Source organism: Rosa rugosa, chromosome 3, assembly GCF_958449725.1.
Source record: "Rosa rugosa chromosome 3, drRosRugo1.1, whole genome shotgun sequence".
Classification (NCBI taxonomy): domain Eukaryota; kingdom Viridiplantae; phylum Streptophyta; class Magnoliopsida; order Rosales; family Rosaceae; genus Rosa; species Rosa rugosa.
Genome location: NC_084822.1, coordinates 24,309,819 through 24,370,766, shown reverse-complemented (window position 1 = coordinate 24,370,766; position 60,948 = coordinate 24,309,819). Strand labels below are relative to the sequence as shown.

At 37.0% G+C, this 60,948-nt stretch overlaps 1 protein-coding gene, 2 long non-coding RNA genes and 1 pseudogene across 6 annotated transcripts; 3 read left to right on the top strand and 1 right to left on the bottom strand.

The window, feature by feature from the left end:
- The first annotated feature begins 3,125 nt into the window (after positions 1-3,125).
- Positions 3,126-4,960, top strand: LOC133735557 (uncharacterized). The gene is made up of 3 exons (XR_009859115.1): positions 3,126-3,259; positions 3,934-4,009; positions 4,720-4,960. It is a non-coding gene; the product is annotated as an uncharacterized LOC133735557 (long non-coding RNA).
- A 2,337-nt stretch (positions 4,961-7,297) lies between these two features.
- LOC133738203 (uncharacterized) lies at positions 7,298-13,383 on the top strand. Of its 4 annotated transcripts, none has more exons than XR_009860008.1 (5): positions 7,298-8,679; positions 9,158-9,269; positions 10,655-11,606; positions 12,407-12,455; positions 13,219-13,383. It is a non-coding gene; the product is annotated as an uncharacterized LOC133738203 (long non-coding RNA). The 4 variants fall into 4 exon arrangements; XR_009860007.1 differs by having other exon boundaries at positions 7,300-8,256; positions 8,588-9,269; XR_009860009.1 differs by having other exon boundaries at positions 7,300-8,338; positions 8,588-9,269.
- Positions 13,384-14,397: 1,014 nt separating this feature from the next.
- On the bottom strand, positions 14,398-16,656 carry LOC133738202 (peptidyl-prolyl cis-trans isomerase FKBP12). Its single transcript, XM_062165665.1, has 5 exons — positions 16,499-16,656; positions 16,330-16,363; positions 16,164-16,225; positions 15,959-16,011; positions 14,398-14,701 (listed from the first exon to the last, which is right to left on the bottom strand). The coding sequence occupies exons 1-5, from the start codon at positions 16,584-16,586 to the stop codon at positions 14,600-14,602; spliced, it is 339 nt and encodes a 112-aa protein (XP_062021649.1). The 5' UTR covers positions 16,587-16,656; the 3' UTR covers positions 14,398-14,599.
- Positions 16,657-16,786: 130 nt separating this feature from the next.
- LOC133737457 (replication factor C subunit 1-like) lies at positions 16,787-28,226 on the top strand (annotated as a pseudogene).
- Positions 28,227-60,948: the final 32,722 nt, after the last annotated feature.

Genomic DNA, 60,948 nt, shown 5'->3' with positions numbered 1-60,948 from the left:
TCCACCAGCACCAGTAGAACCAGTGGACCCAAAATTGAGATCAATGGATCCACCAGTACCAAGAGAACTAGTTTCCATGGGCACTGGAGCAGCCTGTTTACACCTATTCATCTGCTTCTCTCGAGCCCTGACGTTCTGGAACCAAAAGTAAATGTTCTTACCCTCAACATGTCCATACTGGTTCAGCTGGAGGCAGATCTCGTGAATGTGCTCTGTAGTTGGGCACTTAAATCCCTTGACGTAGTAAAGATCCTTGAGGATTCTTATTTGTTCTGGAGTAGGAATCCACCTGGTACGGCTTCGCCAGAAATCCATGTTGGCACTACTTCCAGCTGCTTGGGTGTTTCCTCCCTCCTCTGTTGGTTGCTGTTGTTGTGGTTCCATTTGTTGCGGGGTTTGGAGCTCCATTAGTTGCAGAGTTCGTGGCTCTTGGGTCATGGAGTGAGAGGATGTGAAAATCGAGGAATACATGGTTTAGTGTTTGAGGGAGATTTTGTTAGAAGGATTGGAGTTGTTGAACTGGTGATTGGAGATCTGAGATTCTCAGAGGAAAGATGAGATCGAATCTTCAAATGGAAGAAAAGATCTGAGAAAGAAGGATTGAAGATTTGGAGGAAAAGATTGAAGATCTGAAAGTTCAGAGGAAAGATGGGATTGAATCAACTAGATGGGAGAGAAGATCAGAAGAGAAGGATCGAAATTGATGAAGAAAGGATTTGTGAAGAGGAAAGCTGAAGAGTTGGGAGAGAGGGGCTGGAACTCAGGAGAGATTCTCGTTCCTTTGGAATGAACAGTTGCGCCCTCAGAATGCACCTATTTATAGAGCGAGGTGAGCGGATCTCCACCGTTGGATGGACGACTCCTGTGATTCATTCTACGCGTTGGATTAAAGTCGCCCTAAAACACGGAAAAGCTGTTGGCGCGTGGAGAGCGTGTAAGGGGACCGAGGGAATCTCGAGACGCTGTGGCAGACAGCTTTAGCCGAAAGTGATTTGCTTTCCGTAAATCACGGAAGAGACGTGTCGTGGCACGTGGAGTGTACCGACAGTTTGTTTTTATTCTATCGCTTATGATAGAATAAATAAAAGGAGTTGCATGGATAGTAAAGAGAGCAGCTGGTGCTCTAGTGGTTGAAGAGCAAAGCTCTTGTACAAGAGGTCAGAGGTTCGAACCTTGCCTCTCGTTTATTTTTATTATGTTCGCTTATGACATAATAAGTATAACATTTGTACACATTATATTAAGCACAGCTTGTGCTCCAGTGGTTGGGGGACAAAGGTTTCGTGCGGCAGGTTGAGGTTTCGAACCTTGCCTTCCCCGTTATTTTATTTATGTCGCTTATGACATAATAAATATAACACGTGAGCATATATTAATGAAGGCAGCTCTTGCTTCAGCGGTTGGGAGCAAAACCTTCGTGTTCGAGGTCGGGAGTTCGAACCTTACCTCTTACAAATATTTTTTGGATCTCGTATATGCTTGATATACGGACGTATATACGGTATGTACGGTATACATACGTATATACGGTCTGCACGGTATGTATACGTATATACAGTTGTACAGTATGCATACGTATATACGGTCTGTACGGTATGCATACGTATATACAGTTGTACGGTATGCATACGTATATACGGTCTGTACGGTATGCATACGTATATACGGTATGTACAATTTCATACCGTAGCCGAGCTGGAAGTTGGTGGGCCGATTGGTAGGCCCAAATAGTAAGCCCAATTGTTCGGCCCGATTGGTAAGCCCAAATGTTAAGCCCAATTGTTCGGCCCAAATGGTAGGCCCAAATGTTAAGCCCAATTGTTCGGCCCAAATGGTAGGCCCAAATGTTAAACCCAAATTGGTTCGGGCTGGTTAGCCAAACAGTACGGCTGAGCCGAGCCGAGCTGAAAATGTTCAGCCCAAATGGCCGGTTCAAATGCTTAGCCCAAGGATTGGGCAAGCCCAAGCTATCATTATTGGGAGTAAACACAGATTAGTGGACCCTCCCAGAGCCCACAAGAAGGCCCAAGTGGCCCATAATGAATAAGAAGACGTTGTGGAGGTGTTTGGATTTTATAAATTCTTGATTTAGTAAAGCAATATTTTCTGCACATTGTTTTGTGTGCTTGAGTTTTGGCTAATGTTGGTAGTTAAACTCTAGCCTATGTTTCCTTGTCCTGGAGTGTTGTTGTGAGTGGTAGGTTGTTTGAGATGGAATGAAGATCTCGTTTCCAATTATTACAACGCAGGAGAACATGGACTGGATTTGAGAATAAGAATGCCTTACCTGATTGATAGGTAGTGCGCTTAAATTTCGGGACGAAATTTCTTTAAGGGGTGTAGATTGTAATAACCTCATTTTTATCAAAGCAAAAACATGATTGCCATTGCTTTACTTTAGTTGATTTCCGATGCTTTAATTTAGTTGATTGATAGTGCTTTACTTTAATTAATTATCGGTGCTTTACTTACATGATTAAGCATTGTATAATGCTGTTTGGCCTTGTTGAGTCGACTAAACTCAAAAACAATTCTCATTCTCATCCGAAAACACTCAAAGAAACAGAGCATTTTCTCCAAAGCTTGTTCTTGCTCCATAGACCATCAATCAACCTCAGACCACTTCCCATACCTTCACCTTGACCTTGCGCAGCTGCCAGTGGCAGCCTCGTACCGTAAGACGGCCAGCAGCGGCGGCGGAGGAGTCGGTTTCTGTTTGAGCTCGTTTTGGTTCAATCTCAATATCTTGAGCTACAGGTTACCATATCTCTTGATTCTTGTCTCATTGGATTCGCATCAACCTTCTGAAGCCCCCAGAAGCAGCCTTGCACGGCGGCGCATCCCGTAGCAGCAACTACAAGTCAACCCCGCCAAGAACGAAACCGGAGCTATCGATCCACATATCTCGAGCTACAGGACGTATTTTTGAGTGATTCTTGAACCAGTGAGCTCACCTTGAAGTTCTGAAAAACTCTCCAGAAGGAATCGAAGCGTTTCGTTGAAGTTTTTACGTCGAAACTCAAGCTCGCCGGATTCTGGAATTTTTCCGACCACCGAAGCTTTCGATCGGTATATCTCGAGCTACAGACCATATTTTTCTGTGATTCTTGAACCAGTAAGTTCTTCTTGAGTTTCTTAACAACTCTTAAGAAGGAATCGAAGCCTTAAATTGACGTTTTTACGTCGAATTGGAGCTCGCCGTTTTCTGCAGTTTCTCGCCGGTTTCTGGAAAATTCCGGCCACCTTCATACTGTTCAAGGTAATTTTCGACCCCTTCCGGTCATTTTCAGACTTCGTGCTAGTTATGAAAGTTGTTAAGCATGATGAGAGGAAGAAGAGCAGCCCGGCCCCGACACCATTGGTGGTGGTCGGCGGCGGCTCTGCCACTAACTCCGGCGGCCCTTTCCGGCCACCTCCGGGGATCAAAAATATGGTTTCTGTACATTTTCAGATTCTATATTTCAATACGATCATTTTGATATATTATACGCAATTTTTGGATATCATATGATTAAGTTATGAATTTTTACGTTTCGATCGATTTCGATCGTTTGATTCGTGATATGTGAAGTTAGGACCGTCAGATGGACTTGTAGTTTTGATATGATGATCTTATGACTGTCCCAGTGGCTTTGTGTGGTCATGGGCGAAGATCCGACCGTTGGATCTTCGTATAATTGAGAAATGGTGATTCGGAAGGCGATTCGTGAGAATCCGTCCGTCGGATTTTTGTATAAATTTGTGAAGATGTTAGTAAGGACGATTCAGGAAGATCCGACCGTTGGATCTTCGTGATGATTTTTGGAGGGTGATCCTAAAGGCGATCCGTGAGGATCCGACCGTTGGATCATCATTTAATTTCGATCCGACCGTTGGATTGTCGTTTGAGTATGTTTTTGAGTTATTGGCTAAAATAAGGTCATGTGTGATTAGGTGATTGACGGTCTCCCTTGGGTGAAAGATTTCGGTGTGTATTGTGTTGAATTGAAGACGCAGCGGGAATATCGAGGTGAGTAAACCTCACGTAATTCATATTACGAACCCAATACAATTAATTGCTTTATTTTGTTGCAATCATATGAACTATAGTTGGTATTAATGGGCATTCCTGTGTGAATGTCTATCTATATATATATTATTTATGTGAAATAATATGTATTGTTGAAATTGTGAGATATTATGTACTGTTATGGTTGTGTTGAGTTTATTGTTGAAAAGCAACAATATTGTGAGAGGTATTAAATTTATTGTTGAGAAACAATAAATTGTTGATTTGTTGAGATATATTGATCTGTGGAGATCAATAGGTCACGGGGGTGACCATGGCATCTATTAGTGAACCACGCCCTTGTACCGGGTAGGTGGAAACTAATAGCATTAAATCGTGAACCACGCCCTCGCGCCGGGTAGGTGGAAACGATCAGTTAGAGCTCTAGTCTGTCTGCCAAATGTTGAGTGACCTTATGAGGGTAACGGGGAGTGACTCATAAGTGTATAATATTTATATATATATATATATTTATATATATATGAGAGTGAGAAAGTGAAGTGGTTTTGTGGTGATCATTGTAATTGTGATGTTTCTACATTTCTATACTTGAGTTAAAGGAAATGTATTTTATTAAATCAACAGTTCTTCTTGTTTACTCATACTGGCTGTAAAAAGCTTACCGGGTTTTGTGTTGTTGCAACTCCCGGTACACTATTCAAATTGTGTAGCGGGTAATCCTACAGGACAGGAGAACCAGGACGGTGATCGTGCGGTTAGAGCAATTGTTAGAGTTTTACAGCAATTGTACGTTGTGAGGTGTGTTATGCTCATTTGAGCTTTACAATATTGCTTGTGAGAGTGAATTGTAATAATGAACTCGAAGTTTCGAGATTTGGATTTTGTAATTGTAATTATTCATGTTTCGGATTTGAATTTATTATTCAAAATTCGGGGCGTGACATCTCCTTTCCCTCTGCCCAATTTGACGAGAACAAAAAAAAAAGAAGACTTGGGCTTTGCGTGTAAGGTAGAGGGCTCAACTTGTGGGCAGTAAAAGGGTTTGAATCAGCTAAGTCAATAGGTTTTAAATTTAAAATAGTAGGGAGATAAAAATATGGTAGGAAAATACAAAAGAAACTTAAAGTTAAAATGTTGACAAGATTAAATAAGATTTTGGTTTTACCAAATTTGTATTTAAACAGAAAAATGGCGAGGTAAGTTTAATCGAAAATTGCTTGAGTTAGAAAAATATATTGAGTAAATAAATAGTATTTTTGAAAGACGGAGGGATGGTTGATGAGTAAGTGTCGGGTAATGCGAATAGAAATTCCACCAATTGTTAAGAAATAAAGTAAAATAAGAAAATCGTAAATGAATGCACAAGTAGATTTCAAGATTATGCAAAGATGCTATCATGAGCTACAAGAACCTTATTAAGTCAAAGGTGATGTTTGGGTCGAAGGTCAACTAATTTATAGGGCTAGGTTCACTAGCATATTCGTTCGTTGGGTGTCCAAAGTAGATTACGGACTCTAACCTTAAGCTATTTTTGGGCTTAAGGCCCAAGCCCAAACAATTTCCCAAAGTCTTTAGACAATCAGAGGTCGCAAAAAATTGTCCCGTCCAAAAGTGACGTTCGGAATTTCACGGAGTCTACAGTAAACAAAATTTGAGAAAAAAAGGAAAAAAAAAGAAAAAAGGAACCCAAAGCAACAAATTGGAAATTGAAATTGGTACCGGTTTTTAAAAATCACACCTCCCTCTAAAAGTAACTTTTCAATAAAAATGTGTATAAAGGGGAGTGTGGTTTGTAAGAATATGAGGTAACAATTTCACCCTAATTAAATTTCATTAGACACAAACCTGACACCCACTCACCTAGCATTGTACCCAACCCATTAGTGACCAAACTTCAATTGAGCTACAAAAAGCTCATAATGCCGAAAAAGTATTCAATGCACCAATGTGCATTTACACAACAAGAATGGACGATTGGATAATATCAAGTACATATTTATTTACTAAGGGGGGTGTATTGTATATAGAATTAGTGGAACTTTTAAAGAAATCTATGGAATTTAAAAATCTGGGTGTATTCAATATAGACTTTTAATAGTCCATGAAAGTCTTGAGGTATTCAATTAGGATTTTTAAAGACTTCATGAATTCCATCAAAATCTAGGGGTATTCAATCAGGACTTTTAAAAATGAATAAAAGTACAGAGGTATTCAAAATATCATTCATACTTATGGAATTAGAAAATCATGGATAATCATGGACTTTGTAGTGTTAACTATACATATCAAACTCCAATAATTTTCCAGCCTCCAGACCAAATATTTCAAAAAGTCTATCAAAGTTTCCTCTTCAAAAAAAAAAAAAAAAAAGTCTATCAAAGTTCTTCTCTCTACGCACGAAGAAGTTTGTCCTTCATCATCTCTCTTTCTTAATTTTTTATCTTTTCTCTAATCTTTTATGATATTAACCTTTTTTGATACCCAACATGTTCATTATAGTTGTTGAATGTGATTTTTGTTTTTTTTTTCAATTGTGATACTTCGAAGCCTAATAGCAATAAAAATGATTTATGAAATCCTAAAACTCAAATATTATGGTCTAACCCTAAGACCTTGAACCATACTAAATTTTATCTTATTAATTAATTATTCTCATTAATTTGAATTTATATTATAGTTCAAAAAAAGGTTGAACAATTGAATTTCAATTGATTGATTATAGATCAAGACATTGACCAATATTGCTACAATATATGTTAATCCAAGAAAAAAAAATTGATGAGAATAATTAACCATAAACATCAAGTGATCTATATTGTATATTTATGTTGTTGGGAGATTATGAATGAGAACAAACTCGCTAGACAGACTAACAATTATTTATTTGAGTAAATTTCTATTAGAAGATACTGAAGCATTGAAGAGACAACAAGTTATTATTTTGTTTTGTGTTTGGGTTGCATTTGTTTTATTTTTTTTTGTTTTTTGTTTTTGTTTTTTTATATTTTGTACATTCTAGGAAATCTGTAGAAGTCATTCATAATAAAGTATATAGATTTTCATAAATCAATAAAAGTCTGTTGCTAAAATCAATGGTTTTAAGAAATCCATAACAGTCTATCAACTTTTTAAAGAATCTGTGGACTTTTCAAAAAGTCTGTCATTTAAAAAAAGTCTGCACAAATCCAAATACAATACACCCCCCTAAGTAAAAAAAAAATTACCTATAAATATCAACAACTGAGGTCCGTTGGATCTACTAGTTTACTTGCACCACTGAATATAATTTTTCCATAATGCCACCTAAAATAACATGACCACTTGGGCCAAAAAAAAAAAAAAATGGAGTTCCATGAAAGCACATTTGGCAGATTCATATTTGGATTTTGGAACACTTCGAACTGAGTAGAGCACCATCTACTGTCAAGGTCGCTGTGAGCAAACGCATGGCTCCAAGGCCAAAATCATCAAATAACTTGCCGCATAGAACCTTAGAACTTCGATCCAATTCACAAGGAGTCTCAAAGGTTAGCTACATCTCTTAAGTCAATAATAATACCAAGCATATCCGATTTCGGGGAAATAGCTCGCAGCATCGATGGGGGATAAGAGCTGAAGAAAGCCAATCAAAGGATAAAATCAATTTTCGACTAGTATAGGGGGCGATACAAAAAAGGTGGATTGGGCAAGAGATGGAGATGGTGTCAAAGATCAACGGGAAAGGAGGTCTCTTCAATGGGTGCTTCGGGTGACCGACAAAACTGACCAAAATAATTATACATAGTCAAAGATGAGTCAACTGTTCATTCCGAGTTACTGTTCATTCGTGGGGAAAAAGACGATTTTGCTCTCATTTGACTTTTTTTACGGCTCTGCCACTGCCTCTTTTTTCTTCTCTCTTCCTCCCTTCTGCCTCCCAGACCGAGTTTTTTCCTCTCTCTCTTCCCCCCTCTGCCTCCTAAACCGAACAGCAGCAGCTGCGTGAGGTAATGAATTCCTTGCTACGTTTTGGTTGTTTTTGCTTCTCCACTTCGTTGTTTGGTTAGCTTGGTTTAATATAGCTTGAGAAATTTGATTTGGGTTTGTGAAAGAATAAAGATTGATTCTTTTCTTATGTAAATTGAGGGAATTGATGGGAATTTGAAGAAATGGATTTTAAAGTTTGCTAGAGCACAGAGCAGATCTCAGCCATCACTATTCACTAATTAGGTAGCTGTGAAAGGATTTGCATAAGAACTTCCAAGCAGGTTTGAGCTCCCATCTCCTTTAATCCGGGTTGGAAAGTGATTGGAACAGCAAGTAGTGCTTAAAAGAAGAGACTTGCAGAAAGTAGAGTTTCACTCATTTTTCTTTTTATACTTTGCGATTCACGGCTTGACTTTGTGTTCTCTTTATTTGCTTAATGAGATTTAGATATATTTTAATGCCTGTATTCATGTATTAAAGTAGTGCTAGCAGAGTCATGTGGCAGTTACGATTACTTTATTCATTTTATTTCCTGTTATTTTCATGTTCCTAGACATTTTTGTTTTTTATTTTTTGACTTTTCTTTCTCCTTTGGCTTTTGTTTCTGATTAGATTCAGTTTGTCTTCAAGTTAGATTTTATGCGCAAGGGTATCTGATTGATTGCAGATAGAGGTTTTACTCTTCTTCTTTTTTGTGTTGGAAGGTGAGTTGTTTATTTGAGAGGTTTGGATGATACCGGTATTGCTTTGTGTTTTTTTTTTTTTGGATTTGGAGCTTATTGTGAAATTGTCTGATAGATAGTCTAGCACACCCATTTCGATCAGCTTCTTACTTCTCAATTTGAGAGAGAAACATTGCGGGGTAGAGAGAGAGAGAGAGCTTAAAGGAAGAGACTTGCAGAAAGTAGAAGCTCACTCATTCTCCTTTTTACACATTGCGATTCACGGCTTCACTTTTTCTTCTCTTTATTTGTTTAATGGGATTTAGATTTGTTTCCGAACTTAGGGAGATATATTTTAATGCCTGCATCCATGTATTAAAGTAGTTGTAGCAGTTACGTGGCAGTTAGGACTACTTTATAATGGGATTTAATTTTATGTCCTGTTCTTTTCATATTCCTAAACATTTTTATTTTTTATTTTTTGACTTCTCTTTCTTCTTTGGCTTTTGTTTCTGATTAGATTCAGTTTGTCTTCAAGTTAGATTTTATGCACAAGGGTGTGCACGTTATTCTCCTGCCGCTGTTCCTTTGCGTATTGTTTGGGATTATTTCAGTATTGTTTTCTTCTTCAGGTATGTTCATTTTATTGAATTTGGTTGGAATTGATATAAAGTTGGTATTGTTGTATAGATATTCACTGTTAATATTAATAAAGATTGATTGTTGTTGTCAAGATTCCATCTTACCTGAGTTGTTATGCATTTAGAGTTACTGCTTTGTATGTTTTTTGTATTGTGATCATGTTTTCTGGATTCTGATCATAGAAACTGAAGGCTTGCTTTGTTTTTTATTATTATTATTAATGAAATTATATAATGTAGCATTGTAGCAGCAGTGTGATCCAGGGTGTTTTTTTTTTTATCTTTTATTTTTTCCTTCTTGAAAGTGAAGGAAATGTTTATGATCTTTCCTTCCTCCCGGTCTCAGTTGAATCAACTCTTATCCTGTTTTCTGTTTGATTAATTGCTATTCATGTTTTGAGTTCGTCGTTTTGTTTTTACACTTTAAACCCTTTGCTGCCTAAATGCAACAACACATAAATAGTCTGCTTTAATCTGCAAATGGTCTCAATACTCACAGTAAAGGAAGCTACTGTTTCTTTTGCGAAAAGTCAAATTTGGTATTTGATTCAATGGTATATTTATTTAGGGAATTTACACATACTTTCTTCTAGGGTTTTGGGCTGGATTCAGTTTTTGTTCTTCTGAGATTAGATTTGTGTTTTGTTTTATGCTTTCTTCTGATTGATTGCCATTTAAAGTTTGTATTCAGTTGTTAGTGTTTAAGACACAGTTGATTTTTTCTGGCCTAGGAAATATAGAAATTGCATTTAACCCACATTGCATTCCCGATGGTGTCGTCGCAATTGCAAAGAACAGTTTTCATCAGAATCAATTTGCATTTCTTTTTCTTTTTTTCTGTGTTCCTGCAATCTAAGTACATTTAGACTGTTATGAGGAATTTATATTGTATTCTTCTTCAGGTATGTTCATTTTATTGAATTTGGTTGGAATTGATATAAAGTTGGTATTGTTGTATAGATATTCACTGTTAATATTAATAAAGATTGATTGTTGTTCTGATATGGGGAGGAAGGGAACGAGTTTGGGTGGTGGGTACGAATGATTTTCTGAGTCTTAACTCTTAACTATTTATAATCTTCTGAAAATTGGAGCTACAAAGGCTCAACTTCTCTGTTTGATTAGTGAAAATTGGAGCTATGAATATATTTGTCTTTGCTTTCTTATTATCATGTGTTATGGATTTTCAGTTTCTCCTGAAAAGATTTTAGTTTTATGATTAGTAATTAATCTTTTTCTCTTTCAATATGTTTTAAAATAATAAGGTTGATTTTGACACAGAGTGGGGGTTGATTGGTTCGATTAGGTTTTGGGTGTCCACTATTTGATTCGAAAGTTTGGTTTTTCTGAGGAATTTGTATTTTGATTGATTGCAGATAGAGGTTTTTCTCTTCTTCTTTTCTGTGTTGGAAGTGTAGTGCCTGCCTGCCTTTGTCTTTCTCCGTCTGGAAGGTGAGTTGTTTATTTGAGAGGTTTGGATGAAAATTCCTCATAACAGTCTTAATGTACTTAGATTGCAGTGTTTATTATGATTTGAAGTGAATCTAAAATTCCTCTTCGTGTTTTGGGTCCCTCCTTTGCTTTTACACTTTAAAGCCCTTGCTGCCTAAATTCAACAACACATAAATAGTCTGCTTATGTCTATGGTCTCAATACTCAAAGTAAAGGAAGATACTGTTTGTTTCGGTAAAAGTCAAATTTGGTATTCAAATCGATGGTATATTTATCATGTTTATTATGATCATCATTGTTGTACATGTTTATAAAATGATAAATCCTTGGTTTAACAGACAACTTTGTTTGATGCCACTGATATAGACGTAATCCAGGATTCACTTGGTTGGAAATGAAATTTGTTAATATGATTGTGGAAATAAATCCAAAAATGGTGATTGAAAGGAAGTTTTGTAATATGGTAATCTCCTTTCTTTTTCTTTCTTTTTTTGGATTATAATATGGTAGGAAATCTGGGATTGTTCTCTGTTATTTAGGCAATTTAGGGATACTTTCTTCCAAGGTTTTGGGATGAGTTGAGTTTTTGTTCTTCCAAGGTTTGATTTGTGTCTTTGTTTTATAATTTCTTCTAATTGATTGCCATTTAAAGTCTGTATTTAGTTGTTAGTATTTAAAACACTGTTGATTTTTCTGGCCTAAGAAATATGGAAGAAATGTATAGATTGTTTACAGAGGACTCAATATCTTGGTTCGAAATGACATGCTGCATTGTCAGTTTATCCTCATATGAAAGGTTCTAAAGTTTGATTGAAATCAGTAAGGTTCGAAAGTTTGAAGCTGTAGTAGAAAGGAGAAGAAGAGGGATTGAAATCGGTAAGGTTCTAAAGTTTGAAGCTTTCATTTGGTTAGATCTTGGGGGTTGCGTTTTTGTTGTTTTTTGCTGGAATTGGGTTTTGGGTTTGATTTGTTGTTTGGTTGTCTTTCGCATTTTTAAATATTGTTCACTTAAATATCTAGGAAAGAAGAATAAGGACTGAAATCGGTAAGATTCCAGAATTTGAAGTTTTGATTTGATAATTTTGTCGCGCGATTGTCACGGTCAATTGTACTTGGATCTCAATATTGTGTTATTATGGGTTTTTGGTTTGATCTGTTGTTTGGTTGTCTTCCGCAGTTCTAAATATTGTTCATTGGAATATTTGGGTGTTTTTGCTCTGTTGAATCACCTTTCGTTCTTATAATGTCATATTTTTGGTATGTTGGGTTTTGAGAAATAAGATAGCTACAAAGAAAGTACACAGTTTATTGATCATATTTGGTATGCTGCGTTTTGATCCTCAAGGATTAGACTTTGCAAATGGAAGTGGAGATTATTGCTTTTACCGTTTTTTCTTTCTTTATTTGTTTTTAGGTATTAAAAATGTAATTTATTGTTTTTATGTAGTTTAGACTGGAAAGTTGTATATGGTGGGATATTAAGCTTCTGTATCATTGTTGCTGTATTTATTTGACGTAAAATTTGGGTTTTTGTGATCAAAAGATTAGTTATTATATCAATGCTTTATGATACTACTTGCATTAAGTGGAGGTTTTTTGGCCAGATCACCTTAGTGACTTAGTCATGCTCAATTTTGTGGTGTACTGATGAAACTACCGTTATTGTTTGGTGGCAGACGAACAGATGAATTAGCTAGATTTTGACCGGAAACCGGAAACCTCACTGTGAGTGACTAAATATCTTATACTTCAGCTTCAGCTTTCTTTGTCCATATAATATATGTCTGGGATTTAAGGCCAATTAACTTGAAACAGACCATGTTGACAGTAGATTGCACGTTGGATTCCACACAAATTTGATATCCGGAACCAGTTTCTATATAAACGGTGCTTTAAGATGAACACCTACCGTCTCTAATCCATCTTCTGTCTAATATACAATATTCATAAGCATCCCTAGGCTAATTAAAAGCTCTATACATGTATGAATGCATCTTCAGTTTAATTAAAATTAAAAGTCCCCGTGATTCTTCCTTAATGATCAGCTAATTTCTTACCATTAAACTGTTAATTATTGTGCTTCAACGTCTAACTAATGTAAAAATAGAGGCATAGTGTTCAATTGCAGCAAAGTAGTATACTCCCCTCATTTGCCAGTAACTAATGTTCTGTTGTGTTTTATCATTGCACTGTTTCTAATTACCAATCGCACAAATGTCCAAGGATGTGGTGCTTTTCCGACTATAAACTCTGATCCTTTTCTTTTTTCAATCAAATTACTTTTCCTTGATACAGAAGCTTCTGCAGAACTGTGGTTAATTGAACTTTAGTTGTTTATCTGCATTTGCTTTTCAATCCACATATAATCGTGTCATTCCATTCATGTTCCCCTTACCTTCTTCTCTAAATTATTTTACTTGTATGAATAAGAAACGTTAACCTCAAATATAATAATGCTATTCTTACTAATTCTTCAAATATTTTGCAGGACTGTACACACAACTCCATCCATTCAAGACAAAACTCCATCAACAGCTATTTCAGGAGCATACTTCAATTCAATTTGTGCATTGTAATACAAAATTTTGGCCAAAATGTACCTCACTTCAGAACATAATTTCAATAAAAACAATTCCTTTGGAATTTTTCCCTGCGTGCCTTACATAAAAATTTCTGGTATCTAATTCTATAATATTAACAACATTACCATCCATTCAAGCAATTACTCTCTTCCACATTCGTAACAATAAATTCCGCAGCAAAGCGCGGGCATATTTTCTAGTAATAATAATAAGCCAGATGCCAGACACAAGGAGAGCACAACTCTTAAGCCCATCAATCTACATCATGTAGGAGCAAATTTAGATCTGGGGTTTGGAGAAAGGGTGGAGGGGGATATTGTCTGAGAGTGTGGGATTTAGAGAGAAATGCAACTTTTCTCATTAGTGCAGAGTGACCAACTTCTCCACCAAGACGGTGGTGACCTTTTTTTGACAAATAGTCTCCCTACATAGATTCAATGACATCTATAGAGTCTCCCTATATAGTGCCACACCCAAGCCCAGAGTGCCACTCCCACAAAACCTCCGACACCCCATAAACCTTTTTTTCTCTTTTGTACTACCTCCAGTAAAGTAGACATAGTTTCTAGAAAATGAGATTGTCACAGCATAGAATGAAAGAGAAATGACATTCTATTTCAAAATCTAAGAAAAGACTGTCAGCCATTAACTAAATCTGGCATATGGCTATCCAGACTACCCTATCCATTCAGTGTCATAACTGAATCCAATCTTATTGCAAGATTTAGCAAATTCACCAACTCTATCCGTTCAGTGTACCTAAAGGACTATCAGCAACAAAATAATGATCCACAAACAAGCATGAGTTCGTGGCTACCACATATACATGTATAGCTACCCCTACATCAAGGAAGCCACTGAGGCTCAGATAACAGACATCCTTATGATTAGTACCACTTGGTCTTATTATCATATTGTATTCATTGGCCTGGTAATGTGACCAAGTGTTTATTGGCCTATTGAAGTATCGACAGAAAGAGGGAGCATCTAAAAAGTGTAGAAAAGTTTGCAGGTGACAACACCTGCCTATCGTCATACTCCAATTCCGGTGATCATAAGTACCCTATCAGAATCAATGCTCTGAATTTCAGAAATGCCAAAACTTTGACAAATTATTTCATATCAGGGTAGAGTTATGGCTGATGCATGCTACAGAACATACTGAACAAGGGCGATTTGAAAATAACATTTTTCTTTTATAAAAATTGTACATGTCCATGGAAAAGCAAGCTACTTAGGATATCACATAACATGGATTTGCAGATATTTCCACTTCCTGCCCTGATGTCACTCCAAGCTTAGGACTTCAATCTCAAAAACCAAAACTGAATTAGGTTGTATCCCCCATGCAGGAAATCCACCAGATCCATAAGCATAGTCTGGAGAGCACTGCAAAATCATAGTCAATGTCAGGTAAGGTGCATTATAATACCTCATATACAAGATGCATCCAAATGAAATGAAAAGATCTTACATCTTAAAGCAATTACTTTTGAAATGGCATCAGGAAAAAAAAAAAAAAAAAGATGGCAGAAAAATTATAGAAACCAAATGATGAGGACATCATAGTCAAACCTTTAAGGTCTATGAGCGAAAGCACCTAATCATTCCCTTTCCATATGGCTTGATTAATTGCTCTCAAGATAATTACTGCAGCTTTTGAGAGAGAGATTAATGCCTCTCGAGTCTAGTGTCTTTTCAAATTTTATGTTTCAGTTTAGGAGTTTTAAAGTTTCCTTTATGAAGTCTTGTAAGCTTCAGGTTCGGGAGTCGAGTCTTACTATGATTCTTTAATGCTAGTTAAATGTGAGCTATCTGCTCAAGTATAAATAAGTGTAATCAAATGACCAGCTATGTCTTGATGAATAAATTTTTTTAGAGTATTTCTGAGTTTTCCTGAGATGGGTGTGAAGCCTAGTTTGGGTGAGAAGCCTGGGAGTGATTCCTAACTCATAGTTTCCTATTCCTATCCTACAAAATCTGTGTTACAAGCTCTGAACTTCAGAGTTTGTTGATCCTGGTGTCCAAGCAGTGAGTATACTGCATCACCAAAAGTTATAAATGAGATTATTAGAATCAAGAGAATGCTGGTATCATGTATTACAGATAAAATTGTAAAAACATGGATAGAGGAATGTCTGGGATAGAGGCAACATATTTGCAGTAGATACAGTGTCATGCTAGATGTCAGTTAGTTGTAGATGTCGGTTAGTTGGTTAGTGCTTTTGGCTTATATAATTCCTGTTCAGGAGGTGCTTTCAGCCATATTGTTATTTTTCTTTTCACTAGGAAGTTCAATAACATTATATTTCAGACCATTCTTACATTTCACACATATTTTTGTATTGGGGGTGCTTTACGCAGACACAATTCTTGTTCTTTGGGGTGAAAATATACCATGAAGAATATAGAGTTCTATTGCAAAACTAGGGAATCAAATTCATGATTTTGTCCCTTTTCCTATACGAAAAAAAATATAAAAAGTTGATGTCAATTCCCAATGAGAAGAGTATTCTTATCCTAGAAAAGTAGGTCATCAACAACATAACAAATGATTTCCTCTACATTCACTGTACTTCAAAGTCTAATAAATCATTGGATGTAAATCTTAATAAACTCAAATAAGCACAGAAGTTGAATTAATACCCTCAGACGAGCAACTTCTCCAACTTGCATTCCAAGGACGCCTTCATCCCACCCTGCAAATGGGTTCCAAAAAATAGTGAAAAAACACATCTGTGTGTGTTTGTATAATTACCTATACACCCAACACGCATTTGTATACATCTACACACAAGCACACCCACACACACATATATATATATGTATAAACAGGAAACAATGTAGTTACCTTTTATAACAGAGCCTTGGCCAATTTTGAAGCTGAAAGGCTGCTGCCCAGGGTCCTTGGTGCTAAAAAAAAACAGAAGAAAAACGAAACACGATTTAATTTGACCAAAATGGACAAGCCCGAGAAATTGTAAATTAACTCTTTCCTTGAAACGGAATGCTCTCACCTCCAAAACTTCAGATTGAGATCACCATTTTTTCCTACAAAGAAGCACAGTAAAAATTAACCCACAAAAACAAATCAAACATGGAGCAATTCAGAATTATAGACATAATCCATTCTTAGTTCAATGCAAAAGGAGGAGGAAGTTTTAACGAAGAAACTGAACAACTAACCATAACCAGTGCAGTGAACGGTGACCTTTTGACCTGGCACCGGTTTGGCACCGGTTCCAGCGCTCAGAACTTCCTTCTCCACTCCCATCTTCTTTTCTCGATGCTGCTTGCTTACTCTTCGATTTAGGGTTTCGGCCAGGCCACCTCAGCTCTTTTAGATAATCTAATTGGGCTTTCGAACTAAAATCGGCCTCGGCCAGGCCTCCACCATCGGCCCAGTATATGTGTACTAAAGTAAATCCTCTAAAAGCCTAATAACAATTGAGAGCAAAATTCCTCACTGTTTGTGTTACCGCATGCATCAAAACTCTAGAAGCCTCGTAGACCCAATGAATGTCTCTGTGTATGCCCAAGCAGTGAGGAATTTTGCTCTCTATTCCTAAACTAGAGACATGGTGAGTTGGGAATTCCAGTTTTCTTTCTTGTTAATCTTTGCTGGAAAACATTCTAGGGTTTAATGATGATGAAATCTTGATTTTGGTGTGCATAAAATCTCAAGGAGATATAAGAAAGTGGTGTATGAAGTCGCATTTTCCTCCAAAACCGAAAGACGAAAGGGAAACAGTTCTTCCAGCTAAACGAAACACTCAATCGGATCCTGTGGAATCCGTCAAGCTCTCACCTGCAAAAAAAAAGTTCAGAAAGTTGCTGATGATGATGAAGATGATTTTGTTTTGCCTCAATCGAAAAAGAAAGAAGCCACGCCTAGCAAAAAATTGAAGAGTGCGTCTGGCATGGGAATCCCACAGAACGTGACAGCTATAATAATAAATGTGACGATGATGGAGCTCAGAACGCTGAACCTCCTCAAAAATCTGGTGGTGGTAGGGGTCGTGGTGGAAGAGGCAGAGATGCTGGACGTGGTGGATTTATGAATTTTGGTGAAAGGAGAAAAGGAGAAAAGGTTTATGTCTTAAAATCTTGAATTGATTAATGAATTGTATTGTTTTGTTGGTGTAACAATGAGGCTCTTACTGCATGTCGTTCCAGGAACTTCCTGAAGGTGCTCCAAATTGTTTAGCTGGTGTAACTTTTGTAATCCGTGGTACACTTGACAGGTTTGTTTCATTATTTACGTGACTTTCACAAGCTTGTTCTACATTTGGTTGTAGGATAAAAATTCTTTTTTTTTGGTATGCTGTCAATCTTCAATACGGTTTTTGTAGAAGCGTTTAATATTTACTTCTACTTGTCATGATGTATTGATATTTCTGTCTCAGGTATAATATTATTCTTGTTGCAGTTAATATATGATATGTCTATATATAACTATATCCATGGCTTTCATCGTATATTTTATGTTTTTCAGCTTGAGATTGAATACTGTGAATTTACCACACCTGCAGTTTGGAAAGAGAGGAGGCAGAGGATTTGATAAAACGCCATGGTGGTGTTACTGGATCTGTCAGCAAAAAAACGGTTACTTCCTTTTCTTCTTGTATTATCTTGAACTCAGATAGCATACTTGCTTGCATTTACACACTATATTTGCAGAGCTATCTTTTATGTGATGAAGATATTCAGGGCAGGAAATCCTCGAAAGCCAAAGAACTTGGGCTATTTATTTTCTGATTCATACTGAACTAAACTCATTTTTCATATTACGTATATTTCCTTTATTTAAATTTTAAATCTTTATCTTTCTTTTATTGGTATGTAGGATGGCCTTCGTTACTGAGGATGGATTGTTTGATATGATTCAGGCATCAGTTCATGCTAAAGCACCTGTGCAAGAAGCAAAGAAAGCTGAGGGTGATACATGAAAATCATCATTGCCTAATAAAAGCCCTAAAAGAGTACCATTAAAAAGTATTTCCTGAGTGACTAGTCAATTTGGTATATTGTCAGATTCATGATTTCAGTTTTGTTTTCTCTGGGTTTACTCCCTCTGTCCCTCTCTCATCATATTTTGTTGAAATTATTTTCTTCTTTTCGTGTTTGTCTGGATCCTGCTCCTGTTTCTGTCTCTATCTCTCGATGTAGTATCAATATAATATTTAAGATGTAGCCCAAGCCATGGAGGCCATAAGAAGGCTTTTCTTTCTAGCAGCTTTAATTACGTATTTGCTTGATTGTTGAATTTTTCTTCTGCAATTTAATATGTTGCACTAGCAGCTCCTCGGTGTCAAGCGTATCCCACAAACAGTCGCCAGCAGATGTTTCTCTTGGTAGGTGCAAAGAGCATGCTACCAAGGATTCTGCTTTGACATGGACGGAAAAATATAGACCAAAGGTTCCAAATGACATTATTGGTAAATGCCTGTATGTTTTCTTTAGGTAAATGCACGTGACAGTCGTGGGAAAGCTGATTCCAAGATTGTCAAGGGAATTGGTGGAAGCAATGCAAATTCTATTAAAGAGCTTGTCAGCAATGAGTCCCTAAGCATGGATAGGTTTGTTTAATTGTATATGACGTATCTATCTATATTTTGGGTGCGATATATGTGCCTGATAGACTTTTCTTCTCTAGTTAATGTTTAGTTAAACTTGCAGATCTAAGCATTCCAAAACTGTACTTGTTATGGATGAGGTTGATGGGATGTCTGCTGGTGATAGGGGTGGAGTCACTGATCTTATTGCTAGCATAAAGAGTTCTAAAATTCCTATTATCTGCATTTGCAATGATTGTTACAGTCTGAAACTGAAGAGTCTTGTCAACTACTGTTTGCTTCTCAGCTTCTGCAAGCCTAATAAACAACAGGTCGCCTCTCCCCTTCCTACTTAAGATATGGTAGTTCTATTATATTTGAGTATTTAAAGGGTGTTGATATGTCAACTCCAGTGCACCCTTCTGAGTATTTTGTTGTTATCTCATATTGGCAATGTGCACAGTTGAATATGAGATAATTAAAAAGGTTAATTGAGATATTTCGGTTCCCTAAACCCTAAACCCTAAATCCTAAACCCTTTTTTTTAATTTTTAATTGTTTTAAATTCTATTTTGCATACATTGCCACTTTTTAAGTAAATACTCAACATTGTATTTAATCAACTTTACAAAGGTTAATGAAAACCACTTGAGTAACACTACGTAAATCTTGCTTCCTTCATTTGGATTTTTTTTTATAGTAGGTGGCTTGTTTGTTTCTAAGCAATAGCAGTCCTTATTGGCCTGTTCATTCAGCACCTGGGCAAGTTATTTTTAAATTTGTAATAGTTTTCAACGAGTTCTCTTAAGAGCATTTTACATGTGAAAGCATGATTTCTTGGATTCATACTCTTAATCAGTTCTGGTTTGTCAGAAGAATTTGATTTGCTTTTGGTAATAAACTCTTTTTAGACATTTTCTCTGTTCTATTTTGACTCTGTGGCATGCAGTAGGCATTAAATGCACAACTCTGCAAAGCATCCTTCTTTTATTTTAGATATAACGGCCAATTAAATGGATGCCAAGGCCTTTATGTTTTCTTTAATGATAAGACAGAGATGTGCATTATTTGCAGGTTGTGCATGCGTGTGAGCTCTTAAAAATCTGCATTGGTGTTCTCGTGCTTGTGGATAGGAATATTGCATTTTTTTTTGGTCTGTGTTTGTTATACATTCAGAAATGGAATTTTAGTTCTTTGAGACATTACATCGGGACTACCTATATGCAGTTAGTGCGTTCTTTGCGAGTTGTGTGTGCATGCGAGTTCTTAAAATAATGAAAATTTGCGTCAGTGTTCTTGTGCATATGTAGCCAGTGGATAGGAATATTGCATTTTTTTTTCTTTTGGGCTTGTGTTTTTTATACATTGAGAAATGAATTTTGATTCTTGAGACATTGCATCTGGACTACCTATATGCAGCTAGTAACATTTTATTTTTCTCGTAGATGGCAGAGATGTCGAATCAAGTTGAAAATGCTGAAGGCCTTCAAGTGAATGAGGTAAGTAGTTGCACCTGCCATTACTAGTTGCTCATGGTAATGAAATCCTATTTTCTTTGGAATTATCTACTTGTTAGAGCTTTATGGACTCTAAAATATTGTAAAAAGATACCATTCTTTTTAATGATATCATGTGTCTTACAATTTGACTATGAAGAATAATGGTGTCTAACAATCTAATATGCCTAATTTGACACTTTGCATGTATAGATTTCATCCTCCTTGAGAGAAGAATACACGCAGTAATAATCTTTCTCCTTAAATGCTATATACTGTAGAGCATCATTTTATATTGGGTACAGTAAAAACTTTATCCTTTATTCTGAAGTTCATGGCTGTCTTTTTATTTTTATTTTTTGTTATTATATTTTTTTTAATCGGAAAAATGTACAGTTTTGCAACCGATATGCCCTTTTCCGTTTTGTCTTCCCTCAACTGATGGAGGATCTACATGGCAGAGGCCATTGAAAGTCTATAAGGGACGTGGCAAAGAAGGTTCCAAGGCTCAAGCCTTGATCTGGCACTCAGTAGGCGATGATCTGTCAACATGGGAACTTGACTGATTTGGGGTCAGCAAGTATTTGGAAAGTTTTATGATTTCTTTTCTTATTAGGATTCGTTTATTTTAGGAGATATTTTTAGGGAATCTTCTTAAGCCTAGGGATGTTAGGATTACTTGGTCCTAGTTGTTCAAGGGTTGTTTAGCCTCACTATATATTGAGGCCTTTGTAGTCTTTTATTTTCAGATTAAGATTAATAAAATTGAGAGCGTTTGCTATCCTTGATTGTGTGACTCAACCTCCCTCCTAGGTGTGACTCCTAGAACCTACTGGTGTGACTCCAGTAGTTATCTTTCTGTTTTCTTAGTTTACTGCAGATTATCTCTACAGCATCCTTAGTTCTACAGTTTACGTGTTGGTCCTGCATCATCAACTCTTTTTCTTGTAGGTTGTTACATTTTCTTCGTTTTTAATAAGAGGTTGTGGGAAAAGGTTGTCAATTGGTCATTTCTTTGGGCTTCTGTTTCAGAGTATTTAAGGAATGCTGGCACTAGTTAGTCAGTCATATAATTGTACTTTTGGACTTGAAAATTTTTCGTCTTGCATGGACTTTTTGTTTCTATTAATGTGTTTCAATAAAAGTATCTTTCTTCACATTCAAAAATATAATAAAAAATGGAGAGGTTGTTATGACCTGATTCAGTAATTCAGTTTAAGTACCGCCGTACCGGTTCTCTTTCTGTCAAGTCGTAGCCTATGTAATAAATTTCTGCTCTGTGGTCTTACATAAGACTTGTATCTGGATTGTTTGGTTCGTGACATGTATTACCTAATCTTTTCCCTATGCGGATTAATTCAGATTGCTCTTAAGGAACTTAAAGAAAGAGTCAACAGAGACATGCGAATTGCACTTAACCAGTTGCAGTATATGAGTCTCTCAATGTCTGTCATAAGATATGAAAATGTAAGGCAACGGGCCAACGGCTACTAAGCAGTGCAAAGGATGAAAATATTTCGCCGTTCACAGCTATTGACAAGTATGATAGCATTACTTCAACTCTGGTTTTGTGGATTTTGTGTTAGACTCTCTTATTAATTTTTATATCTGTATTTCTTTTTCTAATTTATTTAGGCACCACAGTTCATTAAGATATGAGCTCACTTTTTAAATCCTGCTTTCAGTTTCATTGCTCTGTTTTAATTTTTAAGTGCGATTTGAATTATGTTCTCCATCTACGACCACTAAAGAAAAGATAAACAAAAGAAAGAAACTATGCTTATACTTGTGGGGAAGATATTCATATATGAGACTGAAATATAAATGTACATATATTTTAGTTGTTAAATTCTGAACACTTAAATCCCATATTTATAGATTGATGCATCTGAGGAGAGTAATTAGAAATTCCATAGTTAATTATCACCATGTCGAGTAGGTTAGCAAGATAGAAGAATTTACAAGTCTTGGGACCTATATCCTTTCTTTCCAAAATAAACTGCGGCCAATTTGAAGTTTCTCAGTACTATCACTTTTCTCATTTATATGCATTGTTAGTTTCATCTTGACTAGCTGGGACTTTTGAGTCAAATGTTTCTTCAGTTTATCATCTGGTACTCACTTTGCTTAGATGGATTCCGTGCCGATATTGCACAATTTATGGGTTTACATTTTCAGTTGCTTTATTTTCGGTTGGTTATTATTTCTTAAAGGTTTTGTTTTAAATTTCTTTTATTTAAGTAAATCCCTTTTGGTTTTATATATATGTCAGTATTTCTGTTGATATTTCCTCTTATCTGGAATTCCATTATTTCCATATTTCCCCACAATTTCATCCTTACATGCCGACATACAGATATGAAGGATTATCTGTATTCTGTAGGTAGTAAAAGCAGTGGGTGGAGTGGGAATACAACAGTCATATTTTGTCTTCTATACCAATGAAAATTATTGTACAATAGATGGGTGATATTCTTTTTTTCTCATCTTGTATATTGGGCAATAAGGTAGCTTTTACAATGTTGGCTTTCACCAAGTTCAATAAATCCATTACATATGTGACCCCCACAATTTCTGTTTTAAAATCTTTCACCCTGTGATGCGCTTTGTGCTGATTGTCTTTAATGCCTCCAGGCTGTTTGGTTTCAATCTGGAAATTTGCGGATGGATGAGCGGGTTGACATGAGCATGAGCGATCCAGATCTTGTCCTCTTCTTATTCAGGTTGTTTTTATAGCATGACACTTGTTTGGGTGTTGGAATATGCTAATAAAAAAGAAAGTTTAGCAGGATGACATTTTCTAAGGAACAGGAAGCTACTATCTAGGAATGCTTACAGCTGATATTAATTGGACCAAAATTGTAAGGCATACTTACCTTATTAGGAGAACAATTTCTAAGAAATACTTTTGACATTTTCTTGATGCCATTACTCATGAATTACAATCATGACCATAGTAAAAGAGGGTTCTTAAAACTAAAACGGTACCAAGGGTCACATACTGAATTGTTTTGACCATAATTACAACTTTCAAGCCATGTCTAATGTGGAATGAGAAAATCCAACTGTAATGCACATTAACAGCTGCTTTAAAATCTATATAAGGGCCTCAAGGTTTTACTCTCAGAATTTGGTATAATATCAATTAATTAGGAAACTAATATGTATATATTTGCTATACATCTCTCTGTCTCTCTCTGTCTCTCTCTCTCTCTCTCTCTCTCTCTCTCTCTCTCTCTCTCTCTCTCTCTGTACATGTAACACACACGTGTGCGTGTGTGTGTGTATATATCTCGGTCTCTTGTACGTTTTGTTCTGACTCTCCACGCCTTCAAAAATTTTTAGGTGATTTTGGATCCTAGTAGTTCTTGCGAAGCATATTGATTCTTCATGGGTTTAAATGTGAAGTCATATTCATTTAAACATGGAAGCATATTCTTCTGCATATTATATCTATAAAAATGCAACACTTGTTCTAACAGAAAAAGTAACGAAGTCTCACGATCTTATCAGCTCCTTAGAGATTCTCTTAATAGGTTAAGCTTATTTTCCAAATTATTGCGCAGGAAAATTATATTAAGTATATGCCAAGTGCGGCTGCAAGGGATAATAGTGGGGTTGGACGCATGAAATTGATTGCCGGTGTTGTTGAGTTAATTGGAAATGGGGATATTATCAATGTATAAATTAGAAAACATCGCCAATGGCAACTTTCCCAAAGTGGTTCTCTGTCATCCAGCATACTTCCGTATGTTTCTTCCAATCAGCACTGGGATTGAATATTATTTTGTACTATTAATTTGGTATAATTCCATATTGTCATCTTTATGACTTTATAATTAGAAATTCATGGTGTTATCTCGTATTCTTTTTGTGATGGATCAGTGCTGCTTTGTTGCACGGGCAAAGGGAGACGCTTGAGCAGGTAATGAATTTCTATATGATACAAGTTTTACAAAGTACAAAAAGTGTAGCAGATGCTCTCTGACCTTGGAAATGTTTATTTTCTGACTTCTCTAGTGTTCACATACATGTGCTGCTTCATCTAAACCACATCTGTGTTTCTACATGAGTTTTATTTATATAATACACAGGTCCATGCTATTTTTGGGTATAGTGTGTTCGACTTATGCCAGTGCAGACATTATCAGAATGAAGTTGTATTAAAATTCTAATGTTTTGTCCTCAGTTGAATTTGTCATCTCTAAGTAGGGGTTATATTGCTGATAATAGTAGTAATTTCGTTGAACATATGATAAGAAGCCACATCTAAGTAATAAATAGAGATTACATTCACTCTTCATAGTGCTTATTTGAGGAAAGAATCATATAAAGGATGATAAAATCAAAATATGGATTTCATAAACTATTATTCATGCAAAAAAAGGTTGCTGTGGAAGTTGGCACTATTTTTCTTTGAGATTGACTGTACCCTAGAAAGAACCAAAAAAAAAAAAATTAGAAAAGCTCAACCTTTTGAGAAATGACCTATGCTAATTTGGAAGGAGTGTGACACACGGCAGACCAAACATTATATAGATTTTTATCATGATTCATACCAAAGATTTATAGCCTGGATAATATAGTACCTGGATATGCAAAAGGTGATCAAAGTAATACCTCTATACAAATCCCGTCAAGTTGCCCTCAAATGTTTGCAGGTGCCTCACATGTTAGTAACCTTTTAGGGCATATGGTCATTTCACTGCCAATTAAGTTCAATAGGTTTGATCGACATGGAAAATTGGTTGTGTACTTATCAATAGGTTTGGTGTCCAAACATAACATTGAATGCTAGGAGGATCCCACCAACTCAAGTCTGCAAATTTGGGGGTCCTCGTCAGCTTGAACTGTCTGTGCAGCAGGTTAGGGTTGGTGCATTGTTCGTGGGTTCTATTGCTGTTTATTGTCCATATAATGTTTTAGTTATTCTCTGACTGGACTACTGGTTGATTGTCCTTTTTCTTATTTTATTTTATTTTTTTTTCATTCCTATGGACAAAATTTTCATGCGATTTTGGTACTCAGAAAGTTTAGATCTCACGTTGAGTTCTTTACAATTTTGTTAGATGTCAATGCTCTTTATGCAATTTGTTTATGCTCATCACAAGTCCCCCCTTTTCCTTCTTTTTATTTATTTATTTATTTTTCCTTTTTTTTTTCGGTTTCTTTTTCAATTAACACATTGGTTTGACTTTGCAGGGAAAGAGAAATTTTAATAGATTTGGAGGGTGGCTGGGAAAGAATTCAATATTAGGCAAAAATTTGAGGCTCTTGGAAGATTTGCATTTCCATCTTCTTGCTTCTCGTGATTCTAGTTCAGGGAGGTAATATCTGCTATAATTCAACTTATGGTCACTATCTAATATCTCTCTGTTTGATAACTGCAATGGCTTGTCCTTAATTGCGGTTTTAACGTTTCCATATGTACTTTCTTTTTCTCTTTCCTTTATTAAACTGTCTGCTGTATATTGTATTTGTTTTGACTTTCTGGTATCGCAATCCTCCAGTGTTGGTCTATGTGTATATCCTCTTATTACTCTTTAGCTTCGTACTTGGATTATTGGTTGAACAATAATCTGATTTACTGTTTTATTAGAATTATAGTGCTGGCTCGATCTAGGTGGGAATCAAAGATTGTGAGTGTTCACCTAGTTTTCTCCAGAAAATCCTAGTCAAAACAAATGATGGATATCTGTTCCTTTCTTGGTCCTGCAGTATGGAAGGCTATAGTACCTCAGTAGGTACGAGTACTAGCTTGGATTATTTTTCATGGGAAGATGAATACGTGGGATTTGGGTGAGATGGCCTTCTGGTTGCCTCTCCTAACATTAGTGCGCAATGTGTATAAAGGCTGCCTGAAGTTCAGATTATTTGTTTCTTTGTTGCCCCCGGTTGCAATGTCTTATGGGCGGAAATTGTTTAGGAAGTCTAAAGTGAGATGAAATGTGCCAATTTCATGCAATACCTTCTTGTGTGAGGTATAATTTTTTTGGAGGGGAATGTTACTTAGAAGATTTGCTATGTTGTATATCTTATGTTTAGTGGAGTAAGACGAGGATCTTTGAGGGAGGACAACAACCAAAATATTGCTAACGGAAGAAATTTACCTCCTCACCCAGAACCATCCCTCCTAGAAAAAGCTATGTGTGTTCCTGTTTATGTGCTTTTTCTTTTTTTTTCTTTTTACCCCATATGCAATGTAAACTTGATGTCTCTCCTTCCCCTCCATTTATTTTATATTTTCTAGTCTTGTAAATTATATGGCCCTCTTGGAAACTTCTTCATATTATGTGCAATGTAAAATAATCAGGGAAACCCTGCGAGTTGAGTACTTTCCCCTCCTTCTGAAACGATTGTGTGCACCACTGCATAAACTGTCAAAGGTGTGAATTTATGTTCTTGTCTTTATATGAATATTCATATGAATAGAAAAATGTAAAGCAGTTGGCTCAAGATTAGTTGCAAAACCATTATTTGTGTGATAAATCATTACCAAGATGAAGCTGTTCAGGAAGTAGTGGACTTCATGAATACTTACTCGATTAGTCAGGATGACTATGATACTGTTGTAGAGTTATCAAAATTTCAGGTAATCCGACCTTGTTTAGTGGAGCGTGGTTACTGCTCGTGTTTTATAATTTGATTTTTATTTGTTTGTTTGCTTATTTATTTTTTGATGATACATTATTTATGTATTAGGGGCATCCTAATCCACTGGATGGCGTCCAGCCGGCTGTAAAGCATACAAAGAAGGAAGCAAATCAAGAATGGTACGAGTTGCAGAGTTTGTCACTTTCCCTGGAATGAAAAAGTTTCCAAAGAAGCGTATAGTAGCTATATTAGAACCATCTGGCAATGTAACTGGAGAGAACAATGATGATATTTAGGTTTCAAGTGAAGAAGAAAATTCGTCAGATGCAGAGGACTTGGGTATGTTTTACCATTTTTAGATTGTTGCTGATACATTATGTAACGTCCCGAACCTAAATTTACCAGTTTACGAGTCTTTCGATGGGTAAATGACATTTACTTTTTGGCTCCGTTTCGATATTTTAGGGGGCCCTAAAAGTTGGCTTTTTGTTCGGGTCAAAATTTGAGAAAATGTTCTTCATGAAAGTTGTAGAGGGCGTTAAACCAAGCGCGTGCATATGTGGTACGTAAAAATCGGAGTTCGTATGCGAAAGTTATAAGTGAAAATGTAAAGTTATTGTTCATGATAAATTAATATATATATTCGAAATTTTACTGTGGTAGATCAGTTCTACCACTCTCTCTCCCTCCTCTGCACCTCCGGCCACTTTTCGATTCCGGCCACCTGGGAGCGAACCGCGACCACCGTTGGCTTCCTCTCCTCCTCCTGGACACACCTGCGGTGGTAGCTCGTCAAGTCTTGGCCGGAAAACGGCGAACCAAGGTCGAGAAGTTTACTGTAGCAAGTGACCGTTGACCTCAATTCTGGCCACCTCCGGCGACAAAGCCAGGCTTTTTAGAAGCGCCTTCAGGCGTACTTGAAGCTCCCCAAATATCTTGAAGCGATTTGCAGCGTGGAGGAAGAAAGCATAATTAGAAAATTTTACTCTACTTCGGTTTGCTTAATTGTTCGGCCACTTAGAGGTATTTTCTGACTTGACCATAGTTATGAAAGACGCTTAGAATGTTGAGTTGATGATGTTGGTAAAATTTGGTAGCCAGATATGGTGGTTGACCGGCGGCGCGTGGGGCCCAGGCGCAACTGCCTATGGCGGCGCATGAGGGCGCGTCCGGCCGTTCCTGGTGAGTTGTTTTGGTCTATTGAGTAGTATATATTGTTACGAATTTATGGATAGGTGTTTGGTGGAAATTGGAGGAGGTTTGGATATTAATCGGAATTTCTGAAGTTTAATAGTTTGGTTATTGATTTATGAGAATTCCGCTATCGGATTTCTCTCAATTTTGCCCTAGAAACCTTCAATTAAATAATGGTGCAAATGATAAAGTCATGGTTTAATCAGAGAAGAAATAGAAATGTTAATTCATGAGGATTTGATGAGGGAATCGTATTTAATTTCTGGATTGTTATTCACGAATTATAATTGTATACAGGGCGACGTGCCGAGCTACTGCTTGATGCGGCTAAAATAGCCTCACAATTTAACCCTGCAAAATGTAGTTGTCAGTATAGGATAAGCAGGGATCGTTCAGTCCGGGGATTGTAGGGTACACCTACACAAAAAGGTCAATTAACAAATAAAAGAATAAAATGGGGGTTTTGAGATTTGGTTCCTAATCTACTTAAAATAAAAACAAAACAAATAAAACTATATACAATGATCGACTTCCCTAACCTAGACCAATACCACTCAGAAATTACTAAGTGTAAAAACAGAAAATTCATTTTAACATGCTACAAAAATGTGCCCATCTTGAATGCATAGATAAGAGCCCAAATGAAAAGCCTCAGCGGATCAATCCATTTATCTGATTCGTTCTAATGTAGGCTTGGATCGGAAAAGTCCTTACCAAGCCTAATACTACTAATTTTCGAAAACACTCAGCGTAGTTCTCTTAAGTAGTAGTATTATCTAACCCTCGAATCAACTCACACGTGCAAATTAACCATTACACATAGAATTTAACACGTAATTTCCAGAATCGTTTAATCATTAAAGCATGATTTTTACCACTTTTTAGAACTAATTGCTACTTGTTTAACTCAGCGCCTTAACAAATAACAATTACCCTTGGCAAATTAAGCAAACACACAAGAACTCTCACCATTATTCTTGCATGCAAACTTATGAACCTAACTCTGAAAATTACCTAAACACATAAAAGGGCACAAGATTGTGACATGCATCATCAAAGAATTCTCGAAATTAACTCAATAATAAACTGAAAATCTCAAAAATATTAATAAAAATATTCTGAAAATTTCATGTCTCCAATTACACAACTCGCAAATCCAAACACACAAAACCGAAATAAAAATTGTAAGTAGAGTCATAGTTACACTTTGAAGCTTTCCTCAGCGGCTTGGCAACAAGGTGATGAACTCGTCTCTGCTATGGTGGTGGAGCGTCCTTGACTCAGCGCCTAAGAACTTCGTAGAATGATGGATGGATGGTGGTCACGGTCTTGTGAGTGATGGAAGTTTAAGGAGTGAATTGGGCAGAGTCTTAGAATAGCTTTGGCCAGGAAGTGATAGGCCGGGAAGTGATGGAAATTCTGTTCTGGACGTTGCCTATTTATAGGGGAGCATTGGTTGGCTTTTGTCGATCATACCCTTCATCATTGGATGGATGGGATTGCATCATAATTCCTTTAATTTTCCAACTGAAAACGTCTCCTTTATGGCCTTAACTCCTCTTATAATGGGGTCTTTTAACAGCTGAAATGTCTTTCTCCTTTATTCCCGAACTGAAAACGTCTTTCTCCTTTATTTCCCTTCTTCATTGCTTGGTCAAACGTCTTAAATTTCCTACAAAAAGGTGGAGAATATCAGATTTTTTTAAGAGAAAATAAAGGGAATTAATGTAAAGACCGCAAAAACGTCGACGGTAAGGAATCCTGATCCCGTTAGGATTTTTTTCATAAATTTCGCATTTTGCGCCTATTTTACGCCAAACACTATACAAGACTCTTAAACTGACTCGATGAGTCAAAATACGAAACTTAAGGGAGAAACAAGTCTAAAATGGGGCATATACTCAATAATATCGTCGCACTTTATGCTCCTATCACTGCTTGACGTTGGAAACCGGTAGCGTGGTAGCCTAAATAGTACTGTGAGTGGACATTTATTTTAAATTAAATGTGCATGCAGTATATTATTGTTTTCCGATTGAGGTTTAATTTATTATTTGAATTATTGAGTATTATGATTTTATGAGCTTGATTTCTTGAGATTTATTATGCTCTATGAGTTACAGGATTTTTAGTGAATTTCCTTCCCAAGGGCTTTCAATAGATTTTTCAAGCTATTTATTTATGAGTTATTGAGTTGGGAATCGATTTTCGGGAAGTGATTGATTAAGAAAATATTATGAGAATTATTGATTTCGAATATCAGTTTATATGATGATATACGAGTACGAAGGATTTAGCAAATATTTGAGCATGATTGAATTATCGAGATTTATTGAGTTATGAGCTCCGCACTTATCAGCCTTGAAGTTAGTTTGAGATTTCTTTCCGAAAGCATTTATTGATTTACAGAGTATTTGATTTATGCTTTCGAGGATTTATTGAGATATTGATGTTTGAGTTAGCGAGATAATCCTGAGTTATGCTTTCAGTGAATTATTAATGATTTATTGAAGTAATATCGAGTTTCTTTCCGAAAGCAAGTAATTGAAAGAGGCTGTTTCTAGTTTGTTAAGGAGGCTATCTTCGACGCATGCGTACATTACCTAGTCGGCAGTCCCTTCTAGGTAATAGATAATTAAAATCGCATAGATAATTCCATGGTTAATAAACATGTAACGCTCATATGACTAAGTAAGATGTGGAGAACTTAAGTTATACAGTGAATGATAGCATGTTTCGAACAAGTCCAATCCAAACTCACAAGGCATACTCTCGATTTTTCTCTCAGAAATGGCTATGCTTAAAAGCTTCACACTCAAGTATATGCAAGAGAACAAATTGTAAGGCAACAAACAGCTTGCATATTTCATCAATAAACGCATTTTGTGAAGAATTATTAAAGACCTCAAGAAATGACTAAGTGCACAAATGGACCTAAACCATAAGCTCGACTGTGTACCTGACTCCACTAACCAAAGACTGCCCATCTCAAGGATCAAGTCAGCACTTAAAATAGGTTGTAATGGGGCTAAGCTAGGGTTTTCGAAATGAAGATTAAGGATACAAAAATCCTAAGGACCTAGCAGAGCATATATGGACCACCTTATGTCATTATTTTTGTAGACCAAATATCATTGTTTTGGGCCAAACCTTCACTCTAACCAACATGGGAATGGACAAAGGCATAATTTTCAACTTTGAGCCTTCTACAAATTTGAAAGTCCAAAACCACACTTCAACAATTTCCCAAGAGTTTTCTTTTCAATTTTTCTTCTCTTTTGCCGTTTTTTTTTTCTTTCTTTTCTTTTATTTTTTACGGCTATTTTTCTTACTTTCTTTCTCTTGGTTTTTTCCCACCCCACACTTGTCTTTCATCGTCACCCCTACACACTATGTCATGCTCTACTAAGTCCCTAAGACAAGGGTAGAGATATCCTGTACTAAGCTCATGGTAGGGTAGTGAGGGTGATGAAACAAAGGTTTTAAACGTAGGCTCAAAGGGGTTTACTCTAAGGAGTCCCACGACGGGCACAATTGGGGACACATGCTTGTTTGGCTATGGTGGTTACCCTAATGCCTTCTATCCTATCCAGGATCAGTGCATATTATGGCATACAAGTTTTGATAGTCACAACAGTCGAGTTCTAGTACTCTCTAGTCCATTAAAATCTATGGCACATGATCATTGGATTTTCAAAGAATGATGAGGTTTTGCAAATACAGCCACGAAATTATGAAATTATCAATTAAGCACTCGAAAAGAAAGTATTTTAGCTCAAAAGCTCACTTAGGGTCAAATGAATCAGACTTAATCCTAGCATGCTTAATGAACCAAGTTACAATCCTATCTCAAATCTTCATACAAGTATCACAACGTCGATTAACCACAAAATTCAATTAAGTCCTATTTCGATTGTGAAAACCTTCAGCCATGAATTCAGAGACATGTTCATCCTAGACGTTAGGAGCATCCTAAGACTCAAACAAACAAAAAGACTATAAAACCAACAAAATAATTTTTTTTTTTTTTTTTTTTTTTAAACTGAAAAAATTCTGAAAATAAAGGTGTAAACCCACCCCATACTTAGAATCTACATTGTCCTCAATGTAGGCAAAAAAAAAAATATGGTATATAGACCCTAAATATGGGAAGGGTAAAATAAACAAACAAACAAACAAAGACACAAGTACAATTCAACATAAGCAAGTGAAGGGATAGAAATGTCAAACTCTCGTTGATGGCTCCTCCACAGCTTCTGTTGAAATGGGTTGCCTCCCATGCAGCGCTTAATATTTATAGTCCTTCAGCCGGGACTCTTCTCCTTGTTCACACGTCATGGTTCCTTGGGTTAGGCACCGTGTTACTTGGTAGCTTCCCTGTTTCAGCAATCCGACCCATGAAATCCACCACTTGGCCCATTTGATTCTTGAGCTCCGCAATATCCTTTGAATGGGTTGCTTGTCCTTCAATCAAAGCTTGAGTAGCCGTGTTAAGTTGTTGTTGCCCCACAGCAAGGGACTTCAACAGTTCATCATAATTAGGGGCACTCAAAGTATTAGAAACAGGAAGCGGAGGGACAGAATTGGGAATACCAAAAGTTTGAGATACCTGAGGCCTCAAAAACAAACCTGGTGGGCGCTGAGAATTCTGACCTTGGCCTTGAGGTGGTCTCAAGGTGTTATCATTGTTGGCCCAACGAAAGTTGGGGTGGTCTCTGAGCCCAGGATTGTACGTATTGGAGTAAGGGTTGTACCTCGGGCCGCCTTGACCTCCATGATACCCTAGGGCGTTAACAGATTCCCATCCTTCTGGAGAGGCAAGCTGGGGACATTTATCAGTGGGGTGCCCTTGAGTCGAGCACATCCCACACACTTGAGCCATTGCTCCTCCTCCATTACCGTTTAAGACTTGAGACAGCAGAGTAGACATCTTGTTGACCTTGTCTTCAAGAGCAGAGTTAGTGGACACCTCATGTACCCTCCGTTGAGAGGAAAGCACCCCCTCATATTGCTGATAGTTTAGTGCACGATTAGTAAGTAGCTCCCTTGCATCAGCAGGTGTCTTATCCATAAAGGACCCTCCAGCAGCAGCATCTAACAGACCACGCTCATTAGCGGTGAGTCCTTCATAAAAATAGGTAAGGAGGGACCCCTCACTCATCCCACGGTTAGGGCATGATGCTACAAGGCTCTTAAACCTATCCCAATAATTGCAGAAATTCTCCTCATGTCCTTGCGTGATTCCACTAATCTGCTTCCTCAAAACAGTGACCTTTGAGGCAGGAAAGTACTTCGTAAGGAACTCGCCCTTCATCCTATCCCAAGTGTTGATAGTCCCAGCAGGCAGCTCAAATAGCCAAGTCTTGGCCTTGTCCTCCAAAGTAAAGGGGAATGCCTTCATCTTCAAGATATTGATATCAGCTCCTTTAGGGCACATACTCCCACAGACAAACTCGAACTCCTTGAGATGCTTGTTGGTGTCTTCACTACTCATCCCATGAAACTTGGGTAGGTGATGCAGAAACCCACTCTTTAACTCAAAATCATCATTAAGCCCCTCTCCTGGTTCTGGATAGGCAATGCATAAGGGCGCAGCACCCCCACCTGTAGGATTAGACAGTTGCCTAATAGTCTCAGCCATTGGTGCTTGTACTTGCTCAACACGGGCGTGCTCTTCCTCTTCTTCCTCTTCTGTGTCTGCAACGTCCTCTTCAGTGACCTCCTCTTCTTCCTCTTCAAAGACTTGTTCTTCTCCTTCTTCAGAATGGTCAGGTTTGTTGATCTCCTCGGTTGATCTAGTTGAGGAGTTATAACCTGAATAGCTAGAGTCCTGAGAATCCCTCCTTTCTAGAGGAGGGCGGTCTGAAAAAGTGAGTTCTGCCCTTTGCTTAGCACGTTCCAATTTCTCAAAGAGCTCCTTAGTCTTATCAGAGACAGTGGACATTCATGGACCTTTAAGATCAAATCAAGTGTTAGTAACATATACAAGGTTCGAAATACAAACATTATGTCTTTCCTACTTTCTAAGTTACTTTTACATTTACATACTTAGGTACTGGAACAGAGGACCTCGTTTGTGCAATGGGACTATAGAACAGCTACCCTCGACAAGGTCATGTTTAATCCAATATACCTTAAGCATGTCACACAACATTTTTTTTTTTTTTTTTTTTTTTTTTTTTTTAAGTTTAAGTTTGTTATAAACTTAGTTAATATCTCAATTGATCCCAAGTTGTAAGTCGAGCCCAATAGAAACCACTACTATTGGTGAGATACGATATAGGGATAGTCGCCTAGACATAAGTCTCTTTCCTTTGTTTCAGAAGGCTGGATGGCCAGATTAAGAGGTAAGTGAGAGGGAGGACTCATTTTGGTGATACTACGGAGGCTACTCCCTCATAGAGGTTTAGGCCCCTATCGGCTACTCCCACATAGTGGTTTACGCACATTCTATAGTATCTCTGAGATCCAATTTAACCCATCACCCAGGGTCCCAACCTAAGACACCATCCGCATGCGCCCCTTACTCAGCTGGGAAATTAACTTATGTGTTAGACCGTTCTCCAAGTGCTAATAAAGGCCGCCCTCAACCTCAAGAGACCTTAGCATGGTACTAATGAAGGGTTTAGGCCAATATTAACAAAAGGGCCCTTGTCTACTCATACGATTTTACACACTTACAACAATTAAGTATTTAACTAAATTCATGACAACATACAATTTACAACATGCTAAAAAAAAATAACTTCTACAAATTGTACAAAAATTATAAAATACATGCTTAATTTTGTAACACTCATAAAACTTAAACTAAATCACAATTATAGCTTGGCCTAACATAAATCGCAATTTGTCACCATTCCACAAGTATAGTATAAGAATTGAGCATGCATTCTATATACAACAAAATTGATGACACTTTAAGCGTTAGGGATTTTAACAATCCCCGGCAACTGCGCCAAAAATTGATGCGGCTAAAATAGCCTCACAATTTAACCCTGCAAAATGTAGTTGTCAGTATAGGATAAGCAGGGATCGTTCAGTCCGGGGATTGTAGGGTACACCTACACAAAAAGGTCAATTAACAAATAAAAGAATAAAATGGGGGTTTTGAGATTTGGTTCCTAATCTACTTAAAATAAAAACAAAACAAATAAAACTATATACAATGATCGACTTCCCTAACCTAGACCAATACCACTCAGAAATTACTAAGTGTAAAAACAGAAAATTCATTTCAACATGCTACAAAAATGTGCCCATCTTGAATGCATAGATAAGAGCCCAAATGAAAAGCCTCAGCGGATCAATCCATTTATCTGATTCGTTCTAATGTAGGCTTGGATCGGAAAAGTCCTTACCAAGCCTAATACTACTAATTTTCGAAAACACTCAGCGTAGTTCTCTTAAGTAGTAGTATTATCTAACCCTCGAATCAACTCACACGTGCAAATTAACCATTACACATAGAATTTAACACGTAATTTCCAGAATCGTTTAATCATTAAAGCATGATTTTTACCACTTTTTAGAACTAATTGCTACTTGTTTAACTCAGCGCCTTAACAAATAACAATTACCCTTGGCAAATTAAGCAAACACACAAGAACTCTCACCATTATTCTTGCATGCAAACTTATGAACCTAACTCTGAAAATTACCTAAACACATAAAAGGGCACAAGATTGTGACATGCATCATCAAAGAATTCTCGAAATTAACTCAATAATAAACTGAAAATCTCAAAAATATTAATAAAAATATTCTGAAAATTTCATGTCTCCAATTACACAACTCGCAAATCCAAACACACAAAACCGAAATAAAAATTGTAAGTAGAGTCATAGTTACACTTTGAAGCTTTCCTCAGCGGCTTGGCAACAAGGTGATGAACTCGTCTCTGCTATGGTGGTGGAGCGTCCTTGACTCAGCGCCTAAGAACTTCGTAGAATGATGGATGGATAGTGGTCACGGTCTTGTGAGTGATGGAAGTTTAAGGAGTGAATTGGGCAGAGTCTTAGAATAGCTTTTGGCCAGGAAGTGATAGGCCGGGAAGTGATGGAAATTCTGTTATGGACGTTGCCTATTTATAGGGGAGCATTGGTTGGCTTTTGTCGATCATACCCTTCATCATTGGACGGATGGGATTGCATCATAATTCCTTTAATTTTCCAACTGAAAACGTCTCCTTTATGGCCTTAACTCCTTTATGGCTGAAACGTCTTTCTCCTTTATTCCCGAACTGAAAACGTCTTTCTCCTTTATTTCCCTTCTTCATTGCTTGGTCAAACGTCTTAAATTTCCTACAAAAAGGTGGAGAATATCAGATTTTTTTAAGAGAAAATAAAGGGAATTAATGTAAAGACCGCAAAAACGTCGACGGTAAGGAATCCTGATCCCGTTAGGATTTTTTTCATAAATTTCGCATTTTGCGCCTATTTTACGCCAAACACTATACAAGACTCTTAAACTGACTCGATGAGTCAAAATACGAAACTTAAGGGAGAAACAAGTCTAAAATGGGGCATATACTCAATAATATCGTCGCACTTTATGCTCCTATCACTGCTTGACGTTGGAAACCGGTAGCGTGGTAGCCTAAATAGTACTGTGAGTGGACATTTATTTTAAATTAAATGTGCATGCAGTATACTATTGTTTTCCGATTGAGGTTTAATTTATTATTTGAATTATTGAGTATTATGATTTTATGAGCTTGATTTCTTGAGATTTATTATGCTCTATGAGTTACAGGATTTTTAGTGAATTTCCTTCCCAAGGGCTTTCAATAGATTTTTCAAGCTATTTATTTATGAGTTATTGAGTTGGGAATCGATTTTCGGGAAGTGATTGATTAAGAAAATATTATGAGAATTATTGATTTCGAATATCAGTTTATATGATGATATACGAGTACGAAGGATTTAGCAAATATTTGAGCATGATTGAATTATCGAGATTTATTGAGTTATGAGCTCCGCACTTATCAGCCTTGAAGTTAGTTTGAGATTTCTTTCCGAAAGCATTTATTGATTTACAGAGTATTTGATTTATGCTTTCGAGGATTTATTGAGATATTGATGTTTGAGTTAGCGAGATAATCCTGAGTTATGCTTTCAGTGAATTATTAATGATTTATTGAAGTAATATCGAGTTTCTTTCCGAAAGCAAGTAATTGAAAGAGGCTGTTTCTAGTTTGTTAAGGAGGCTATCTTCGACGCATGCGTACATTACCTAGTCGGCAGTCCCTTCTAGGTAATAGTCTGGTCAGCAGTCCCTTCCAGACTACATCCCGGTTGGCAGTCCCTTCCGATGCGTCACCTGATTGGCAGTCCCTTCCAGATGACATGAGGTAGTTAGTCGGCAGTCATTTTTAACTACATGTGGTTAGTTGGCAGTCCCTTCTACCCACTGCCTCCTAATCCGATTGGCAGTCCCTTCCGATGCGTCATCTGGGTGGCAGTCCCTCCCTGATGACATGAGATGATTAGATAACAGTCCTTTCTAGTCATCGAACGAGCCTCTTGAAAATGATGTTTTTTTTACAAGGATTGAGGATGAGATTTTAAGAGATTGCAAGATGTTCTATTTTTACGTGATTAAGATTTCAGTAAAGATGATGATTAAAAGTATTTCCAAGATTGTTACTGCATGCGAGATTTTAGAGAATAACTTGGGAAAGCATTAAGTTTTACTTATTCATTCGAAATTACTTATTTTTCGTCCACTCACTCTAACTGTTTTTAAATGTTTTCCCCTGGGCCCTTCGGTTTCAAATGCCCAGTTTGCAGGCCAGTTTAGCTTGAGGTCGAGCGTACATGGGGTTGAGGCATAGCTGTCATAGATTCCGCATTATAAAAGTATCGGTCCTTTATCTTATATTCTATTCTTTTGCACTCCTGTACATTAGATTGCTCTGATAACCCATGAAATTAATATTTTAAGTTCAGAATTGGTTTGTGAAATGGGAGATGTTGTGATTTAGGGAGCATGGTGGCTTCAGAAGTTAAAGGGTGGATTATCTATTTTCACAACATTGCTATGTTCTGGGACTAGTTTAGCTTGAAGCTATTTGTCACCGTTATCATGTTACAGTAAGTGGCTTTTGCAAAATGGGTGTTGCCTTTGCCTTGAACTGTGTCAGGAAAAAAAGAAGGGGTTTTACTCGTTTGCCCAAAATCATGAGGTATTTTGCCCAATCAATCAACCAAGTTGGTATTTTGCCGTACACAAACTTTAGGGGATAAGACTCCTAAGGGTAGTCTTTTTTTAGGGTACTGCCAAATATATCCTATGCTGACTTTTTTGGGTCCAAAATTCACTCTTTCTTAGAAAAACTTGTTCACACTTTTGAGAAAAACAAAACTAGCCTTCAACATGCCCAAGTTTTTCACCTAATGGTTACTTTAACAGGCGGAATCACTGCTGCTTGTTTCTATCCTAAGCTGAGGCAAATTTTCCTAAGAAACAACGAATCTGAACTTAAAGATAGTACGGGATACAGGCCGAACATAGTAATAACAATAACAAATAAAACTTGAAAAATTTAAATTCTTGACGAAGTGGGTGAGCACACTGAAATTATTTATTTAAACATAATTACAAGCTAAGAATTCAGAGCCTCATTCTCAGGTAAACAGCTAAAAAGTTGTTTAACTATCCATGAGAATGATTACAGATACTAAATTGTAATGAAAGTACACTACTTCACACTAGATAGGAAGGAAAGAGCACACTGCTACTATGACATTCTTCCTTCTTGAGAGAAGACTCTTCTGCTCAAGTTTCTGATCTAGAACTAATATGAGAATTTTTCTGATGGTGGAAGTTTTCGATGCCTTATAATTGAAACTAAAGCTCCTTATATAGGGAGCGGAACTCAAACTGAAATTCAAAACATCAAAATGTACAGCACAACTCTATTATTTCTGCTCTCGTGAGTGCTCCTGATGATGGAGGTCGGTTGGCGAAAAGCAGATTCCTTTAGGGGAAATGTTTTTCACCTTGCTTCTTTTTGTAAAGAAAAATCAGCTTTTGGGAAGAGTCCAAAGTTGCTTTCGGTGTTTTCTACACTTGCTGCTTCACATGTTTTCGTCTGTTTCTGAATTGTGACCAAGGACAAACGAGTTGTTATCCATCCGGACCATTCGAGCAGTAGTTTCATTTTCTTCGACATCTGTATCTACATACATTTTGTAGTGGTTGTCACTTTCAAGCTTTTCAACCCACTATAAGCATGCCAGTGTCGAATCTATTTCCTTTCTTGTGAGAGATAGGAAGAGGTCGCTGCTCATTAGGTCAGGATGATCGTAAGCAGTGATTATTGTTTTCTCTCCTGCTGCCAGGAATGTATTTCTTGTATCCTCTTCGATGATTTTTTTGATATAGTCAAGAGACATGGCTTTCATCCATGGAATGCTTGAATTTGGTTGGCCATTGTATCCAACACAGGCGGGCTGAAGATATCTCTTTTGAATAATTCTCACATAATGATAAGGAGAAATGTATTCAACTTCACTGTTTGTTTTCTGAATTCATTCTGGTGGAGTGGATCTGAATTTCAGTCTAAGGGTGCAGTCATTTTTTCTGACATTTTTTTACTGTGTTGACGATGATTGGGGGCAGGCCTTTAAGATCATCATTTGTTTGGTCCATAGATTATGGAAAAAACCATTTTCAACAAGACAAAGCTTGTGTTCTTGAGGATGTTCACTCTGAACATTAACTAAGTATCTTCTAACATATGGTCCTGCAATAATGAAGAGAGTTGGAGGAATACATGCCTCATAATTATGACTTCCTATCAGATTATGGAACTCAAATGAATCTGATTTTTTTAATGCTAAGATAGGAATTCTAGCACTTTCTGGATCTTCAAGATAGTGAATATTTTCACTCCGACCAGCACTCTGCTGTGTATGAACTTCTTCAAACTGTGGTCTAGCATTCTTATGGAGTTCTTCAGCTAAGGTAAACAGAGCTGGGAACATCATACCACTGTTTCTTTCCTGAAAGGCAAATAAGAGGTTATCGAGGATTGCCTTCTGGTGGTAAGCTAGCCTCCTGCCAGTTCTGAACACAGGATCAGCAAAAGTTTGTAGTTCATAATTAAAAACATTTATTACTCCAGTTGGAGTTGGTTTGCTTTTTGGCAAAGCAACAGCCTTCAACGGTCTTGATGAGCCTTTACCGTCTGCCGTTTGAGACGGGCTAGCCAATCCTTTACCCTGGGATTGATCAGTTGTGGCTAGTCCTTTTGGACCTAGCAGGAATCTTTTGAGGATTTTTTTCTTTAGGATCCTCAGCAGGTTCATGTTCTTTCCCAGTTCTTCTATTTCTGGGATTGTGACCTTCGTCGTCATCTTTTCGGCTGAACATTGCCATTTCTCTGGTTAGGGCGTCTGGAAGATAGTTCTTGTTTCCTGTAATTAATTCAACATTATAATCATATTGGTTAAGAAATAATTGCCAGTTTGCTAATCTTCCTCTATAAGCAGCTTTATCAAGTTTAAAATTTTTAAAGTTCTTTACTATAGCACAATCGGTGCGGACAGTAAAGGGTTTTCCAAGAAAAGCTGGAGAATTTAAAATTGTTTTCTTGACAGCCAAAATTTATTTTTCTCCTGTAGGATAATTTTGTTCTGCAGGACTGAACTTGCCACTACAGAATTTACAGATCTTTTCAATGTTAGTTTCAGGCGTTTTTGCCAGAACAACACCGGACCAGTAATTATCACTAGCATCTATTTGGAGAATGATTTCATCATTTTCCTCTGGTTGTTGGAGAGGAGGGAGGTTTTTGTAGAGATTTTTTATCTGCTTCACAATTTTTTCATCATCTTCTGTGAAGTTCCATTTTCTTTTGGAACTGGTTTTAGGAGATAACATTGCTGTTAGTCTTGAGATTTTGGGAATGAAATCTCTCCTATAATTGATGACTCCTAAGAATCTCTCTAGACTCTTAGCATCAGGAATTCTATCTGGGAACTTCCAGATTTTTTCAAGGATGTGGGGTTGGAGTTTTATCACTCCATTCTTGATGTTTATTCCTAGGAAATCAACTTCATCTAGGATAAAGAAGATTTTCTTTTCTCCCAAGATAATTCCATGCTGAACTATCAGCTTTACAACCTCATAGAGGTGTTTCATGTGTTCTTCTCTGTTTTTGGAGAAGACAAGGATGTCATCAATATAGACGACGCAGAATTCAACAACATGTTTAAAGATGTCATCCATCTTTCTTTGGAAGATTGAGGGGGCTTGTTTTAAGCCAAAGGGCATTACTAGCCATTCGTAATGACCTTGTGGTGTTCCAAATGCAGTGAGAGGAACACTATCTAGGTGCATCTTGACTTGCCAAAAACCCGACTTTGCATCGAATTTTGAAAAGACTTTAGCTCCTCTGAGCTGGTTGATCAATACTCGTACTTGAGCAATTTGATAACCATCTTTCACGGTCTTCTTATTGACATCTCTGTAGTCAATTACCATTCTAGCTTTTCCTCTGATATTTTCTGCATGATTTCTCACGTAGAATGCTGGAGCATGATGAGGGCTGGTGGATGGTTGAATTAATCTCTTGTTCAGGAGATCTTCGATATCTTTTCTGAATTCTTTTTTATCTTCCTCTTTGTACTGAGGAATGGCTTTGACATGACAGATAACATTCATATCATGTAATCTTAATTCACAGACCACTGGGTCTTTTTCCCAAAATTTCTGAGGGTCGACATCTATATTCTGTTCGAGCATTTTCTTGATTTTATCAAGAGTAGGACTTTTCTGAGACTCAAGCTTATTCTGGAAGTGCTTGAGGTTATGCTCATGGATGAAACTAGTTTCTTCATCTTCACTAGTTTCTTTTTCTTCTTCTTCTTCAGAAGATTCTTCAACAAGTAATTCTTCTTGTTGTTTGATTTGGAGTATGGTTCCAAATTTGGGTTTGTAGGGGTTGGTAAGATCACCACTATTCTGTTGCGATCTCTGATATTGGGTAGTAAAGTGTGGACCTACTACACTTTTGGCTTGCGTAAGCCTATCTGCCCAGAACACCCGTTCTCCTTTTCTGAAACCTATCGCTTCTTTATCTTGAATAAATCTCTGTTGGAGAATGAAATCATTTCCCCACAAGAAATCTAACCCTTGGCCTTCAGATTGCCAAAGAGTATGGACGATAAATGTTCCTCCACCAATGGTGATATGAACATCTTTTGCTACTTTATTCATAGTAAGATGGCTTCCATCAAACTGGACACCAGTAGCTATTCTTTTCTTGTCTTCTTTCCAGAGTTCTTCTGGAATTGCAAATCTCTTTGAAACGGTGAATCCTGATCCATTGTCTACATATGCATGTAGATGATATTTCTTGTGATCAGGGAATTTTAATCCAATCTCTATGTAGTTGTTGTACCTACTAGTAGAGACGATCTTTGATTGTTGAAGCTCATTTTCTTGAGCTTGTTTTTGCTGTATGAATGGTTTGCATTCTTCTGGAACAATTTCTGGTCATTAAACCAGTTCTATGGTTTCCTCAATCTTTTCAGAGGAAGATGGTTCCATGATTTCTTGGAACAAGGTTTCAACATTTTTCTCTTTTTGTTCAGAGAAATATTCTTCATATTCTTGTTCTACCAATTGGCTGATAAGGCCATTCTTGGTTTTTCTTCTTGCTTCAGCTATGAAGCATTCTTTGTGATAAGTCTTTTTTGACTCTTCACAAAACATAGGAAGTCCATTCTTTTCGTGACATAGGCAGTAGCCACAAACGAATGTACCAGGGTTCACCTGATAAGAAGACATTATTGCTTTTGTCTTGCTTTCTTCCCAATTTTTGACTTTTAAGACATTCATCTGTCTAGATTCTAAGTATTCTACTTCAGAATCTGTTTCAGACATATATGATGAGTTGTCTTCTTCGTCAGACCAGGCAGAGTAGACTGACCTGTCGTCTTCTTCGTCATCAGAATAGGCTATTTTGTAGCCCTTCATATTAGCTATTTCTATTGTAGGCTCGTATTCTTCGAATAGAGCTTTAGTAGATCTTTTACCCTTTTCCGGGCATTGATTGGCATAGTGCCCTTCAGCTTTACACAACCAACATCTGCAAGCTTTCTTGTTTGGTTGTTTATTCGCCAAAAATTGATGCGGCTGAAATAGCCTCACAATTTAACCCTGCAAAATGTAGTTGTCAGTATAGGATAAGCAGGGATCGTTCAGTCCGGGGATTGTAGGGTACACCTACACAAAAAGGTCAATTAACAAATAAAAGAATAAAATGGGGGGTTTTGAAATTTGGTTTCTAATCTATTTCAAATAAAAATAAAACAAATAAAACTATCTACAATGATCGACTTCTTCACACTCAAATCAGAATTTTCAAACCATATCAACATGCAATGAATTGTCTCAATCTATACAACCTAAAATCGTGCCAACACTAAATATCAGAAATGAATTCGAAGTACAAGACTGAAGAGATCGAGTACCACTTTAATTCTTCTTTTTAATCTCCTAAGTTAGGAAAAGTCCATAACTTAAAATATTTCATATAAAACATCACGTTAATACTGAAGAGCATCCGTCAACATTAAATATGAATCATTAAGTGCAATTAGAATTCTAAATCCAAACATGTATGCATCCATAAGAAGTTACAAACGCACAAACATGTAGCATATAATCTCAACCATTGTACATAGCCTTTACCACTTCAATTTATGCCCTAAAACGATTAGGTGAATCAGAACACAAATTTGGCTTTATTAACCTGCAGATTAACATCATAATTTAACCAAAATCATATGCTTAAAGATATAAAAGGATGGCAGAAAATCAGATTATAGAGATATCATAAACAACTCAAAAACATAAAGAAATGAATCTGAAAATTACTAACATAAACTCATTCTTAACAAAAATCCAACTCCAATAACAAAGTTCATAAACGAAAACTGAAATTCAATACTAAAGAGTACGAAAACAGAAATAAGGGCTATGGATTACACTTTTTGATCTTCAAGGAAGCTTGGACAACGTCAAGAGAACACAGGGCTTGGCCTTCAAGAACACGAACAGCCTTGGAGAAGTCCTAAAGCTCTTCACGCCAATAGGCTTTTTCTGAATATTTAGAGAGGGTTTTGGAGAGAAGAGAGCTAAGCTAATGAACTGAATTTTGCATGAAGAAGTGAGGATTTTGGAGTAGAGAATGACTGCTATTTATAGTGAAATTCTCATCTCTTATGATGCAATCATGGCCAATCATATAGAGGTGATTTCTCCTCCAAATTCCCTTGATTTTCTCGTGAAAGAGTCTTGAATTTTCTGATCTCTTTTCCCCTTAATGACTCATTGTATATTCCTTGAATAGTGACCAGATACATCCCTTATTCGTCTCCTTTAAATTGCACTAATTTCTTCTTCCAATTGTGCACATAATGAACTCCTACAATCAAGAAAAATCAGAATTTAATTAGTGTTATAATCAATAGAAAATAAGATAATTAGGAATAAATATTGACTATAAACACCATTTTATCTCCTTGAATTTTTCCTGATTTTTCCTTTAAGTTTTCCTCGAATTCATCACTCAAGAATTCTTAATTTGATGGACTCCTAAATTCTCTCTTTAATAGGAAAGTTCAAATAAAGTTCCCTAAAAAAAAATAGGAAATATTTCCTAAAATGAAAGAGGAAAGTTTCTGAAATGACTTGTCCTTATTTTACGCTCATTTCTGCTATTTTTCACCTCTTTTCTGCATTTCCGTCCTTGAAGTACCTAAAAACAGAAATTATGTTGTAACTAGTAATTTTAAGAGAATAACTTGGCCAGATGAGGGAAAATACATATTAAAAACGTCACACTTTGTGCTCCTATCAGATAGTGAGGTAGCTCGGGTGTCGGACTACCGGATGCATGTCGTAGGCAGGACTAGCCATGTCGTGGGGCCCACCTAAGAGGTCGTTGCTTATGTTTGGCGGTATGTGATATAGGTGGTATGTACAAGTCCCCCAAGTCCCCGAGTAAGAGGCGCTTCTTGGTTGGGGAGTTTAAATGTGATGCCGCTAAGTATGAGTGATGACCTCGTTGAATGCCATACCCATACTAGTCCCCCAACTCCGTAAGTAAGAAGGGACTCTAAGGGTATGTTGGTGCCCCGGGGCCCTCATCAAGCTAGTACCTGCAAATAAGATGAGAGTGCACAAAAGCATATTGATTGCGCTAGGGCAATCGAAGTGACCTTTGTGCTAAATGCACCAAGGTGCATGAACGTTTATGAGATGCATGATGCAAAGATGTGTGATGAACACGGTAAGACATAATGATATGTGTGATGAACACGGTAAGACATAAATGATATGTAAATTTTGTATGCACGTGATGCACATGTGTTAGGATCAGGAGTGTTGTTACTCGCCGAGTCCCCCAAGTCACGCAGTTAGTAAAACGGGAATTCGGACTTAGATTATGTTCGACGATGCCGGGTGAGGCTAAGAATGAAGCCCCGGTATCGAAGTTACATGTCAGACTAGCGAGATTATGGCAAGACCATGATAGTCCCCCAAGTATGAATGTAAGAATTGCGGTCACTCATATTGAGCGAGCAGTAGGTTGTGTGAATTAGGTCCTATGGTCCTATTAATGGGATGTAAAAGAAATTTAATTGTTGCGATCAATAATAGGTGAAAAATTTCAATATTTCCATTAATAGACTGTAGTAGGAAAAGTATGAGCGCTCAATGATAGTCCCGGTCGGGTACTACCTCCACTTGTGATAAGTGGTATGAATAAGTCCCCCAAGTGTAGAGAACACTTGGGAGGTGAGATGACTCAAAATCAGGGATTGGACCTTGGCTTACCCGTTGGGTGTACCTCGCTCGGGGCAAAGATTATAATGTAAGGGACTGGACCTTGGCTTTTGTAAGAGAGCTACCGTTTAGTTATCCCGTCGGGATAGCTCGCTCGAGTAGAGGATTTATGAGGGCCTATGGAGTAGATAGGTTCGGCTCATGTACCCGATGAGGTGGTTGAGGCAGTGATCCCAGTGGGATTTGAGAGCTAGGAGTCTCTTTGACCCATTGGGATCGAATGAGGGTTTGAGCCTCGTAACCCCGTTGGGGTAATGAGGGCCTGTGCCTCCTCAACCCAATGGGGTTAAACGAGGGCCGGTAGGCCTCCTTTACCCGGTGGTGTGACCCCAGGTAGAATGATGTAACCCCGTTGGGGTAACCGGTGGCCTTGGGCCCCGGTACTCGGTGGCATGGCCCCGGGTAGAATATATGATGGCATTGGCCTCGTAACCCCGTTGGGGTAAATGAGGGCTTGAGCCTCCTTAACCCAATGGGGTTGAATGAGGGCCAGTAGGCCTCTTTTACCCGGTGGTGTGACCCCGGGTAGAATGATGTAACCCCGTTGGGGTAACCGGTGACCTCGTAACCCCGTTGGGGTAAATGAGGGCTTGTACCTCGCTCGGGGCAAGGATTTATGAGATGCATGGTGCATTTATGTAGTGAGTTTCACATGTATATAAGTAGGATTTAAATTGGATTGCAATTAAATTAACGTTTGACATTAATACATAGGCATAATAGATATGATATCGAAATTATCACATTTTGTAAGCATGCTTAGATTATAGAAATCGTTATTTGAAGCATGTAAAGCATTTGCATTAGCTCAAATTGAAAGAGCATATGTGAGAACTTATCTTGTGCTGATTTGGAGTGGATTGGAATTAGAATCATTGTAAGTACCCAAATCATGTTGGAGTTGTCCAAGCATGATGCTCCATTGCTCTGGCGAAGTTCCTTAGTAGAGGTGATCGGTGATTATGTATTCTTGAAACAAAATAGGTGATTAGTACGTGAGTATGTAAAATAAGCACTAGTATCTTGCATATATACTTTGATAAGGTAGACAAATTATTTGAATATTTGTATCAATTGAGCAAAGTACACAAGCCATGTTTATAGCTAGTTAACAAATGACATGAGTGATTGTGTGTCACTGATATGATTTCAAATTGACAATGAAATGTGGAGAATGAACTTAAATCACATGGACAAGCTACAAGATGGTATCAAGCTAACTATATGCACGCAGCCATTGATTAATAGACATTTGTGTATGTGGTTCCACATGGATCCACCTAACCGTGGTATACATATATAGAAAGGGTATGTATGTTGTAAGTGGAGTAAGTAATTAATGATGAGTGTATATAGGCATACAATTAATACATGGCACAAACTGGTAATTGTGAAGAACTTGGAGCATTTGACTCATTTTAGTCTGAGCAAGCTAGTTCTAATATGACATCATATATTCTACAACGTCCTATATATAATCTAAAGAATAAAGCATGGACCATGGAGCTTGTATGATAGTTATAATAGTTAGGATTTAACAAGCTAAGGGAATGATGATGTGTCGTGTAGTTGACAGCAACATTGCATGCGGCCAATGACAAGAAACCATCACAAGACCAATATAGACATGCGGCAAACACTAGACATGGCATCAAATATTATTCAAATAGGCCACCTTATTTGACAAGGTATTACCGAGGGCAGTTGCACTATTTATCACTCATGCATGCTTAGCACATTTAGATTTGCAACGCACAGCTCTTGATAGCTCCATGAAAAAAATGAGAGAAACTTAGCTTAATGGCAGGTCTTAGGTGCCAGCAGAGTGGTAGGCGAGAAGGTGTCCGAGCGTTTGACAATTGCTCAGAACTTGCGTTGATCCAAATTGTATGAGAGGGTTCTTGCTTCTAGGCATGTAATTGAGCCAAGAGGAACTCAGTGCGGTGGGTGTCGGAGAGACTAGCTAGGAGAAGACGATCGGAGTGATATTTTCTATGTTTTTAGTATCATTTCCTCTACATTTTACTTAGTTATTCTCTTAACATTATCATTTCTGACTTAGTTCCGTGTTTATAGGTACATTTGAGCTTCAAACGCAAGAAATGAGCTAAGAAGAGCTGGAAATGAAAGAAATGAAGGCAAGGAGGAAATGAGGTGCAGAAATGGGAAAGAAATGGAGAAATGGAAACTTTCCTAGCTATTCTGAAACAGGAAATCCCAGTTGAAGTAGGAATCCTAATGCAACTAGGAGTGAGCTCGGAAAAATGATGTTCTGAAATGAGAAATGACAGAGTCCCAGTTGGATGAGGAAACCTGATGTCACTAGGAGTCCTGGTGATGCTAGGAGATGCTGTGTCTTGAAGATGACTCAAGATAGTTCAAGATTGTTCTAGAATATTAAAGGAATTTCGGTAATGTTGATAATGGATTTCGAATTGGCCCATTTGGGAGAGTTTGACCCGAAGTTTGAAGCATGTGACCTGCACATGAGTCTCTAGATCCTTCTTGACGTTTTTGATGAGTCATAGGCCCATTCTACATGCTTTTGCCGTGAGAACTACAAGGAATTACTAAAAGATTTCGGCAATAATCTTTGAGAGATTATTTTGGATTTTCTTGGGATTTTATGAGAGAAAATAGAGGAATAAGAATCGATTTATGACTCTACATACAAGGGAGGCCGAAAATATGTCTAGATACATGGAAGATTTCGGCCAAAGAAAGATTACTTGCTCTCTACTTCATATGCTATTTTTCTATTGGTCGAAGTGATGTAATTCAAGAGAAATTCAAGGGTTCACTATATAAGGGAGGCTTTGTGAAGACATAAACACACCACAAAATTCAGAATCAAAAGCCACTAACACTCACCCTTCTCTTCCAAGTTTCGGCAACTTTAAGAAATCCAAAGTTCAAGACCGTGAAGCATCCATTCATCCATTCAAGCATCCTTGCCGTAGCATTCATCCTCTCCACCACCTTTTGAAGCTTCTTGCGTCCTTGAAGATCAAAAAGTGTAACCATGGAACCTCACTTATGTTTTCGGTTTTGTACAAGAATTCTATTTCAGGTTTTATATAAATTGCGATTTGAATTTCATTCTTGGTTTCTTGTTATGCGATTTCTATGGTGGATGAAAGATTGAATTTAGTTATGTGATTACCAAATACTATGAAGCATGAATTCGGTTTTAGGTTTTCAAAAGAAAAGTTGCGATTTCATTATATGCTTGCATGATTGTTAATTTCAAACTTCAATCCCAATTGTTATGTGTTGATCGATCTTTGGATGCATACTTAGGTTGATAAACATGTAATTGAATCCATATTAAGGTACTAGCTGATACGCTTAGAGTAAGCGCATAATTTAACCCTGAAATATCGTTAGTAGTATAAGCAAATAGGGATCGTTCTATTCCGGGGATTGAGGGTACACCTGTCATTGTCAAACAATTAAACAATTAAAATTGAAACAAAGTATAATATTCACAAAGATATTCACAAGTATAAACAATTATTTACGAAAAAGGGGGGATTTAGGTTTTGGTTTTCGAAAATTAACTAAGTTAAGAAAACAAATAAAACACAAAAACATAATTACACGAATGGAATGAGAGAACAAAGATCAAAATCGAAACTTATGATTAAAATCGATTCAAACCCTAACATTGTTCATCTAAGTCATGAGAAAGGAGTTGATCATGTGAAACATTCGAAAGCAAATGAATTCCCATTTTTTACTTTTCAATGCTAATTAACCTAAGCGAAAGCACCCAGATTAATCCTATCAAACATGAAATCAAACCCTAGAAAGCTAGTCAATCATGTCATGTTTAACGCATTACACATAGAGAAAGGCTATCAACTCAAGTGTACAACTTAGTATGGAAAAGTCCACCTAATTGCAATTCTCTTTAATTAAATTCGATCTTTGTACAAAACCTTTACTACTTTGATTCAAGTTTACACAAAACGAAAAGTCGATTTCAGTTTCTTAAACCTAGCACCATTCATATCGAAACCCTAAGTGTTTGCAACCACATAAGATTAAAATACAAAAGATATCTATAAAGCAAATTTAATTAAACAAACTCACATAAGCAACTCTCGAATTACAATAATAGAATCTGAAAATTCTCATTTAATCATAACAATTCCAGAAATAATAACTTTGTTCAATCATGAATGTCAACTAAAGCAAACCAACGAAATTCAAACAAAGGTTACAAAGTAGAGGTCGAATTACACCGTGGATGGAAGATGAGGATGGATGATTTTCGTTGTGATCCTTGAAGCTTGAAAGCAAGTCTTCAATGGTGGATGGTGGAGGAATAGTCACGGCTCCTTCTTCTCCCTTCGGCCTTGCTTGAACTCCGTGGCTTGCTTTAGAGGATGGAGAGAAAATGAGAGAAGCTCACGGCAACAATATAATTTTTCTGAATTTTTCTAAGGGATGTGGAACCCTTTTCAACGTCAAAGAGGTGGGTATATATAGGAGCACGGCTAGGGTTCACAAAGCAATCAGAAATTTCCACATAGCTTCCACCAATGAGAATTCGCCAAGTAAGCTTTGTGATGTAGTCCAACCAATCATAGAATGCCAAGTAATCCGTGTGATGTGTTCCAACCAATCAAAATTCTCTAAAATACCTCCCTAATATTTAATTGCCGAATTTCCTTGGAATTATTCTGATTTTCTTCATGAATTTCGGCTAATATTCCTTTAGGGAATTTAGGGATGCACCTAGACACGTTTTCAGCTTTTCTTGGTCTCCACCTTTTTCTCTTTCCTTTTATTTCTCCCTTGAATCTCTCTTGGCGTCATCTCCTTGATTATTTCTGATTTTCACGTTGGCAATCACACCAAATTATTCCTCCAACAATATTTCCTTCCCATAAAAGTCTCCCAAGAAAATCTCTCCTTGAAATCCTCAATCAATCATCTTTAATTCCCATGTTGTCACCTTGTTTTTTCTCCTTAAGTATTACACTGCAAATTTAATCCCCAAGGAAAATATATTTTCCTTTTTAAAACTCTTCCTTGATTTCCTCTTGCTTTGGACGGCAAAACTCTTAAGTCTCCACATTTTTCTCTTGACGTCACAAAACCCTAGTTTACATGGGCTTTATCCACTTTTGCCGAAAGTCCAACTTGCTTGATAATTCTTGGGCCTTCTTGCGTCCTCTTCAAGCCTTGATGTCTCCAACGTCATGTCCATCATAATTTCGATCACACATCTCAATGGGCTTCAGAGTTTTGCTTCACACAGTTTCCTCTTTCGAACAGGATTTCCTGGTTGGACCAGGAAAGCTTCATTTCTTCATTTCTGCTCAATTGTGTGGTCCTTTGCATCTCATTTTTGCTCCCATTGGTGTTCGCAAGCTCCTCTTTCCATTTGTGAGTTCATTTCCACTTTTTAGCTCCGAGGTCCTGAAAATAGAAACTATCAATAAAAATAGAAACTTTCCTAAAATGAAAAATGGCAACTTTCCAAAATTGAAAATGGGAAACTTTCTAAAAATGAAAAATAGAAACTACCGAAAATGGAAACTTTCTACAAATAGGAACTTTCCCAATCGAAGAATGGAAACTTTCCTAAACAGAGTTTTATTAAGGGAATAACGCAAGAAATGTAAGGAAATGCAGTTAAAACGTCGCATTAAAATGCTCCTATCACTAGCGTTCTAGGCTTTGATAATTTCGGTGGAAAACCTATAAATACTTAGGTGAATTAACAATGAGTTCTGCATGCTTGATTAGCGTTCTAACTTGTGTTCTTGACTTGAATTGATCATACTTCCAATGTGTTTATTGCGTTAAGAATGTGTTTATTGGTGATTAGCTACCACTAGTAAATACAAGATTAATAGGGTTAACTATGGTGCGTTCATCGAGTTAATTTAACTAAGGGAAGTAATAAGAACTTATGCATGCGTTCATGGTTTGTTCTTGATCGATTCTATGCTTGGATATCTTTTGATTCGTGATTCGATGTTTGAAACCTTGCCAGCATGTTAATAGTAGTTAATTACATATTATTTTCGTTCCATTCATTTAATTCTATTTGATTCTTGGTTTTGATGTGTCACATGTGTATAATTACTTAGTTGTTAGATAAATCAAATCTCAAAATCCCCCTCTTATTTTCGTAAATAATGTGAATATTTATGCTTTAATTTGTTTTGCTAACGTTTATTTTTCAGGAATTAATTAGGCCCTAATCCCCGGTTGAGAACGATCCCTACTTATTCTTACTACATTGATAGGGTTTTAAATTGATACACTAAATGTGTACGTCAATTTTTGGCGCCGTTGCCGGAGATTAAATTCTATTTTTTTCTTGATTATATGGCGTTGGAAATTGTTAATATGTAATTAAAATTGTTTTCGAGATTTATTGTTTGATGGTAATTTGTGTGGATTTGATTTTGATTATAAGATGATGTTGATTGGAATAGGTGAGGTCTCTTTTGTTAATATTAACCTAAACCCTTTAAGGGCACCTAGTCCAGGTCCCTTAAAGTTGAGGGCGGTTTTTATTAACACTTGAAGAACTATCTTCACACTTGCGGAACTTTGTATCTTAGTAAGTATAGCCTATGTGGAGTGGTGTCTAGAAAGGGGACAACGTCCATAACGGGTTTTGAATTCAGAAGTGCATACAATTGGGCGTAAACCACTGTGTGGGAGTAGCTCAAGCCAAAATGAATTCTACCTCTTGTGTTCGTCCTCCCCCACCTGGCCATTTCAGTAAGGTTGCCCAAAAGATATGAAAGGAAGCTTGTGTCTAGATGACTATATGTGGGCCGCACGTTCGATCGATTGAAAGCTTGTAGTTGATTTTAAATTCTTACATATTGCTTGATTGCGTAAATCCACCTTAAAATTGTAAAAATTCGTTTTGTACTTACACAATACTTGTAATTTTCGTTGCATACTTGTAAATATACGTGTAATTGTGTAGAATACACTTGTATTGTTGAAAGTAACGTTGACTTGTACAAATGATTAACTTGTATTTCTTTTATTGTATAGTTTACTGACTTATTTAATTTTTAATGTTGTTTAGGATTTCTATGAATGTCTGAGGCTTCTAAGATCCCTAGTGCACGAGAGATTGAAGAAAGAATCAAACGTTTGCAGAATCCTCCACAACTTGTACCAAGAAGACCTTCTTCTCCTTTGAGATTCAAGCCATACACATTGAACGATCAAGGGAAGAGGATCTTGCACTCTTCAGAGCAATCCACATCACCTACTGATAACGCTAAAAGTAAGCGCGCAATTTAACCCTGCATGTAGTTGTTAGTATAGAATAAGTAGGGATCGTTCTAACCGGGGATTAAGGGTACACCTGTAATTGCAAAAATAATTAATTAATTAGTAAAAGTAAAAAGTATTATTTACAAAAATAAAACAAAGAAAAGAAATATATACAAGTAAACACAAACAAGGGGGGATTAGGATTCTTAAAATTAAAATTAAAATAAATAAAATAAAGAAAACGTAAAAACATATATACAAGGGTGGAACGCAAGGAACAAAGATCAAAACCAATTCCATGTAATCAAATTCGATTCAAACCCTATAATTGTTCATCTAAGTCATGAGAAATGAGTTGATCATGTGAAACATTCGAAAGCAAATGATTTACCATATTTTACTTTTCAATGCTAATTAACCTAAGCGAAAGCACCTAGATCAATCCTATCAAACATGCATTCAAGCACTAGAAAGCTAGTTAATCATAACATGTTTAACGCATTACACATAGAGAAAGGCTATCAACTCAAGTGTACAACTTAGTTATGGAAAAGTCCACCTAATTGCAATCCTCTTCAATTAAATTCGATTCTTGTCCAGAACCTTTACTACTTTTGATTCAAGTTACACAAAGCAAAAAGTTGATTCATGTTCTTAAACCTAGCACCAATTACATGCAAATCCTATAAGTGTCGACCCAAATAAGATAAACATATAAAAGTTTTCTGTAAAGCAAATTTAATCGAACAAACTCACATAAGCAACTTAGAATCACAATTATAGAATTCGAAAACTTTATTTAAACATAGAAATTGGGCTTAAACTTTGCCCTAAACGTTATTGTTAACTAGAAACAAGTTCATACGAAATCAAACAAGGAAACCAAAAAGGTTACAAGGAAAAGGAACGAATTACACCGTGAGTGGAGATGGAGATGGAGAGCTAGATGGTTGGATCTTGAATCTTGGAAGCAAGCCTTCAAGGTGGATGATGGAGGATATGATCTTCACGGCTCCTTCTTCTTCTTCCTCTCCTTGCTTGAAAACGCAGAACTTTGCAACTAGAGAATGGAGAGAATTTTTCTGAATGAAGAGGTGTTGTGGTGTTGTTGTTGTTGTTGTTGTTGGTGTGTTCGTACGTCTAGCATAGGGGGTTTATATAGGGGAATGGCCAAGCTTTGCCACACAGCTTCGACCAATCACGTAGCGCCACGTCAGCTCTGTGTGTCATCCAACCAATCAAAAAGCTCCAAAATCAATCCCTAATATATTGTTGCTGATTTTCCCAAGATTATTTCTGATTTTTCTCTTAATTTTCGGCCAAATATCTAGGCATGAACCTAGACAATGTATCCGGACTCATTTTGGACCTTTTCTCCCTTAAATCTCTCCATGGCTTTATCCTTAACATCCTCCCCTTGATTTTCTCCTGATTTTCACATTAAAATTGCAGATTTTATTCTCTAATTTCAGCCAACATATCTTGAGGGAATTAAGGAACGAATCTAGACTTGTTTTGAGCATTTTCTTGTTGCACAATCCCTTGAAACTCTCCCTTGATTTTCTCAACGTAATCTCCTTGATTTCCACATTATCTCCATCATTTCCCATGCAAAAATCAGATTTAATCTCCCATAATATCTTCAAGCCATGTAGTCTCCTAATGCCTTTAGGTTTCCTAGCCTCATCAGGATTCCTGCGTTGACTAGGATTCCTAGTCGGACCAGGAAAACTCCATTTCTTCATTTCAGCTCATTTCCTTGTCATTTATTCCAATGTACCTAGAAAATAGAAACTTTTATTAAAATTACTAAAAATAGAAACTTTCTAAAGATGGAAACTTTCCTAATCAATACGGATTTATTTAAGGAAATAACTAAGTAAATATGAGGAAATAACAGTTAAAACGTCGCATTAAAATGCTCCTATCACCTACACCTACTCCATCTCCACCATCACTTACGCCATCACCACACATTTCATCCAACTCACCATCACCTCAACTCACACCACCTTTATCACCTACACTACCCGATACACCATCCTCTGAAGAAGAAGAGCGCGAAATGGCTAATGAGGCTAATCAGAGTATGAGGGACCTCTCTATGTCCACTGTTGAAGGAGGAATCCCTCTTTCCATTGTTTTCCCCAACGCTGCTGAGGGTAAGACTGCTACCTTTGAGATCAAGGGTGGACTTCTTCATATACTACCTAAATTTCATGGACTATCCATGGAAGACCCTAACAAGCATCTGAAGGAGTTTCAATTTATTGTGGGAAGCATGACACCCAATAATGTTGATGAGAACATTTTCAAGTTGAAGACATTCCCTTTCTCTCTAGCTGACAAAGCCAAGGATTGGCTCTATGAACTTCCTGATGGACATGTTACTTCTTGGGACGCAATGATGAAAGCATTCCTTGAGAAATTTTTCCCTGCTTCAAGAGTTATAACTATGAGGAAGAAGATCATTGGAATTCAACAAGCTACAGATGAGTCTTACGCCTACTACTATGACAGGTTCAAATCTCTTTTGGCACAATGTCCTCAACACAAGTTCCAAGATGGAAGCCTCTTGCAATACTTTTATGAGGGTTTGCTCCCTCTTGAGCGCCAAATGTTAGATGCTGCTAGTGGAGGTACGTTTGTGGAAAAGACTCCAGCTGCTGGGAAGAAGTTGATAGCTGATAGGGCTGCCAATGCTCAACAATATGTGGGCGTTGGGAGTACATCTCGTGAAGTGAAGGAAGTGTCTCTAAGTTCGGATTTGAGTGCTAGATTGGACAAACTCACCTCTCTCATGTCACAAGCATTAACGCCAAAGGTTTAGGGAGTGGCACAAGTTTGTGGGGTATGCTCTACTCAAGGGCATATGACTGATCAATGTCCTCAATTGATAGAAAATGGTGGATGGGAAAGTGTGAACTACTTGGGGTATTAGAATCAAAATCAAGGGCAAGCTCGACCAAGGAATGACCCTTTCTCCAACACTTATAACCCTGGTTGGATGGATCACCCTAACTTTAGGTGGAGGGTTATATGATAACGTCCAGAATGCCAATCAGAACACCTACAACAGAGGACCTCAGGGAGGATTTTATCAGAGACCTCAAGCGCCTCAAGCTCCTCCTCAAGCTCAAGGAACGTCCCCTAACTTTGACAAGCTCATTGAGACGCTTAGTTCCTCAACTCAAGCTTTGATCCAAGGACAACAGAACCATAGCAAGGATATTACGGATTTGAAGAAGCAAATGGGGCAAGTGGTGGACTTCATGACCAAGTTCCATGAACAAGGGAAGCTTCCAAGCAATACAATTCCAAACTCAAAGGGAGGCTTTGAAGGCACCAACACTTAAGGAGCTAAAGGAAGACCACGTCTAGGCTGAGCGGACGTTAAATCCAAGCGCTACAATGGGAGGCACCCCATAAGAACCCAGATTTGATCTCTCTATCTTTTCTTTTAATTTTCGTTAGTCTTTATTTTTGGAACAATTTTTGGTTAGTAATTTTCGTTGATCAGTTCTTTTGTAATCTTTTTGGTTATTCAATAAAGTTGGTTCGTGATTTATTCCCTTATATGCTTATCTTGTGCTTTGCATGCTTTGACTTGTTTTACATTGAGGACAATGTATGATTTAAGTGTGGGGGGAAGGTTAACGTTAACTTTGTTGATTATAGGTTTTAGGTTTTGTTTTTAGGTTAGTTAAAAAGTCGGAAAAGCCATAAAAAATATAAAGTGTCGGGAAAAAATAGAAAAAAAAAAAATCGTTTTAGGTTTTTAGGAGTCGAAATTGTTTTTGTTTTTGAGTCTTAGGTCGCTCTTTCAACTGTCAAGGATGATTTTATATCTCTGAAAGCATGGCTAAAAGATGATCACAATATTGAGATGATGTTTGTTATTTTTCTTTGGTTAAATGAGACTTATATGTGATATATAACTGTGTAGTGGATATGGATATGTTGACATGGTACAGATTATGAGCATGCTAAAACAAGTTTTGATTCAAAATAACCTTTGTGAGCTATTGAGCCATGTACCTTTTTCTTGGAGTGATAAATGAAAAATATATATTCTTGAATTTCTTGTCGATGCTTAGTTGATCTCATTATCTTTCATTTGATTGGTTACATGCCATAGATTAAGTTTAATGGACTAGAGAATGCTAGAATTCACTTTTATACTTGTTGAAACTTTTATCAATATATATCCCTGATTCTGGAAAGGATTAAAGGTACTTTAGGATTTTACCACCATTGCCAAATAAACCTGTGTCCATATTTGTGCCCGTCGTGGGACCCCCCTAGTTTAACCCCTTTGAGCCTACATTAAGCCTTTTCTTTCATCACCCCAAATTCTGTACCCTTAACCTTGGTATAGTTACATCCTTACCCTTTGTTCTAAAGACTTAGTTGAGCTATTCTTGAGACTTTGCAAAGGAAGAAGGCATGAGGATTGAAGATTGAGAAGAGGTGAAAGTTCAGGTGTGGGGGTATAAATGATAGGAGCATTTTAATGCGACATTTTAACTGCATTTCCTTACATTTCTTGCGTCATTTCCTTAGTAAAACTCTGTTTAGGAAAGTTTCCATTCTTTGATTGGGAAAGTTCCTATTTGTAGAAAGTTTCCATTTTTCTTAGTTTCTATTTTCCATTTTTAGAAAGTTTCTATTCTTGTAGTTTTCATTTCTCATTTCTGGCAAGTTTCTATTTTTCATTTTTAGTAACTTTCTATTTTTCATTTTTAGTAAGTTTCTATTTTTTTTCAAATTAGGAAAGTTTCTATTTCTCATACTAGTTTCTATTTTCAGGACCTCCGAGCTAAAAAGTGGAAATGAACGCACGAATGGAAAGAGGAGCCTGCGAACATCAAGACGAACAAATATGAGAGATAACGGTCCACACATTTGAGCAGAAATGAAGAAACAAGCTTTCCTAGTGCAACCAGGAAACCCTGCGAAATGGAGGAGAGCTTACCAATGAAGTTTCCAACGCAACTATGAAAAGAAATGAAGAAAATGAAGTGTTTTGCGTTGGAAAATAAGAAGGCTTGAAGATGAAGCAACGAAGCCCAAGAGCACTTTGAATTTTCGGCAAAATGGATCATGGCCCATCATGGCCCAAGAGATTAGGGTTTGTGACGCATGAAGAAACCCTAGAAAGGTTTGCCGTCCAAAGCAAGAGAGAAAGAAGGAGTCTTGGCGTCCAAAAATCAGAAATTAAAAAGAGATTTTCTAGGGAGATTATCTAGGTCTATTTTTATGGAAAGAAAATACTTGGAGATAAACCCTAGATGCTTTGCCGTGAAAAAGGAAGAGATAAACAAGGGAGAACGTGAAATTCCTAGGGTTTTGGACGGCAAAGATATTCCCTAGAGAGTTTTAAGGAAAGAGAAAAAGGTGGAGACCAAGAAAAGCTCAAATGAAGACTAGATACATTCCTACATTCCCTAAAGAGTTTTGGCCGAATTTAAAGACAGAAAATCAGAAATTATCTCAAGAATTTCGGCAAGAAAATCAAGGGAAATATTCTAGGAAATTATGTGATTGGTTGAGACACCTCATAGGGCTTATGTGGCAAGAAGTCATTGGAGGAAATTATGTGGAAGTGCAAGCAATTGCCGTGAGCTTTTCTAGGGTTTTGGACGGCATGGAGAGCAAGGAGGCGTCCACTATATATTCTCACACATTCTCAACGTCAAGGGGTCCCCTTCCATTGTGTTTTACAACTTTAGAAAAAATCAGAAAACTCTCTCTAGCTTAGCCGTGTTCTTCTCCATCCTCTAGGGCAACCACGAAGTTCAAGCAAGGCCAAGGAAGAAGAGGACAAGCCGTGCACATCATCCATCACCATCCTTGAAGATTGCTTTCGAAATTCAAGAGACCATTCACCCCATCTCCATCTTGGTGTAATCCGATTCTCCTTGTAACCTTTGCTTTGTAATTTTCGTTGGTTATGCCCTAGTTGACACATGTGTTTGAACAAGTTTCGAATTCTGAAATTCTATGATTAATTGTTAATTTTCAGATTCATGTTTTGCGATTTATGGTTGCTTATGTGTGAGTGTTTGATTAAATTTGCATGATAGATAACTTTTGTATTTTAATCTTATGTGGTTGCAAACACCTAGGGTTTTTATATAATTGGTGCTACGAATTTAAGAACATGAATCAACTTTTTGGTTTTGTGTTCTTGAATCAATAAGTAGTAAAGGTTTTGTACAAAAACCGAATTTAATCAAAGAAGATTGCAATTAGGTGGACTTTTTCATACTAAGTTGCACATTTGAATTGATAGCCTTTCTAGATGCTTAATGCGTTAGACATGTATGATTGACTAGCTTTCTAGGGCTTGAATGCATGTTTGATAGGATTAGTCTATGTGCTTTCACTTAGATTAATTAGCGTTGAAAGTAAAATATGGGAAATTGTTTGCTTTGAACGTTTCACATGATCAATTCCTCTTGCATGACTATGATGAACAATGATGAACTTGAATTAATTTTAATCATATGTTTCGATTTTGATCTTTGTTCTTGCATTCCATTTATAATTTTATGTTTTTGCATTTTAATTGTTTTATTAACTTAGTTTTATTTTCAGAAAAACCAAAATCAAAAACCCCCTTTTAATTCGTAAATAATGTGCATATGTGTGAATATTATACTTTGTTTTGATTTTAATTGTTTAATTGTTTAACAATGACAGGTGTACCCTCAATCCCCGGAATAGAACGATCCCTATTTATTCTATACTACTAATGACATTTCAGGGTTAAATTATGCGCTTGCTCAGAGCGTATCAATAAATTTCCATGGGGATTATTTGTAATGTATGCCGTGAAAAAAAAAGAAGAAAGAAAAAATCATTGAAAAAAAATAAGAGAAAAAATATGTGTATGGCTTTGTGTTGAAATTGTTTAAGTTTTTGTGGACTTTTGTATTTTTACATGATGGATTTGAAGTCTAGAATGAAGCAGAGGCCCAACATGATGACATTAGGCCATTTTATTAGACCTCTATGGGCTTTGACGCTAAAGAATGCCTTGGTGGACTACAATGAAGACGTTTTCAAGAGCTCTACTATGTTTTAAGAACACTTTTGTTATACCTATACCCTTCGTTTCTTTAACCTTAAGCCTTGACCCCATTACAACCCTTACAAGACCTTTTTGATACCTAAGATGGGACCGTTGATCTGTGGAGATGAGTTTATAACTGTTGAACATATGGCTTGGGTTCATTCGTGCATGTGATTGATATCCTTCATGAGATCTTTTGAAATTTTTTTTAATATATGTGCTTTTCTTTCTTATATGTGAGCTTTTCGAAAAAAAATATATATAATCTCTCACATATACTTGAGTGAATAAAAAGCTTTTAAGCATGAACCTTGAATTCTGAGAGAAGAAAGAGTGTATATCCATTGTGAGGTGAATCATTACTTGTATATGCATGCTAAGCTCCAACCACTCACCATTGTTGCTCCCAAGTCCTACATGTTTATATGTTGTGTATATCTTTTATTTAACTCTCGACAAATACATGATAAATTCTTGGTTGAGTGTTATTCTTGGTGACATGGAAGTATGAGATTTCTGAGACAATGTGTTGAAGGGCATTAGAGTATTTTGAGTCTTTTGTATTTGTTGATTTCGTGGAGTCTTTGTTTT

Bases quoted from the DNA above. Each gene is read 5' to 3' on its own strand.
- LOC133738202 (XM_062165665.1), bottom strand. From the start codon at position 16,586: ATGGGAGTGGAGAAGGAAGTTCTGAGCGCTGGAACCGGTGCCAAACCG. The intron at 16,226-16,329 runs GTGAGAGCATTC...GTTTTTTTTTAG, and splicing joins CTCAATCTGAAGTTTTGGAG to CACCAAGGACCCTGGGCAGC. The intron at 14,702-15,958 runs GTATTAATTCAA...ATGATTTTGCAG, and splicing joins GAGAAGTTGCTCGTCTGAGG to TGCTCTCCAGACTATGCTTA.